The sequence below is a fragment of the Podarcis gaigeae genome (assembly GCF_964106915.1).
Source record: "Podarcis gaigeae genome assembly, chromosome: 18".
NCBI lineage: Eukaryota > Metazoa > Chordata > Lepidosauria > Squamata > Lacertidae > Podarcis > Podarcis gaigeae.
Window position 1 is genome coordinate 8,385,547 of NC_139696.1, and position 72,089 is coordinate 8,457,635.

Below are 72,089 nucleotides of genomic sequence, written 5' to 3' on the forward strand. Positions count from 1 at the left end.
CCAGACCTCCACCCAAATAATGTGTACTAATATGCATATAAAGGGATGCTGGTGGTGCTATGGGTTAAATCACAGAACCTAGGACTTGCCAATCAGAAGGTCAGCGGTTCTAATCCCCGTGACGGGGTGAGCTCCCATTGCTCGGTCCCTGCTCCTGCCAACCTAGCAGTTCGAAAGCACGTCAAAGTGCAAGTAGATAAATAGGTAACACTCCAGCGGGAAGGTAAATGGCATTTCCGTGCGCTGCTCTGGTTCGCCAGAAGCGGCTTAGTCCTGCTGGCCACATGACCCGGAAGCTGTACGCCGGCTCCCTCAGCCAATAAAGCAAGATGAGCGCCGCAACCCCAGAGTCGTCCGTGACTGGACCTAATGGTCAGGGGTCCCTTTACCTTTACCTTTAATATGCATATAACCACATATATTAGTGACAATGACATCTGCATTTAGATATCTGGTCTCTGATTACTGACTCTCTGCTGTCCTCAGATCTAGTCGGGTTTGGGACTTTGCCAAGTAACAGAGGTTTCCCATCATCCTCTGATAATTTAGGCCCCACTGCTGGCTTGGGCCCCTCCCAATCCCAGGATGTGGCCCCCGGCAGCTTCTACCAGAGGGAATATGGCCCTTGGTGGACAGAAACTCATCTACCCAAATACTGGCAATACCCAGGAAATTATGCAAACATATGGAAGGCAGAGAGATGAAATGCAACAGAGTAGGTTTTGCAGAAGCAAATTCACAACAGGAGCCTCCCCTTTCGCTCCTCAAATATTTCACCACCAGCTTGCTTTCAAAGAGGAGAGATTACGTCTCTTCCGGCCTCCGCCGCCCCCAGAAAAGGGTGACCTTTCTCCCCCTTTTTGCCTTTTGCTCTCAGCGTCTGAAGAGCAGGTTCTGGAGTTGCTTGGCTTGGCAAAGAGGGAAATTGCAGGGTCTCCGCCTCTCTCCTCAGAAGCCCCTTGGGAAATGTTCCCTGCGTTATTCCGCAGCGAAAGCCTTGGCCACCAATTTGGTGGTAATAGCAGTCTGTGAACAGCTTTCTTCAATCTGTAACTCTCCTTCTTCTCCTCTCCCCCCTCCGCCTCCCAGTCTGATCTTCCGCTTACATGCTTCACCTCTTGAGCTGACCTCATTTGCCCCCCCCCCTCTGCAGCCAGTAGCAACCCAGGTGGGGAGGGGGGGGGGAGAAACAAGAGTTAAAATGCCTTGAAGCACATTTGGAACCAGCAGTCAAATACCATCATGAGCTGAGAGAAGCCTGCACCTTTGTTAACAAAGGCCTGCCTGAGCAACTGGCCGTTGTAACTGTAATAAAGCCATGGATAAGATATGGAAACGGTGCTCTGAGGAAAGCTAAGGAATCGCACAGCCTCCGTTTTTGTTATTTTTGTTTAATGAATTATTATTATTATTATTATTATTATTATTAATAATAATAATAATAATAATAATAATAATAATAATAATTTATTATTTATGCCCCGCCCATCTGGCTGGGTTTCCCCAGCCACTCTGGGCGGCTTCCAACAAAACACTAAAATGCAATAACCTATTAAACATTAAAAGCTTCTCTAAACAGGGCTGCCTTCAGATGTCTTCTAAAAGTTTGGTAGTTGTTGTTCTCTTTGACATCTGGAGGGAGGGCGTTCCACAGGGTGGGTGCCACCACCGAGAAGGCCCTCTGCCTGGTTCCCTGTAACTTGGCTTCTCGCAGCGAGGGAACTGTCAGAAGGCCCTCGGTGCTGGACCTCAGTGTCCGGGCAGAACGATGGGGGTGGAGACGCTCCTTCAGGTATACAGGATTGAGGCCATTAAGAGCTTCAAAGGTCAGCACCAACACTTTGAATTGTGCTCAGAAATGTACTGGGAGCCAATGTAGGTCTTTCAAGACCGGTGTTATATGGTCTCGGCGGTCGCCCCCAGTCCCCAGTCTAGCTGCTGCATTCTGGATTAGTTGTAGTTTCCAGGTCACCTTCAAAGGTAGCCCCACATAGAGCACATTGCAGTAGTCCAGGCAAGAGATAACCAGAGCATGCACCACTCTGGCGAGACAGTCTGCGGGCAGGTAGGGTCTCATCCTGCGTACCAGGTGGAGCTGATTAAACGTATTGCATCGCATGCCTTGTTCCTGGCCAGGTAAATGTGCCAGCAGCAGCGGCAGGAATAAAGGAGGATTGCAACGTCCCAAAAGGTATGGGAGAATGTGATGCTAATGAACGATATCAAGATGAAGGCCTGCCAGGCTTGTGTGTTGAGCACGCTGCTTTGTGGAAGCGAGTTGTGGGCAAGTTACAACTGTCAGGAGTGGTGCCTCAACGCCTTCTACATGCCTTGTGTCTGGAAGATTTGGGGCACCACATGGCAGGAGCAGAGTCTTAAGCGAGGATGTGCTCTCCCCAAACCCACATCTCCACACTCCGGGTTGGCTCCTCCAGGCAATGGTGGAGTTCCTCCGATCGGGAGGAATTTGCTCCATGGAATTCAGGGTCTGAGCGCCACGGCGAAGGCGGAGACCCACTGAAATCACAGGCGGGAGAAGCTTGTGAACCTGGGATTCGGCTGGCACCTTTTGCGCCTCCCCTACTCGCGGGGAAACCCTGATTTGGGGATCCGGAGCGAAGTGGGGTGAGCGGCGCGGTGTTTCGAATTGACTGCTTCTTTCACGGAGTGAAGCCGCATCGCTGTTGCCGGTGAGCGCTGACTTTTTCCTGTGGACAATTGGACTTTAAACAACTACCCGTGAGTAGAACGGAAAATTGGATCTTTAAATTCATTAATTTGGCATCGAAACGGGAAGGTTTCAAACAGGAAGTCCGCCTTCCCCTTTTGTAAATAGATTGAAGCAAAGACATTGCAAGTTAAAGCCTTGGAAAGTCTTCTGTCAAGGATTAAATCCCCATCGCAACTGTCTAACCTTGGCTCCCATAGGTTCAGGTCAGGGGGTCACAAGCAAGAGACTTCAGCCAGGAGATAGAAGCAAAACAGCGGCCCATAGGCCTGATCTTTATTGTTGCTACAAGACTTCAAACGACCACATAGAAGAAGCAGCCAGAAGCCCCAGAAAACGGTTTCATCAGTATTTTAAAGTTTCCCATAATGCAGTGGTACCTCTGGTTGCGAACAGGATCCGTTCCGGAGGCCCGTTCACAACATGAAAAGAGCGCAACCCGCAGTGGTGCGTCTGCACATGCTGAAGGAATGGGTTTCCCAAACCCCAAAACTGACTGTGCAGGCAGTTTTTAAACTGCACCAAAATCCCCATTTCTCCTTAGCTAAAATGCATAAACCTTAGCCATTGAGCAAATGCAAAACAAGAACACAGCTCTCTCCCTTATCAGTTTGACGGCAAGACTGGCCTTGACTTTACCAGGAAAACAGACACAGACATATCTTATGTCCTGACCACAAATGACACAGAGACCCAAGTCTGGGACTTTACGCCAGAGCATGTTCTCGAAGTAGTGACCTCTTGCTCCAAGATAGGAGTAGGAAGAAGAAGATCCTTTTCTGGTCAGAAGTACAGGAAGGAAGATCCTTTTATGGTTGAGAGTACCAGAGCAGGAACATATGTGATGTCAACCTGTGTACGTACGCCGACATGGTTGGGCTCCTAGGGGAGGAGTGAGAGGGTGCCTGGAGGATATATAAACTGCATGAAACCTGTCATTTCTTTGTACTTGCTGTGGACTCACCACGCAAGTGCCTTCTGCTATCCGGAGAGCAGAATAAACTTTTTCTTTGAACCAACCTCGGTGTCATTTTGACTTCCTTCCTCCTGTCCTGGAGCAACGCAGACCCAATCGGTGAACTCCAATAAGGCTACAATGCGCGTATTGCGATTTGCCTCTTCTGCACATGCGCATGACTTCATTTTGCACTTCTGTGCATGCGCAAGCGTCGAAACCCTTTCCGGTACTTCCAGGTCACTGCGGGATGTAACCTGAAAGAACGTAACATGAAGCAAACGTAACATGAGGTATGACTGTACATTTGCAGAAGCATCATCAAGACATCATAGATATGTCACCGAAAAAGTAGAACCTGTCACTCAAATATAGTCTTTCACATGTACTCCATCACAGTGCAAAGGAAAGCATTGACAGTTCCTGGGTCCCTGAGTCAAGTCAAACACACCCCTTTGTCCTGTCCGACTATGGGGTGGGTAGGTATTGTCAGGGAACTGCCATTGGAGCCAGGGGCGGAGGGAAGGCTCCAGAGGGATGCCGGAGAGGGTCCCAGTAGGGAGAGAGGCAGCCCATCTTCTGGGGAAGGAAATCAGCGTAACACCAGTGGAGAAGGGGGGCAGATGGGGGAATCGGTGAGAAGGCTCCAGGACTCCTCGCCGGAGACCAGCAGGGAGAGCACGGGTCCTCCGCTGCCCACACCCTCCCTGCGCAGAAGACTTCCGCGCAGGGAGAGTAGGAGGAGACTAGGCGTCAAAGAACTTCTTTGCTGGAAGAAGTTCAAGAAACGCCCACTGACGGATTCTGCCAGCGATTGAGACAGCCACGGGTGAGAGGCTGTCCAGACAGAAAGGGTTCACCCAGGTAACCTAGCCAGGAGTGGCGACAATTTACGCACGAGCAACCCCTAGAAACACTACAGGTATTGTGATTGAGGTGCTTATCTGTCTGACACCCTGTTTTTATATGCAACAACTGCGGCAAGTGTATTGTTAGCCCAGAAATGGAAACAAGAAGAAATTCTGACGAAAGAAGAATGGCAGACGAAATTAATGGACTATTCAGAATTGGACAAAATGACAGGAAGGATTCGAAACCTGCGCGACCAGAGATTCACAGAAGATTGGAAGAAGTATATGAATTATTTGAAGAGCAACTGAAATCAACAAATTACGCTAGTCGGACTACAAGAAGTTTTGTAAGGAGAAATATACGAAGTGTTGCAAAGTAGAAAAAGATAGAGATATTGGTTATGAGTTTGAAATGTAATAGGGAAGATAAGAAATGCGCAATGAGAGATTAGATTGGAGACTTTTCAGACAGGATTGATGGAAGTCAAAAATTTGAATAAGATGTAAAAGTATGTTTAATTACTGTTGAAAATGATATGTTAATATATATATATATAGAGAGAGAGAGAGAGAAACTGAGAAGATTAAAGCAACAATGTGATTTCTTATGAATCTCTAAATTTTCCCCATTGAGCCATTTATCAGTGAATTGCTACATTTAGTAATGTTCAGCAGAGCCTCTTTGTCTTTGCCTCAGAGGGTGGAGAAGCAAGGCTCATGGGGGGTGGGGAGGTCTCTCACCCCCCCTCCAATTTCCCGGTAACAATGTTCTCTATGGGGAGCAGGCTTCAGGCACCAGGTCCATTATCAGACAAGCCATGTGCTACAACGATGTCTGCAAGTGGGCCATGAAGGCTGGGAACATAAACCGGAAGCATTTCTGCCTCCAGCAGTAGAGACAGGGCGTGGCATTGACAGCCTCCCCTCCATGAATTTTTTAACACTCTCCCAGTACGTTTCTGAGCACAATTCAAAGTGTTGGTGCTGACCTTTAAAGCCCTAAATGGCCTCAGCCCAGTATACCGGAAGGAGCGTCTCCACCCCCATCGTTCTGCCCAGACACTGAGGTCCAGCTCTGAGGGCCTTCTGGTGGTTCCCTCCCTGCAAGGAGCCAAGTTACAGGGTACCAGGCAGAGGGCCTTGTCGGTGGTGGCACCTGCCCTGTGGAACACCCTCCCACCAGATATTAAGGAAATAAACAACTATCTGACTTTTAGAAGACATCTGAAGGCAGCCCATTTTAGGGAAGTTTTAAATGTTTGATGTTTTATCGTGTTTTTAGTATTCTGTTGGGAGCCGCCCAGAGTGGCTGGGGAAACCCAGCCAGATGAGCGGGGTATAAATAATAAATTTCATCATCATCATCATCATCATCATCATCATCATCATCATCAAGTTGGTGGCCATCACTGTCTCCTGTGGGATGGAGTTCCATAGGAGCTTTCTTTATCTCCCCATACATTTAAACCCCAAAGAAAATTGGGACCTGCAGTCTGCTAAGGGTGCTCTTAGTAGTTAGAAGGCACACACACCCAATACCATGCACAGAGGTCCACTTTTCAGAGCAATCCCTCTCCACAGGAAATTCTGGGAGTTGTGGCTCTCTGGGAGGGAAGAGGGGTCTCATAACATCTCTCTGCACCCATAACACACTACAGCTCCCAGAATTAGTTGGGGGAAGACATGGGGGCGCTGTGGGTTAAACCACAGAGCCTAGGATTTGCTGATCAGAAGGTCGGTGGTTCGAGTCCCCGTGACGGGGTGAGCTCCCGTTGCTCGGTCCCTGCTCCTGCCAACCTAGCAGTTCGAAAGCACGTCAAAGTGCAAGTAGATAAATAGGTACCGCTCTGGCAGGAAGGTAAATGGCGTTTCCGTGCGCTGCTCTGTGCGCCAGAAGCGGCTTAGTCATGCTGGCCACATGACCTGGAAGCTGTACGCCGGCTCCCTCGGCCAATAAAGCGAGATGAGCGCCGCAACCCCAGAGTCGGCCACGACTGGACTTAACGGTCAGGGATCCCTTTACCTTTACCTTATGACTGTTTAATGTGGCATGATAGCTCTGGGATAGTTCAGTCAGCAGAGTATGGGACTCTTTCATCTCAGGGTTGTGGGTTCGAGCCCTGTGTTGGGCAAAAGATTCCCGCATTGCCGATGGTTGGACTAGATGACCCTTGGTGGACCCTTCCGACTCTGTCTCCTTAGTAAGATATAAATGAGACTTTAGCCACACAGGCCAGCCCCTTTATGCAGCCCTTTATACAGCTTTATAAATGGTCCTTGCCTCCGGCCAGTGGCCTAGCGTGGGTTGTCAGCACCCGGGGCAAGGCAAGTAATTTGCGCCCCCTAACCCATGGATTTGCGCCCCTTAACCCATGGATTTGCGCCCCCTAACCCTAACCTCCAGATGTTGTGCCCGGTGCGGCTGGCCCCCCCTGCACCCCCACGCTACGCCACTGCCTCCGGAAAATAATTCTGGGAGCTGTAGTTTGTTACGGGCACAAACTATAGCTCCCAGAATTATTTGCCGGTAGCCAGGGCCATTTATAAAGCTGTGTCGTAAGTGTTGAATGTGTGGAGGTGGCCTAGGAGTTACTGTGTTTTGGGATGGGGAACCTGATGTCAAGCGAGTGGCACGGCTGAACGGGGATTTGAACTCAGCTCTCTGCACCCTACCCACGAGACCAGCCTTGGTTTCTCTTCCGGGCTCTCCCAAAGGACGGACAGAATGATCTGTTTGCCTCTCCGCCATCCCCTCCCATGAAAAACCTGGAAATTCTTCCAGTGAGAATTTCACACTCTCAGCTGTAATGATGTATTGTAAACATGCCCCATTAATTATTGACTCGCTCGCGGCGCTGATCCTTGAATCTTGACAGATAAAGAGTTTTTAGTGTTTTTTCCTCAACGTTCCTTTACGGTTTACGAGATGCCTGCGAGGCAGAGTGGCGGGTGGAGAGTGAGAGAGAAGGCGATGCGATTATGGGATGCTTTGAGCTCTCTGCTGTTCGGGAGGAGACGGTTCTCCATCCACGTCTCATTTGACTCAGGCTTATTAAAAGTAAATTATCAAAGCCAAACGGCTGCCTAGCCAAACAGACGATGTAGGGGAAGGAAAGGAGGAGGAAGTAAAAGAGGAATTCTGAACCACTCCTTGACTTTTCAACATGAGGCAGCTGTCTGTGTTTGAATCCACTGGTTTGGGTCCTACCCTCTGGAGCAGCAGAAAACAAGTTTCTATGGGGCAGCCCTTGAGATATTGTTGTTGTTGTTGTTTAGTTGTGTCCGCCTCTTCGTGACCCCCTGGACCAGAGCATGCCAGGCACTCCTGTCTTCCACTGCCTCCCGCAGTTTGGTCAAACTCATGCTGGTAGCTTCAAGAACACTGTCCCACCATCTCGTCCTCTGTCGTCCCCTTCTCCTTGTGCCCTCCATCTTTCCCAACATCATGGTCTATTCCAGGGAGTCTTCTCTTCTCATGAGGTGGCCAAAGTCTTGGAATCTCAGCTTCAGGATCTGTCCTTCCTGTGAGCACTCAGGGCTGATTTCCTTCAGAATGGATCATTTTGATCTTCTTGCAGTCTCTGGAACTCTCGAGTCTCCTCCAGCACCAGAATTCAAAAGCACATTGAGATATTAGGAGATGGTTATCATATCTCAGTCTTCTCTTTCCCAGGCTAAACATACCCAGCTCCTTCAACTGTTCCTCATCCCTTTGTGGCTTAGGGCCCTTGTACTTACGGGACCGCCTCTCCTGGTCTGCCCCGCAGAGGACCTTAAGGTCCATGAATAACCATAGTTTAGAGGTCCCGGGCCCTAAGGAAGTCAGACTATCCTCCACCAGGACCAGGGCCTTCTCAGTGATGGCTCCGACCTGGTGGAATGCTCTGTCCCATGAGACCAGAGGCCTGCAGGATTTAACTTCCTTCTGCAGGGCCTGTAAGACAGAGCTATTCCGCCTGGCTTTCAATTTGAACTTAACCTGATCTTTTATTCCCCTTCCTTCCCTCCCCCTCCCATTTTTATGAAGATTACCCGCTCTGGGATCCCACAGCTAATTCTCCCCTGGTCTCCCCACTGGCCGAAACAGGACTAATTTAGCCAGCTAGCCCTGGTGATCATCTAATGTTTATTGGATGGATTTCCCCCCCAAATTGATTTTCAAATTCTGAATTTATTGTTATTCACGTTTTATACTGTATCTTATGCTGTTTTTTGTTGCATCAGTTAAGTGTTTTAAATTTGCTGTTAGCCGCCCTGAGTCCGGTTTTCTGAACCAGGAAGGGCGGGGTATAAATAAAAAATGTATTATTATTTATTATTATTATCAGGCTTGGTGTCCAGGCCCTTGATCATTTCGGTCGCCCTCCTCTGCACACCCTTCCAGCTTGTCAACATCCTTCTTAAACTGTGATGTCCAGAACCAGACATGGGACCCCAGGTGTGGCCTGACCAAAACAGAACACCAGACTTCCATTGACGCAGCCTAGAATTGCATTTGTAGAATCCATTCCCCCAAACAGCCCAATGGCAACTGAGCCTGCTCAGTGGGCCTGAAATGCCTAGTTTATTATTTTACATACCGTGTTTTTCGCTCCATAAGACACACTTTTTTCTTCCTAAAAAGCAAGGGGAAATGTTTGTGCGTCTTATGGAGTGAATGTGTGGTCCCTGGAGCCGAATTGCCCAGGGGCGAAAAGCAGATCATGCTTTTTTTTTTTTGAAAGAGGGAAGTGGGTGTTGAAACAAAGCCGCTGATCGTTTGCGATCAGGGAGTGAGATAAGGGATGCTAGAGATAAAGGAGGCTTGCCTGGGAGGGGGGAGGTAAAGACAGGAAACATGTAAAGGGGGGGGAACAGGAAGACTAAAGCAATAAGGAGAGAAATTAGAAGAAAAGGAGGAGCAAAAAAGTGCTCCAGCTAAGGAAAAGATACTACACTAAGGCAAACAAGAGGGAAGGGAGCGTTGAAAGGAAACAGCTGATCAGTGGGATCAGAAGAGAGATAAGGGACGCTAATGGAGGCTGCCTGGGAGGGGGGAGGTAAAAGCCCATGGATCCTCAGGATTTTTGCATTGGGTCACCCCAAATTCACCATCAGATCACATGTCTGTGGTCACAGCATGAACCACAAAAATAATACATTCACTGTTTCATTCAGAATATTTTTTTTCTTGTTTTCCTCCTCTAAAATCTAGGTGCGTCTTCTGATCAGGTGTGTCTTCTGGAGCGAAAAATACGGTATTCGTTTATTTATTGCCTTTACATGCCCGGCGGCATACATGGCTCTCCCAACAACCGTGTGTGAAGGCAGTGGCAGAGAGAAGTCCAGAATCAGAAGAGGAAGCAGGAGAGGAAGACAAGAGGCAGAGAGGAGTTAGGCTGGTGAACAAGCCTCTGGCTGAGCTCCCCTCCCTCCTGGTCTCCCAGGACCGAGAGAGGCGTGAAGAGGGCAGAGCAAAGGCAGACACACAGTCTCAGATTGCTTGGGAAAGACCCGGACAGGAGGAGACTTAGGCAGCTCTGGGAAGGCAGGGACCTCCAGCCTCCGCAACTGCCTCATAGGGGCAGGACCTACTGCTGTGCCCATTAGGCATGATACCCCTGAGCCTTGCTTCTTCTAAGAAAGACTTAACTTTGTGCAATTTATTCTGGACACCGGCTCCTGATAGCATGCACCGCCACCTCCAGGCCTGTAAGGAAGGAAGCTGGCTGGGGGGGCGGGGCGGAAATTGAGGTAGATGGGGCAGTGACCCACTTGCCCCAAAGGACTGCCTTCCACTGCTTATGCTCCGGGAGCATTCTGAATCCTTTTTATTTTTTATTTTTAAAGGCCTGTTCATCTTGATATCTTTATGGAAGGCGATGGAGGGGTAGAACGACAAATCCACCCCGCTTCTCTATAAAAAAAAATCCTTCTCTTTTGATGATTTTCATAAAAGCTTTTATAGTTTTTCTTGATCCTGCACTGTCCAAGGTGCCCGGAGTGCCGAAATAAAACATTTTACTGGATTGAGGGAGGGCAGGGTTTGGTCTTTTTTTAAAAAGAGAGAGAGAGAAAGAGGGAGAGGAGGAGGAATTAACATGGGCAGAAGCAAACAGTTAACCGTTTTGCAAGTCCAGTATGATTGTAAATAAATAATGGGAAAGATTTTGGAAGTATTTGCAAAAAAACCAATAAACCATGGGTTTATAGGCTTGATTCATGCATTGCCTGATCCAGAAGCCTTTATAAAGGGATCGTAAACATTACACAAGGGATGCGGGTGGCACTGTGGGTTAAACCACAGAGCCTCGGACTTGCCAATCAGAAGGTCAACAGTTCGAATCCCCGCGACGGGGTGAGCTCCCGTTGCTCGGTCCCTGCTCCTGCCAACCTAGCAGTTTGAAAGCAAGTCAAAGTGCAAGTAGATAAATAGGTACTGCTCCGGCAGGAAGGTAAACGGCATTTCCGTGTGCTGCTCTGATTCGCCAGAAGCGGCTTAGTCATGCTGGCCACATGACCCGGAAGCTGTACGCCAGCTCCCTCGGCCAATAAAGCGAGACGAACGCCGCAACCCCAGAGTTTTCCGTGAGGGATACCTTTACCTTTAAACATTACACAACGTAAGCCGCATTACATACTTGCTTGTACAGGACCTGAATCAGCAGGTTTCAGTGCATTAAGAGCTCAGTCTGGATCGTACCAATGGCCCATCTTCTGCTTCTGTGCTGTGGCCAAGCAGATGCCCCTGGGAAACCCAGAAGTGTTGCCTGAAAGGGGATGCTGCTGGTTTGTATAGGTAAAGGGACCCCTGACCATTTGGTCCAGTCATGGCCGACTCTGGGGTTGCGGTGCTCATATTGCTTTACTGGCCGAGGAGCAAGCGTTTAGCCTGGAGAAGAGGAGGTTAAGGGGTGATATGATAGCCATGTTCAAATATATAAAAGGATGTCACATAGAGGAGGGAGAAAGGTTGTTTTCTGCTGCTCCAGAGAAGCGGACACGGAGCAATGGATCCAAACTACAAGAAAGAAGATTCCACCTAAACATGAGGAAGAACTTCCTGACAGTAAGAGCTGTTTGACAGTGGAATTTGCTGCCAAGGAGTGTGGTGGAGTCTCCTTCTTTGGAGGTCTTTAAGCAGAGGCTTGACAACCATATGTCAGGAGTGCTCTGATGGTGTTTCCTGCTTGGCAGGGGGTTGGACTCGATGGCCCTTGTGGTCTCTTCCAACTCTGTGATTCTATGATTCTAAGTCCTAGGCTCTGTGGTTTAAGCCACAGCACCACCCACGTCCCACTGCTGGTTTGTAACACATAATAATTGAGGGTAGGCAACCCCTGTTCCTGGAGGCTCACTTTAGCTATCCTGATCAGCAGTCATTGAGAGATATACCTGCTATAGGGCATACCTACTCTAGAACATACAGTAGGAAGAGCTCCGGCTTTCTGCCTCTGGAAAACCCTCAAGCAGGGGAAAAGCAGCCTTCTCCCCTCACTGCTAGTATTCAGGGGTAAACTGCCCTTAGTCCTGGAGGTTCTATTTAGCTATTGTGCAAAATGAAAGAAGTGCCCATCTCTTCTGACTGCCCCATAATGACCCACTGCCCCGTTCTGTGGGGGGTTGGGACCTAAGGCAGCGCAGGCAGCGTCCGAGTTAAAATTTCAGGAGCCAACAAGAAACAAGGACCTTGGACAGATCTGAGGGAGGCCTAGTGGGCGGAACATCTTTCTCATGCATCAAATAGCATCCTCCTCACCTGAATGCCCTTCTGCATGCTGCAAGATACCTGGGTCACAACTAAGGCTGGCTGAATTCTCCGTTTTTCTATTTGTCACGTGCAAATTGCAAAGAAAATCCCTCTCCCTTGCCTTCCCATGGTGGCAGCAGGAGCCTTCTCCAGTTGTGTGTGTGAGTAATGCTTTCCATTTCGGCTTTCGCTTACAGACCCCCTGTCTCCTGATGACCTGGCCTGACCCCTGTCTCTGTCAGTTCTGGTGGGTTGGCGAAAAACACTTCCTGCTCTGCTCGACTCATCCATCGCCGAGATAATCGGTGGGAAGAGTTTCCACTTGGAAACGTTCTTAAAAGCCCCGAGACACCTTGAGCTGTTACAGAAGCACCAGCGGTGGCCATATTTAACTCCGAGGAGACTTGCTAAGATGTCTAAGACTGAATCAGATATGTGCTGGAGATGCAATGAGACTAAGGGAACGTTCTTTCATATGTGGTGTGTTAATGGAGAAATCTGAGGGCTCCCTTGGACAAAAAACAAGGACACCAGCCAGGAATACCAGAGCAAAACAGCAGCCAGTAGGTTTGGTCTTTATTGAAGACTGTCACAACAGGACTCTCACCTGCCACAAGGTGAAACAAGATGGAAGCCCCGAACAAAAGAGCCCCCAAACTTTTATTACCTGATAATCCCCATGTTACACCCTCCCAAACTACGTCACTATTACATCATGGTTACATCATGAAAGGGGAGGTCTGGTGGCAGTAATCTGAGCATCCTGGACCCTGCCCCTTGGTTCTCCTTGCCCTCCACCAAACACCCATCAAGTGTAACAAAAGAGATCTTTACATTTCCCTGATTCCCAGCCAATTTAGTCACACCCTTTTGTCTTCATCAGGGTTTTTTCTTTCTGGAATGGCTACCTGTCTGGCACTCAGGTATCAGGATGCCAGGAATTATCACTCAGGCAGAGGGGCTGCTGAGGAGCTGAGCTCACATGTCTATATGAATTTCTGAAGTTTTCCCAGTGAGCCAGTGCATAGATCCATTGATCAGTGAATTGTTCCATTTGGTATTGTGCACCAGAGGCCCTTATAAGAAACTGTGATGAAGTGTTTTGTGGGGACAAGTCACAAAAGTGATTGTGCTGATTTTGGTAGTGGGCTGCATGTGCATGATATCTGCTGGAGGGGCAACCCCCCCTATACATACATTCCTCCAAGAGGTGGACTTGTAAAGGGTAAAAGGGTATTGGGAAATAATTCATAATGAATTGGGAAAAAAAAGTACTTTCCCCAAAAAAACCCCAGAGTCCTTTTCGTTGGGGATAATTCTGATGTCAAAAAAGGTTATTTATTTATGTATGCCACTACTGCGGCTCGTGTTTTGTTAGCCCCCAAATGGAAAACAACTGAAGTCCCAACAAAAGAACAACGGCAACTTAAGGTGATGGAATATGCGCAGCTTGCAGATTTAACATATAGAATATATATAACAAGAAGAACATATGTTTAGAGAAGACTGGAAAATGTCCATTGACTATATGGGGGGAATTGTGCACACTTGAAAACGTGGGCAGCATTAAGATAAATTCAACAGTGTAAACCAGCTTTGATGGATGTAATAATGGAATACTGAATGGTTTAGTTCAGATGTTTTGGGACTACAACTCCCATCATGCCTGTCCACTGGTCCTGTTAGCTAGGGATGATGGGAGTTGTAGTCCAAAAACACCTGGAGGGCCGAGTTTGCCTATGCCTGGTTTAGTTTATATAAAATAAATAAAGGGACCCCTGACCATTAGGTTCAGTCGCGGCCGACTCTGGGGTTGCGGCGCTCATCTCGCTTTACTGGCCGAGGGAGCCAGTGTACAGCTTGCGGGTCATGTGGCCAGCAGGACTAAGCCGCTTCTGGCGAACCAGAGCAGCACACGGAAACGCCGTTTACCTTCCCGCCGAACTGGTACCTATTTATCTACTTGCACTTTGACGTGCTTTCGAACTGCTAGGTTGGCAGGAGCAGGGACCGAGCAACGGGAGCTCACCCCATCGTGGGGATTCGAACCGCCGACCTTCTGATCGGCAAGCCCTAGGCTCTGTGGTTTAACCCACAGCGCCACCCGTGTCCCTTATATAAAATATTCAGGGATTTATGTTATGCAAAATAAACCATGGAAAGAGAGAGAAGGGCAGTCATTGATATTTTAATGTTGTTTAAATTAATATTCTAAAATGTAAAGCGGAAAATTTAATAAAAATTATGGGGGGTGTGTGTGTGTGGGGGGGGGAACAGGATGCAGTGGCCAGGCTGCTGATGGGGGCTCATGGACACGAGACACCATTGGCTGCCCATCTACTAGCAAGCCAGGTTCAAGGTCCTTGTCTTAATTTACAAAGGCCTGAATGTCAGGATTTCCCTGCTGGGTTCAGCCATGGGCTCATCTAGTCCAGCACCCTCTTCTCATTGTGGCCAACCAGACGCCTTTTCTGGGAAACCCAGAAGCTGGACCTCATAATAATAATAATAATAATAATATCCCTGAAGGACCAGGTGTGCAGCCTGGGAGTCATTTTGGACTCACAGCTGGCCATGGAGGCGCAGGTCAATTCTGTGTCCAGGGCAGCTGTCTACCAGCTCCATCTGGTACGTAGGCTGAGACCCTATCTGCCCGCGGACTGTCTCGCCAGAGTGGTGCATGCTCTAGTTATCTCCCGCTTGGATTACTGCAATGTGCTCTACGTGGGGCTACCTTTGAAGGTGACTCGGAAACTACAACTAATCCAGAACGTGGCAGCTAGACTGGTGACTGGGGGAGGCCGCCGAGACCACATAACACCGGTCTTGAAAGACCTACATTGGCTCCCAGTACGTTTCCGAGCACAATTCAAAGTGCTGGTGTTGACCTTTAAAGCCCTAAACGGCCTCAGCCGAGTATACCTGAAGGAGCGTCTCCACCCCCATCGTTCTGCCCGGACACTGAGGTCCAGCGCCGAGGGCCTTCTGGCGGTTCCCTCACTGCGAGAAGCAAAGCTACAGGGAACCAGGCAGAGGGCCTTCTCGGTGGTGGCACCCGCCCTGTGGAACGCCCTCCCATCAGATGTCAAAGTGATAAATAACTACCTGACATTCAGAAGACATCTTAAGGCAGCCCTGTTTAGGGAAGTTTTTAATCTGTGATATTTTACTGTATTTTTGGTTTCTATGGAAGCCGCCCAGAGTGGCTGGGGAAACCCAGCCAGATGGGCGGGGTACAAATAATAATAATAATAATAATAATAATAATAATTTCATTTATATCCCGCCCTCCCCAGCCAAAGCCGGGCTCAGGGCGGCCAACAACAACAAAACAATACAACATTCTAAAATCATTTCATTATAAAATTAATTCAAATCAAATTGATGGCAACCATTGGGCTAGAGTTTGTGAAGATTGCCAGAGGAGGGGGTCAGACTGTGCCTTTGCCAAAGGCCTGGTGGAACAGCTCTGTCTTGCAGGCCCTGCAGAAAGATGTCAAGTCCCGCATGGCCCTAGTCTCTTGTGACAGAGCGTTCCACCAGATCGGAGCCACAGCCGAAAAGGCCCTGGCTCTGGTTGAGGCCAGCCTAACCTCCCTGTGGCCTGGGACCTTCAGGATGTTTTTGTTTGAAGACTGGAAGTTCCTCTGTGGGACATACCAGGAGAGGCAGTCCCATAGGTCCGAGGGTCCTAGGCCGTATAGGGGTTTGAAGGTTAAAACCAGCACCTTAAACCTGATCCTGTCCTCCACTGGGAGCCAGTGCAGCTGGTATAGCACTGGGTGAATGTGATCTCGCAGCGAAGACCCCATAAGGAGTCTCGCCGCGGCATTCTGCACCCGCTGGAGTTTCTGGGTCAGTCTCAAGGGCAGCCCCACGTAGAGCGAGTTACAATAATCCAGTCTGGAGGTGCCCTTCGCATGGATCACAGTGGCTGGGTCAGGGCGAGAGAGGTAAGGAGCCAACTGCTTAGCTTGGCGGAGATGAAAAAATGCCGCCTTTGTTATAGCTGCAATCTGCGCCTCCATGGAAAGGGAGGTGTCGAAGATTACACCCAAACTCTTAACGGACGATGCTGGCACTAATTGCACCCCCGCAAGAGATGGGAGTTGCCCCCTCAATCCCATATCGTCCCGACCCAGCGAGAGGACCTCTGTCTTCGAAGCAACTGTTCTGGGCCCCACAATTTAAGAAGGGTATTGACAAGCTGGAAAGTGTGCAGAGGCGGGCAACCAAGATACACACACAAACACACACTTTTTTAAAAATTAAATTTTCTGTTTTACAATTTAAAGTACTCATTTCAGAATATTCATTTAAACAACCTTAAATTATCAATGACTTCCCCCCTTCTCTTTCCATGGTTCATTTTGCAAATCACAAATCCCTGCATATTTTACAGAAACTATACCATTCAGTTTCCCATGATTACATCCATCATAACTTATTTACACTGTTGAATGTATCTTAATGCTGCCGGCGTTCTCAGCTGCACACAGTTATTTCCCATATATCCAATAAACGTTTTCCAATCTTCTCTAAACGTATGTTCTTCTTGTTCTCTTGTTTTCTATATATGAAGTCTGCAAGCTGCGCATATTCTGTCAAACTTAAGTTGTCATTCTTCTTTGGTCCTTTTCCATTTTTGGGCTAACAAAACACAGGCCGCAATAGTGGCATACTTAAATAACCTTTTTTGACACCTGGGAATTTCATTCTGAATTATTCCCAAAAGAAAGGACCCTGGTTCTTTTTTTTGGGGGGGGGAGTACTTTTAAACATCCCCCCAAAAATTGTTATGGATCATTTCCATATTAGTGGGGCCTGCCTGGTGTTTTTACGTGAGTAGAGTGTGTGCTTTTATTTAAAATCCATCTCTGGTTTATTTGTGGGGCATAGGAATTCGTTCATCCACCCCCCCAAAAAAAGTAGTCCGGCCCCCCCACAAGGTCTGAGGGACAGTGGACCACCCCCCTGCTGAAAAAGTTTGCTGACCCCTGATATAGACAGATAAAAAGGTAAAGGGACCCCTGACCATTAGGTCCAGTCGTTGCCGACTCTGGGGTTGCGGTGCTCATCTCGCTTTATTGGCTGAGGGAGCCGACGTACAGCTTCCGGGTCATGTGGCCAGCAGGACTAAGCCGCTTCTGGCAAACCAGAGCAGTGCACGGAAATGCCGTTTACCTTCCCGCTGGAGCGGTACCTATTTATCTACTTGCACTTTGACCTGCTTTCGAACTGCCAGGTTGGCAGGAGCTGGGACCGAGCAACGGGAGCTCACCCCATCGCGGGGATTCGAACAGCCGACCTTCTGATCAGCAAGTCCTAGGCTCTGTGGTTTAACTCACAGTGCCACCTGCGTCCCGATATAGACAGATAGATGCCAACAAATTAACAAATCATCAGTAAAAGCATTGCAATCTATAAAACACTGATGCAACGACTCAAATAAGAAGGTAAACATCACAATTAAAACTACCAAATAGCCTATTCAATGTGCAATTTTATATGCCCCCATCACACCTCCAAACTTTATTTTCTCTTCCGGCAGCAAAATGCCTGGAGCTGGCCTTGCACACTGTTCTTGGTAAGAGTTTGCAACATCCCATTGGAAAGGAAACTGACATTTCTTGGAGAGTCACGCCCCCCCCTTGATCTCTGTCAGCAGAAACGCACGGAAATTCACAAGACCCCCATCGTTTACAGGAAGAGCAATTGCTTCTTGATCTCAATTTGCTAGCTGTGTCTTCTGTGGCTTTGGCAAGGAGTTTTCGAGTCTGTAACTTTCGAGGCAAAGCACAGATTCCTCATTTATAGATGACCTTCTTTTTCTTCTCTCCCCCCCCCCCCCGCGCTACATATTATTTGTTTATTTGCCCCCATCCTTGCCTGTTCCAAGCATTCCCTGTCAAACTGGGATCTTCAAGAACACAGTTTCTCTTTCAGTCAGATAATTATTAATTTTTGCTGCGGAATCAACATGGGGACAAAAGAAAAAACCCCATCAATTTTTTTTTAAAGTGCTTTGAGACAGTGGGGAGCGAATACTGACCCAAACAATCTCTCTCTCACACAGGCAAAGGCATAACCAGTCTTACAGAAGGCATATTGGAGAAATCACTAAATTCATGGACATGCAGTTATTACTTAGCAGACAAATTACTTTTCTCCCGAAATGTTCCAAAATGCATTCATTTTCAGAGTACATTACTTTTGTAATATCGGCTAGGTGCATTCAGTGAGAATTCTCCCCCCCCCCTCCTCTCTGCTGGATGTTTGCAGTGCTGCTAGTTCCCCCCTTTATTTCTCTCTCTCTCTCTCTTTTCATATTTCACCGCCTGACATGGAGACCAGGGTAAGTAATGAAATTCTTTTCGGAAACTGACAATCTCTTCGAACAACCGGGCCCTGTTGAGGAGATTGCAACATAAAACAGATGAGTGCCCTCCCTGACAGCTAATTGTGTCTGCCTTAATTACAACAAGAGGAATTTAATCGGCTGTGCAGAGCTGAGTTTTAGGACGGGGGGGCGGGGGGGGTTGTGCCATCTGGATACTACAGTGTCTTCTTGCCTTGGATGATGAGGGAGGAAAATTTGGGAGGGCAGGCAGGCAGGGAGAGGGCTGGCTTCACCTGACGGATAGAGGAATGAGCTGATTCCAGTCTCCCCAAACTCTCCTTTTTAATGACAGCAGCAACTACTGTATTTTTTGCCCTATAGGACGCATTTTCCCCCCTCCAAAAATGAAGGGGAAATGTGTGTGCGTCCTATGGGGCGAATGCAGGCTTTCGCTGAAGCCTGGAGAGCGAGAGGGGTCAGCGCGCACCGACCCCTCTCACTCTCCAGGCTTCAGGAAGCTATCCGCAAGCCTTGGGAGCCCGGTGGGAGTTGCCGCTGGGCTCCCAAGGCTTGCGGGCAGCAGCCTATTCTAGGGGCAGAAATATTTTTTTTTAATTCATCCCCCTCCCCCCCAAAAAACAAGGTGCGTCCTATGGGCCACTGTGTCCTATAGGGTGAAAAACACGGTTTTGTTTTGTTTTTTTGTACCCCACCTTTTTGACTGAGTTGCCCCAACCACTCTGGGCAGATTCCAACACACACACATAAAAACGTAACATCAAACATTAAAAGCTTCCCTTGTCAGAGCTGCCTTCAGATGTCTTCTAAAAGTCAGATACAGTCATACCTTGGGTTACGGCCAAGTCAGATACAGTCATACCTTGGGTTACGGCTGCGTTTTTTTGGGTTGCGGACCGCCAAAACCCGGAAGTACCAGAATGGGTTACTTCCGGGTTTCGGTGGTTGTTCATGCACAGAAGCGTCGAATCGCAACCCGCGCACGAGCAAGATGCGGGTTGCGAACGTGCATCCTGTATGGATCACGTTCACAACCCGAAAGTCCACTGTAGTTGTTTATTTCCTTGACATGTGATGGGAGGGCGTTCCACAGGGTGGGCGCCACCACCGAGAAGGCCCTCTGGCTGGTTCCCTGTAACTTCACGTCTCGCAGGGAGGGAACTGCCAGAAGGCCCTCGGAGCTGGATCTCAGTGTCCGGGCATGTGGTGTCTTCATTGGTGTGTCCAGTGATAATAGTAGTAGTAATAATAATAATAATAATAATAATAATAATAATAATAATAATAATTTATTTTAATTTACAGTGATGGAGAACAGTTCATTTTCTTTATTGGGCAGTCTAACTGGCAACTATCCTGTTAATTTATAATGATCACAGTTTATTTTCTTCATTGCTTAGTCCAATGAATACTACTACTGCTACTAATAAATTACTATTGTAGTAATTTATAGTGATGGATAACAGTTCATTTTTTTGATTACTGAGTCTAATGGGCAAGTATTAATTATTAATAATGATAATAGCAATTCCCCCCTTCATTGGTGACTCTAATGAATAATAACAATACATAATAATAATATCAATTTGCAGTAAGGGATAACAGTTCATTCTCTTCATCGATGAGTCCAATGGACAATTATTAATCAATTCACAAATGTTCATCAGAGTTGCTGATGAACTACAACAAGGCAAGAAACAACAACAACAACGACACTTTTTTATTGCACCACTACAGCTTTGTTATCGGTGCTGCTGAGTCAAATAATTTATCTATTTACTTACTGAAGCAGGATAGCAACCCTCTCATTAATGCAGTTTGTTATCTGCGCTGGTGAGCCTATGAGTGAGCGATGAGAACATCCCTTTTTATTACATTGTCCGGGTTTTCCTAAGAAAGGGGTTGGGGGGAAGCCAGTTGCTGTCCTCTTCTTCTTTGGCAATCCCTCGTAGCCGAGTAAGATTGTCTTCCATAAACACGGTTTTAACAGCGAGTCTGTAAGTGACTGTGGAGGCCAATTCTGTTTTTTTTTATAATATTTTTTATTAAGTTTATGAAATACAGAAAAAAAGAATAGTAGACAGATATAAGAAATAAAATAGAAAAGTTACAAATTTCCATGTTCTTTTTTTCCATCAAGTCTAGTGGACTTCCCCGCATCCTCCAAACCCTGCATTCTCTGTGATACAGAACATCAGCAATTTGTTAACTTGTTTCAATACTTATTGTATCCTTCATTTTATCATGTTACCTAATTTCAAAGATGTTATAACCCAAATCTTATACATTTTTGTTTAAACACAATAAAGTTATTTCATTATTCTACCTCTGACTTCTTGTGCCTTAATTTCCATTTCATTAATTTACCATTGCTGAAGCTAGAGTTTCCTAATGGGTGCATTTTTTAACATTCGTACAGCTTATAATGTTTTTTCAAATAGTCCTTAAATTTTTTCCAGTCCTCCTCAATTGTTTCTTCTCCCAAGTCTCGGATTCTGCCAGTCATTTCGGCCAGTTCCATGTAGTCCATCAACTGCGTGTGCCATTCCTCCAGCGTGGGTAGATCTTGTGTCTTCCAATGCTTTGCAATCAGGATCCTTGCTGCTGTAGTGGCATACATAAAAAAAGTTCTATCTTTCTTAAACACTCTCTGGTCCACCATGCCCAGAAGAAAGGCCTCCGGTTTCTTAGGTAAGGTAAATCTAAGTACCTTTTTTAGTTCATTATGAATCATCTCCCAAAAGGCCTTCACTTTCGGGCAAGTCCACCAGAGATGAAAGAATGTCCCTTCCGCCTCTTTACATTTCCAACATTTATTGTCAGACAGGTGATATATCTTAGCAAGCTTGACTGGGGTCATGTACCACCGGTATATCATTTTCATAATGTTTTCCTTCAAGGCACTACATGCCGTAAATTTCATTCCGGTGTTCCATAACCTTTCCCAGTCTTCAAACATAATGTTATGCCCCAAATCCTGCGCCCATTTTATCATGGCGGATTTGACTGTCTCATCCTGAGTATTCCATTTAAGCAGCAAGTTATACATTCTCGAAAGTAGTTTATTTTTTGGCTCTAACAGTTCTGTCTCTAGTTTCGATTTTTCCACCTGGAATCCAACCTTCTTGTCCACTTTAAAAACCTCTTGAATTTGTGCATAGTGCAACCAATCTCGCACCTTGTTTTTTAGTTTTTCCAAGCTCTGCAACCTCCAATTGTCTCCAATTTTTTCAATTATTTCCCCATATTTAGGCCAATTGGCCTCCATGTTAAGTCTCTTACGTGCCTTGGCCTCCACCGGTGAGAGCCACCTCGGAGTCTTACTCTCCAATAAGTCTTTATATTTTATCCAGACCATCAAAATTGCTCTTCTGACAATGTGGTTTTTAAACAATTTGTGCACTTTAACCTTGTCATACCACAAATATGCATGCCACCCAAAAGCATTGTCAAACCCTTCCAGATCTAGGACATCAGTGTTTTCCAGTAAGATCCAATCTTTCAACCAGCAGAAGGCTGCAGATTCGTAATATAACCTCAAGTCTGGCAGGGCAAATCCCCCTCTTTCTTTCGCATCAGTTAATATTTTAAACTTTATTCGGGGCTTTTTGCCCTGCCAAACAAACTTGGAAATATCCTTCTGCCACTTTCCAAAACATTCCACCTTGTCCACGATCTGTAGGGCCTGAAACAAAAATAACATTTTCGGCAATACATTCATCTTTATAGCTGCTATTCGGCCCAACAAGGAAAGTTTCAATCTTGACCATGTTTCCAAATCTCTTTTGATTTCTGACTAACATTTCTCGTAATTATCTTTAAACAAATTCAAATTTTTGGAGGTCAGATACACCCCTAGGTATTTTACTTTTTTAACCACATTTAGTTCTGTTTCTTTCAGGAACTCATCTGTTTCTGTAGTTGTCAAATTTTTTGCTAGAACCTTAGTTTTTTGCTTGTTCAGCTTAAATCCCGCCACCCGACCAAAGTCAGAAATTAATTCTAACACTCTTTTAGTACTAGAGACTGGCTCCTGTAATGTTAATACCAGGTCATCTGCAAATGCTTTCAATTTATATTGTTTCACTCCGACCTCAATTCCCTGTACCAACCGGTCCTTTCTAATCATGTTCAATAGCACCTCCAGAACTGAAATAAACAGTAGGGGGGATAGAGGGCACCCCTGCCGTGTCCCTTTTTCAATTTTAAACTCCTCTGTCACCACATTGTTTACTATCAATTTAGCTTTTTGTTCTGAATATATTGCTTCTATTCCATTTTCAAACCCCCGCCCCACTCCCATCCCTTCCAAGTTTTTCTTCATAAACATCCAAGAGATATTATCAAAGGCTTTCTCCGCATCAATAAAAATTAAAACCGCTCTAGTGTTAAGATTTGTTTGTAGAAGTTCCAAAATGTCAATAATGTTTCTTGTGTTATCAAACAAATGCCTACCAGGGAGAAAGCCGGCCTGGTCCTTATGGATCACTTCATTAAGCACTTTTTTAAACCTACTTGCCAAAATGTTGTGGAGGCCAATTCTGGATCCCCACATCCTTCCACAGTGGGGACATAGGTTTCCGGGCGGAAGTTGATCACAGTGAGGATTTGCCAAGCGTTTCTTCCTCTTAGCACATTTCTCCCTTGCATCCTGAGTTTGAGCATCTTCAAAGCCCATGACACCTGTTCTCCAACTGGAGCACTCGCAGGCCAGTGTTTGTGTGGCCAGTTCCCGACCCCCCCAGGTGGAAATAATGACACAATTATTAAGGTTAATGGGCTAAAAAAGGTCACAACTTTATTGGTTACAGGTGATGAGCGGTATTGGCTTAGGCATTGGTCCTGTATCTGACTCCAGCCCATCTGCTTGAAGTCCGGGGTTAACCACCAGTAGGGGGAGTCCTGCTGATGTACATCAACTAGAAACCCCCCCGGGGTCACCGATGGGGTGACCCTAACCTTCCTAGGCTTCGAACAGGGCCACGCTCCCCAGAATCCTTTAACGGACTACCCTTCAATATGCAGGGCAGGTGACGGCACTACTGCCCCTCTTCCATCTACAGAACTAAACCAATGTCTAACTGCCACTTGAGCAAAAGGCTCACCGCCAATACAGTGGTACCTTAGGATACATACGCTTCAGGTTACAGACTCTGTTAACCCAGAAATAGTACCTCGGGTTAAGAACTTTGCTTCAGGATGAGAACAGAAATCGCGCCGTGGCAGTGCGGCAGCAGCGGGAGGCCCCATTAGCTAAAGTGGTGCTTCAGGTTAAGAACAGTTTCAGGTTAAGAATGGACCTCCGGAACAAATTAAGTACTTAACCCGAGGGCTAGTTTGGTGTAGTGGTTAAGAGCGGTAGACTCGTAATCTGGTGAACTGGGTTTGCTTCCCTGCTCCTCCACCTGCAGCTGCTGGGTGACCTTGGGCCAGTCACCCTTCTCTGAAGTCTCTCAGCCCCACTCACCTCACAGAGTGTTTGTTGTGGGGGAGGAAGGGAAAGGAGATTGTTAGCCGCTTTGAGACTCCTTTGGGTAGTGATAAAGCGGGATATCAAATCCAAACCCTCCTCCTCCTCCTCCTCCTCCTCCTTCTTCTTCTACCACTGTAGCCTCAAACCTGCAACCAATCCCTATTGCCAGAAATTATATCAGCCAACAACACATCATTTCCCGTATCAGAAAGATGCATGCCAACCTCTTGGTGGAGGGCCACCTTGCTGAACTGAATGGTGGGGTCCCCGACTCCCCCCCAGCGCTGCCACTCTATGAGCCAATACTTTCCTGGCTTTGTTTATCGCAATAGGGCATCAACAGTCTCTCCATACTGGTTCTTCCCTCCCTCCATTCACCTCTGTCCAATCATGGACTTTGAGGAGATGGAGTCCTTTGGGGAACTGGGCTGCAAAATCCAGCCCCAATTTTCTTCTGCTACACCTCCCAACACAGTTCAAGCTTCAAGGCCCCCAAATCGTAGGTCTGCCGCTAGGTGTCTCCTGGCTGCCTGTAAGAATAGACTGCCTCTGCCCGAGGCTGACTGAGTGTGCTTCGTCCACCTTCCACAATGAAGGCTGTATATCCTGCCTGTTTTCTTGCTATCAGAGACACACGCACGGGAAATTGCAGGCTGTGCAATCCTTTTGAACTGTAATTCTCCACTCAGGCCTAGAAAGCTGTAAATCCTAAGGCAGGAACAAAAGCCTTTGGGAAAATCAGCAAGCAGCCGCTTTTTCTCCCTCTGCCTTATTAGAGGGATGAAATACGGCACAGTCCTTTCAGGATCCCTGGACTGGGTCCTGTGCATTCACACCCAGATTGTGGCACAGCCTGGCAGATGCAGGCAGAAGTTTGGCTCCAAAGCTTCAATAAAATAAAATAGAATAGGGTTACCATAGGTCCCCAGTTCCCGGGGACAGTCCCCGGATTTGCAGATCTGTCCCCAGACAAATTCTGTGCCCGGAATGTCCCCAGATTTGCAAATCTGTCCCTAGGAAATGTGGCGTGGCAGCCTAAGCACCCACCATTTTTCCTCGCTGGAAGTCCCCACATAATAATAATAATAATGGGCAGTTTCCAACCAAATATTAAAATACAGTAATACACCAAACATTAAAAGCTTCCCTAAGCAGGGCTGCCTTCAGATCTCTTCTAAAAATCTGATGGTTGTTGTTCTCTTTGACATCTGGTGGGAGGGTGTTCCACAGGGTGGGTGCCGATGCCAAGAAGGCCCTCTGCCTGGTTCCCTGTAAATTGGCTTCTCGTAGTGAGGGAACCGCCAGAAGGCCCTTGGAGCTGGACCTCAGTGTCCGGGCAGAACAATGGGGGTGGAGATGCTCCTTCAAGGTATACTGGACCGAGGCTGTTTAGGGCTTTCAAGGTCAGCACCAACACTTTGAATTGTGCTCGGAAACGTACTGGGAGCCAATGTAGGTCTTTCAAGACCGGTGTTATGTGGTCTCGGCGGCCGCTCCCAGTTCCCAGTCTAGCTGCCACGTTCTGGATCAGTTGTAATTTCCAGGTCACCTTCAAAGGTAGCCCCACGTAGAGTGCATTGCAGTAGTCCAAGCGAGAGATAACCAGAGCATACACCACTCTGGCGAGGCAGTCCGTAGGCAGATAGGGTCTCAGCCTACGTACCAGATGGAGCTGGTAGACAGCTGCCCTGGACACAGAACTTACCTGTGCCTCCATAAGTCCAAAATGACTCCCAAGCTGCGCACCTGGTCCTTCAGGGGCACAGTTACCCCACTCAGGTCCAGGGAGTCCTCCACAGCTGCCCACCTCCTGTCCCCCAAAAACAGTACTTCTGTCTTGTCAGGATTCAACCTCAACCTGTTGATTGTGGCACAGCCTGGCAGATGCAGGCGGAAGTTTGGCTCCAAAGCTTCAGTAAAGTAAAATAGAATAGGGTTACCAGACATCCCCGGTTCCTGGGGAAAGTCCCCAGATTTGCATATCTGTCCCCGGACAAATTCCATCCCTGGAATGACCCCAGATTTGCAAATCTGTCCCTGGGAAATGTGGCAGCGGCAGCCTCAGTGCCTGCCATTTTTCCTCACTGGAAGTCCTCATAGGATCATAGAATCATCGAGTTGGAAGAGACCCCAAGGGCCATCGAGTCCAACCCCCTGCCAAGCAGGAAACACCATCAGAGCACTCCTGACATATGGTTGTCAAGCCTCTGCTTAAAGACCTCCAAAGAAGGAGACTCCACCACACTCCTTGGCAGCAAATTCCACTGTCAAACAGCTCTTACTGTCAGGAAGTTCTTCCTAATGTTTACGTGGAATCTTCTTTCTTGTAGTTTGGAACCATTGCTCCGTGTCCGCTTCTCTGGAGCAGCAGAAAACAACCTTTCTCCCTCCTCTATGTGACATCCTTTGATATATTTGAACATGGCTATCATATCACCCCTTAACCTCCTCTTCTCCAGGCTAAACATGCCCAGCTCCCTTAGCCGTTCCTCATAAGGCATCGTTTCCAGGCCTTTGACCATTTTGGTTGCCCTCCTCTGGAAACGTTCCAGTTTGTCAGTGTCCTTTTTGAACTGTGGTGCCCAGAACTGAACACAGTACTCCAGGTGAGGTCTGAAAAGAGCAGAATACAGTGGCACTATTACTTCCCTTGATCTAGATGCTATACTCCTAGTGATGCAGCCCAGAATTGCATTGGCTTTTTTAGCTGCCGCATCACACTGTTGGCTCATGTCAAGTTTGTGGTCAACCAAGACTCCTAGATCCTTTTCACATGTACTGCTCTCCAGCCAGGTGTCACCCATCTTGTATTTGTGCCTCTCATTTTTTTTTGCCCAAGTGCAATACTTTACATTTCTCTCTGTTAAAATTCATGTGATGTGTCTTGTGTACAACAAATCATATGGGACTTCCGGCGAGGAAAAATGGCAGGTGCCACGGCAGCGAGCAGCTCCTGAAGCCAGCCAGAGCCAACTGCGCTACCAGGCTGGCTCTGGGCTGCTGATTGCTGCTGCCGCCGCCACTGCCAAAGTGGAACCGGGGACGTCCGGCGGTACAGATCTCCTCCCCCCTCAGATCAGATCAGGTGTGCTGGTCCAGGGGGGAGATTACCGTGGGGCGAGGTCCAGGACCTGAGTTGAGGGTCAGCAGACAGTCCTCCATGGGCGAAGCGGGGTCCACAGCGAGAAGCCGGGCAAGGACAGGAACTCTGGGGGAACAGGACTGGATGCTGGCCGAAACAGCTCTTCCACGACGTTGCTTCCGCAACCTGGGACTGGGCTGACTGGCCTTTACCTTCTCTGAGGCCAGGGCGGCCCCGGCCCCCAGGAGACCCGCCTCTCCTGGCCTTAAGGCGAGCACTCCTCCTGGGAGAAACCAGTTCCCTTCGCCTCTCTGCCCTGAGCCTCTGCAGTTCAGGAGAGGCTGAAGGGTTACTGGGCCCAGGGGGAGACTCACCTGTGGGCACTGAGTCCTCAACCACCTCTGGAGCCAGAGTGGATTCACCTGGTTCCTGCTCCTGAGGATCCGGCACAGGTGCAGGCACTTCAGAATCAAGGCCCTGCCCCGGCTCAGCCGGCCCTGGAGGCGGGGACTCCTGTGCAGGCTGGGATTCCTCCGGTTCAGCCTCTGAATCGGATTCCCAGGCCATCACATCAGGAGATTCTGTCAATGGGAGGGGTGAAAATATCAACAGTGGCCAACCAGACAGTGCCGTCTTAAGCATATCTGGCACCATGCTGCAAAGCTCCCTCCTGCCCCCCCCCTTTCCCAGAGTTTTTTAGGGAGGACAGTACTGCCGGCGGGGCTGGAGGAGGCGGGCAGCAGCTGGAGGGTGTCTCCTCTGGCAGGAAGAGGCGGGGGCTGGACGCGGTGCCTCCTGGCTCAGCTGGCCGCTTTGTCCTGTGGTAGCCACGGTAGATGGAGGCTCCGGCCGCGGTGCTGCTTCGGCGTGGCATGGCAGAGGCGGGCAAGGGCGGTGAGCTGAGGCCAGGAGACGCCGCACCCAGCATCCGCCTGCCTGGTGTTTTCACATGAGAAGAATGCGTCCTTTTATTTAAAATGCATCTCTGGGGTATTTGTGGGGCATAGGAATCTGTTCATATTTCCCCCCCCCCCCCAAAATATAGTCCGGCCCTGCACAAGGTCTGAGGGACAGTGGACCGGCCCCCTTCTGCTCTACATCCAGTCAGCCCCACCTAGAGATTCAAGCCCTCCACCTGCCAGGCTCACCTGGCGACTTCGGGTCAGACCCTTTTGGTGATACCATCCCAATCTGTTCCCCATCTCCACTGCTGCCTGTCTCCTGCCACTTGCTCATCAGGCTTTGAAGAGAAGCCCCCCCCCCCGCCTTCCCCTTCCTGACCGTTTTATCCAGTCTTCCGTGGTGTGATCTTGGAGATGCTCGGAGACGGGTCCCGCTGTGCGGGCGACGCTGCTGCCTGCTCGGGCTGCCATCGCAGTCCGCTTGATGCCTTCGGACAGCGCCGTGGATTGACAGTTGAGCAGCTCAGGTGAGAGGCTGGCGCGTCACTCATTAGCCGCGCACGATGTCAAAAGTTCAGACATCGCCTCCCCGGGAGCTGAGATACAGGAAAGATGCAGCCATTGTTTTTATCAGCTTGCTTAGGAGAAATTTATGTTCCCTGATGCAGAAGTTTTGTAGGGCCAGGAAGGAGGTATTTTTTAAAAGAAACTGTGGCTCATAAGAACATGATGTTGTGAGGGTTTTTTTTTGGGGGGGGGGTGATGCCTGAGTCCTTTTCCAATGCTTGGGATCCTGTACCCAGTAAGGTAAAAAGGTAAAGGACTCCTGGAGGGTTAAGTCCAGTCGAAGGTGACTATGGGGTTGCGGCGCTCATCTCGCTTTCAGGTCGAGGGAGCTGGCGTTTGTCCATAGACAGCTTTTCTGGGTTGTGTGGCCAGCAGGACTAAACTGCTTCTGGCGCAACGGGATACCGTGACGAAAACCAGAGCACCCAGAAACACTGCTTACCTTCCCGCCACAATGGTACCTATTTATCTACTTGCACCAGTGTGCTTTTGAACTGCTAGATTGGCAGGAACTGGGACCGAGCAACGGGAGCTCACCCCGTCGCGGGGATTCGAACCGCCGACCTTCTGATCAGCAAGCCCTAGGCTCTATGGTTTAACCCATAGCGCCACCAGCGTCCCTTTATATGCATATTAGTACACATTATTTGGGTGGAGGATTCGAACCGCCGACCTTCCGATCGGCAAGCCCAAGAGGCTCAAGTGTTTTAGACCACAGCGCCAACTGCATCCTTTCCTGTACCCAGTGAGGGTCAGTGTTATGTACTGAGTTGAATAGGATCCAAAATGCAGCAGTCTGATTGATCCTAGAACAATAGGATCCAGAATGCAGCAGTTTGATTGGTCCACAGGAGCCACCCAATCCAGCTGCAGGTGGAGGTGAATCCACAACCTGATTGGCCTACGGGTGAATCCTGGAATGAGCCAATCACATGGGTCCCATTGTGTAAATAATGTATATAAAGCAGACATTCTGGGGGTTAGGGTTAGGTGCCGCAATCCCAGAGTCGGCCACGACTGGACCTAAAGGTCAGGGGTCCCTTTACCTTTACATTTTACCTTTTCCAAAACAGGAAGGCTGCCTTATACAGTGTCAAACCACCCATCTTAATATCACCCACTGATTCCAGAATAAAATCTTGTGATCTGGACTCACAACTGTCCATGGAGGCGCAGGTCAGTTCTGTGTCCAGGGCAGCTGTCTACCAGCTCCATCTGGTATGCAGGCTGAGATCCAACCTGCCCGCGGACTGTATGCAGGCTAAGACCCTACCTGCCCGCAGACTGTCTCACCAGAGTGGTGCATGCTCTAGTTATCTCCCGCTTGGACTATTGAAATGCGCTCTACGTGGGGCTACTTTGAAGGTGACCCGGAAACTACAACTAATCCAGAATGCAGCTGCCAGACTGGTGACTGGGAGCGGCTGCTGAGGCCATATAACACCAGTCCTGAAAGACCTACATTGCCTCCCAGTACATTTCCGAGCACAATTCAAAGTGTTGGTGCTGACCTTTAAAGCCTTAAACGGCCTCAAAGGCCCAGTATACCTGAAGGAGCGTCTCCACCTCCATCGTTCTGCCCGGACGCTGAGGTCCAGCGCCGAGGGCCTTCTGGCGGTTCCCTCACTGCGAGAAGCCAAGTTACAGGGAACCAGGCAGAGGGCCTTATCGGTAGTGGCGCCCGCCCTGTGGAACGCCCTCCCACCAGATGTCAAAGAGAAAAATAACTACCAAACCTTTAGAAGACATCTGAAGGCAGCCCTGTTTAGGGAAGCTTTTAATGTTTAATAGGTTATTGTATTTTAGTGTTTTGTTGGAAGCCGCCCAGAGTGGCTGGGGAAACCCAGCCAGATGGGCGGGGTATAAATAAATTATTATTATTATTATTATTATTATTATTATTATTATTATTATTATTATCACACAGCATCAGACACACCTTATCATTGCCATGTGTACAAAGGTGAGCTATCTCCCTATATGTATAAAAATGCAAGGCTGTCATCGCACAGGCCCTGCCACACAATCCTTGAAGGACCTTGAAAGAGATGAGGGTTTGGGGGAAGTCTAAAGGGAGGGGCGAGGGTCTGGTGGGGGCGGGTTGGCAAGCAATGCAATCGGGGCGGCAGCCCATAGCAAATAAATTTATTTTACGGAGAGAACTTAAAAGAACCAGCGCTGTAGGTTTTGTGTATCTCTTTAAAGACCGAACCCCCTAATGGCCTGACATTGATGTGTGTATGTGTGTGAGTTTGGGGGAGGGCATGGATATTGAACATTCCCAAAGATGCAACAGCGGTAGAAATTGGCTTTCTTTCCACCTGGAACGCGTCCAAAAAGCACACAAGCAGCAGGAGCAAATCTGTCACAAGCTGTGTGCATACAATTCGGTGCCTTCCAGCCATGCTATATGTAAGTAGCAGCTGGGAAGTTTGGAGATCTGAGAGGCACACAGTGTGGAAGAGAGATCTCGATGGATTTGCAGAAATCCAGGCATTCGTAGGGGGGTGGGGAGAGCGGCGATGACAGTCCCAAATCTCCCACATTCCTCCTTCCAGCAAGCAGCCACAGGAAAAGTATTATGGTGGGAGGATCAGCAGATGCCTTCGCTGGATTATCATCGATTTATAGGATTGGAAGGGACCCTCAAGGATCATATAGTCCAACCCCATGCAATGCAGGAATCTCAACTAAAGTATACAGGACATATGGCCACCCAATGAATGAAAAGTAGTAGTAGTTTAGTCGTTGAGTCGTGTCTGCCTCTTTGTGATCCCTGGACCAGAGCACGCCAGGCACTCCTGTCTTCCACTGCCTCCCGCAGTTTGGTCAAACTCATGCTGGTAGCCTCGAGAACGCTGTCCCACCATCTCGTCCTCTGCCGTCCCCTTCTCCTTGTGCCCTCCATCTTTCCCAACTTCAGGGTCTTTTCCAGGGAGTCTTCTCTTCTCATGAAGTGGCCAAAGTCTTGGAGCCTCAGCTTCAGGATCTGTCCTTCCAGTGAGCACTCAGGGCTGATTTCCTTAAGAATGAATAGGTTTGATCTTCTTGCAGTCCATGGGACTCTCAGGAGTCTCCTCCAGCACCAGAATTCAAAAGCATAAATTCTTTGGCGATCGGCCTTCTTTATGGTCCAGCTCTCACTTCCATACATCACCACTGGGAAAACCATAGTAGTAGTTGTTAAAATCATGACCATCTAGGGATTTGCTGAAACAAATATTAATTCTGGAATCGGGGTAGCCCTTTTGCATTAAGAACCACCTGAAAGCTTCCCTCTTTTCCGTCTCTTTGTAAGGTTGGAGGTGTCTTGGGAATACACCTGAGCCTTCTCTGATTTATCAGGATTGAGGAATATTTTCCATCCCTGTTTGGGCAAGCTTCCGAAGGCCGCATGTCAGAGGTGAAACCGGACAAGGTAAACGAGTAGAAAATGCATACTGTTGGGAATCTGAATACGTGCAGCTACTCACACAGAGTCAATTAGGGGTTGGCAGACAGCCAAGTCAATGTGAAGGAGTAAGTCTGCCTGGTGGTACAGAGGCATGGAGACAGCTCCCTGATTGGTCAAGCTCTCTCACGGGAATAATGATTAATGGCCTACTAACTGGAATGTGTTGGTACGAGTGGTTGAGAGTTGTGTGAGAGAGAGCAAGTCAAAGATCCGTGTTCTGTTCTGTTTCTGTAAATAGTCCACTGTATATAATAAACACCTAACTACAAGTTCCTGGTTCCTGCTTTGTCCATCCTGTCTGCAGCCAAGTTGCCAATTGCTTTCGTGGATTCTGCGTTTACTCTGCTAGGTCTGGCTAAGGTCCTACAACTAGTCAGAAAGTTGAGAAACACCAACAGGTTTTGCCAATAGGTTATGGGCAGCAGATTGGAGCAGACTGGTTGGCATTAGGATACTACTGTGCCCATGATGCAGTGCAATGTTTAGGCCTTGGCCCATGTTGCACTGCATCATGGGTTCTACAGAAGTGGCTGGAAAGGTTGTCGTTTTTGGCAATCCTGCCCCAGTGGAGCTGCCAAGTGCCAACTTCTCACATGCATTTCTGTGGTGACGTGTGGCTGGTTTTTTGGTTTTTTAAAAAAATCCTTTTACAAGACTGTTTGTGTGCAATTGTTATTTTAAGGGGGAGAAAAGAGGAAAATACCAGGAGAATCCAGTTTGCCTTAAAGCATCCTGGATTACTTAAACGAAAAGGCTGAAACTAGCCTATCTAAGATTCCCTTTAAGCTGCAAAGGGGTGGCGCACTCCGCTGAACACACAAACGGGAGGAAGGAAGGATAATATCTAACAAATATATCCTCTCCTAGCACCTATTCACACCTCAACAATAAGCACGGCTAACTTTGGCCCATTAACGTCAATGGGTCTACTCATGAGTAGGGCTTACTTGCATCTTGCCCGACACAGGCACTCATTAAAGAATGTTTTGGCACCGGTGATTTACTGTCTGGCTTATTTTTGCGTGTTAAGTGTTCGCATGTAGAAGTGGCAAATGAAGAAATATAAGAGAATGCAAATTATGAACATGCCCTTATTCTTCGCCAGAAAGGGGCAAGAGCTGAAGACTGCGCAGACAAGAATATTTAAACTGTTGACAGGCTCACACCAGTCAGTGATTTCCATGTTGCCTCTTTCTTTAAAGGGAAGTGGGGGGGGGGGGACACACACACATTTTAATTCCATCTACCCCAAACATTTTTTTATTTTTATTTTTGGCCCGAGGTTTGCTTTATTTTAATTTCTTTTTCAACGGGAAAATAATCCTGTTCCCTTCCTCTTTCAGTAAACCAACAAACTGTTGATTTTTAATTACTTTTTCAATTAACGAGGTTACACAGCAACAAGATGCAGGGAGGCGGATGAGTTCATTGTTCTGAGAAATTTCTGCCGCCCCTCCCCACTCTTCCTCTGCTTCCATGGAAATCATCATTTCTGGAGGAAAAAAAGGAAAGGGGGGCGGGAAACATGTTTGTGTGCCCCTCCGATGTGCCAGCGTGCAAAGACTGCGATGGATTCAGAAGAAAGAGCCCAGTTATTCTCTTATTGCGGATTATCCAACCCACGAATTTAATCTGCGCTTCCAACCGACATGTTCTCGAATAAGTGATGGAACATTTGACCATGAGCAGAGAGCATTGCTCCTGCCCTTCACAGTGTTAAGGAAAAGCCTGGGTTGAGAGACTGCTCAGCAGACCAGCTCGTCGGGGTCCATGCGGTTAGTAAAAGAAGGAAATTCCAGCCAAGCAATTTGGAGCAAAACAGCAGTCCGTAGACCAGTGGTGTCCAAACTTTTTTCAAAGAGGGCCAGATTTGATGGAGTGAAGGGGCGTGGGGGCCGACCAAAGTTGCTGATCTTTTTTTACGATTGAAGTTTTTGAGCTTTTTTTAGGGTTGGAGTTGTTGAGGTTTTTTCCCAGGATTTTACCCCAGGAAATAAACTGCCACAGGGGCTGGATCAAACCAACTGGTGGGCCGAATTAGGCCCTCGAAACGGACTTTAGACAAGCCTGCAGTAAACTTAGATCCTTTATTGTTGCACAACAGGTTCAAACAGCAGCGAGTGAACCCAGAGCATGGGGCGATGTTGACTTTTAAAACTTCTCCACCATATCCCAGAATACAGTTCGCACAGCATCATCAATGCATCACTGCTACATCACTGACATGTCACAAACGGGGAGGGTTACACAAGATTAGCATAGACGGATATGTCAGGGCAACACCCAAGTGTAAGGTTAGCATAGGCAAACATGTATACAAATTTCATAAACAAGAACGAGAACTGCTATATACATAGAAACGTAAGGCTGTCATCAAGCTCTACACTTAGCATGGCTGCCAAAGCAGTTTGAGGACAGCAGAAAATTGAGGTTCAAGAAACTTGCTGTCCACATTGAAACAGCAGAATGCATTAGCCCTGCGTGTATCTAGAAAACAAACAGTGGGAGAGAAAAAGATGCAATGTCCCGGTTGTGTCTTTTTTTGTGAAGCAGGAATGAGGAAATCTGTTCCCCCATATATTGTTGGACTACTGCCATGCGCTCTATGTGGGGCTACCTTTGAAGGTGACCCGGAAACTACAACTAATCCAGAATGCGGCAGCTAGACTGGTGACTGGGGGCGGCCGCCGAGACCACATGTGCTGGTCCCAGGGGGAAGGTATCGTGATCGTAGTCAGAGTTCACAAGATGAGAGGCGAGGTCCGAAACAGGGAGCCGGGCGGGGAACAGGAGCGCTGGAAGGTCAGGAGCAGGAGGCCGGGCAGGGAACAGGAACACTGGAAGGTCTAAAGCCAACAACGACGTTGCTCCCGCAACCTGGGACCGGGCTGACTGACCTTTATCTTCTTCTAAGGCCAGGGGCGGTCCCGGCCCCCAGGAGCCCCGCCTCCCCTGGCCTTAAGGCGAGCACTCCTCCTGGGAGCAACCAGTTCCCTTCGCCTCTCTGCCCTTCGCCTCTGCAGTTCAGGAGAGGCCGAAGGGTTACTGGGCCCTGGAGGAGGCTCACCTGCAGACACTGAGTCCTCAAGCACCTCTGGGGCCAGAATGGTTTCACCTGGTGCCTGCTCCTGAGGATCTGACACAGGTGCAGGCTCCTCAGAATCTAGGCCTTGCCCCAGTTCAGCCGGCCCTGGAGGCGGGGACTCCTGTGCAGGCCGGGATTCCTCTGGTTCAGCCTCTGAATCGGAATCCCAGGCCATCACACCACATAACAGCAGTCTTGAAAGACCTATGTTGGCTCCCAGTACATTTCTGAGCACAATTCAAAGTGTTGGTGTTGACCTTTAAAGCCCTAAATGGCCTCAGCCCAGTATACCTGAAGGAGCATCTCCACCCCCATCGTTCTGCCCGGACACTGAGGTCCAGCGCTGAGCGCCTTCTGGCGGTTCCCTCATTGCGAGAAGCAAAGCTACAGGGAACCAGGCAGAGGGCCTTCTCGGTGGTGGCGCCCGCCCTGTGGAACGCCCTCCCAGGAGATGTCAAAGCGATAAAGAACTAACTGACATTCAGAAGACATCTTAAGGCAGCCCTGTTCAGGGAAGTTTTTAATGTGTGACATTTTAGTGTATTTTTGGTCTCTGTGGAAGCCACCCAGAGTGGCTGGGGAAGCCCAGCCAGATGGGCGGGGTACAAATAATAAATTGTTGTTGTTGTTGTTGTTGGATTCCATCCCCCATCAACCCTAAACACTGGAAATGCTGGTTGCTGGGGGCAGTTGACAGCTGGAACCCAGTATCTAGAGAGTTCCAGGTTCCCCATCCCTGAACAACAGGGACTAGATGTGGCTCTCTGGTCTTCTCCTCCTGGCCCTCGCAGTGTTCTGCAGCCCATGCCCCTCATTGCCCTTCCTTCGCACCTTGCTCGAGTGTTTTCCCCTGGGGCCAGGATGTAACCTTCAATTCTGAGAACGCTGGCTGCTTTCTTGGAAGACAGAGAGGTGTGTCTGAGTCTGCGTAGGACAGTGATGGCCAAACTTGGCCCTCCAGCTGTTTTTGGACTGCAACTCCCATCATCCCTAGCTAACAGGACCAGTGGTCAGGGATGATGGGAATTGTAGCCCCAAAATGGCTGGAGAGCCAAGTTTGGCCATCACTGGCATAGGAACTAGAGGAGCCAAAGCCCTTGGAGCGTGGCCCTCAGTCTGAAAATGGGTCGCCTAACCCTGCTCTCTGGACCATAAAGAAGGCTGATTGCCGAAGAATTGATGCTTTTGAATTCTGGTGCTGGAGGAGACTCTTGGGAGTCCCATGGACTGCAAGAAGATCAAATCTCTCCATTCTGAAGGAAATCAGCCCTGAGCGCTCACTGAAAGGACAGATCCTGAAGCTGACGCTCCAAGACTTTGGCCACCTCATGAGAAGAGAAGACTCCCTGGAAAAGACCCTGATGTTGGGAAAGATGGAGGGCACAAGGAGAAGGGGACGTCAGAGGACAAGATGGTTGGACAGTGTTCTCGAAGCTACCAGCATGAGTTTGACCAAACTGCGGGAGGCAGTGGAAGACAGGAGGGCCTGGCGTGCTCTGGTCCAGGGGGTCACGAAGAGGTGGACATGACAAAACGATTAAACAACAACAACAACCCTGCTCTAGATTTTCCTGGATTGCAATTCGCATCCACGCCATGGAGCCCCGGGCAGTGGAGGTATTCACATGCGTTGTTGTATATGTGACCCCTGGAAGGTTGCCCAGAAGGCGAATGTGGCCCTCAAGGCTACTCCTGCCCTACTGTCAGGCTATTTGCCAAGCTGGGCAGCCCCATTACCACCCACAGATCAGAGCAAGGGGGGCATCTTCTCCTTGAATGAAATAAGCAAGTCTTTCAGACGTCTCTACAACCCCCACCTCCTGCTCTGCTCCCCTCCTCTCCCCGCGAAAGGACAGATTAATCTTGAATGGAAACTTAAACAGGCAATTATGGGTTTGATTATCCCTCATCAATGGAAATTACAGCTGTATTAGATTGGAGCAGCTGTGCACCAAAGGCTTTCCTAGAGTTTCTCTGGTTGGGCGTGCGTCTCTCACAGCAAGGGTGGGAACCTTTCCTAGCCTGAGGGCCGCCTTTCTTTCCAGGAAGCCTTCTGAGGTCCGCATGCCAGTGGTGGGAGGGGTCAGAGGCAAACATGGGCGGGGCATCAAATGCAAATATTATACCTTGGTGCAGTAGGCTCTGATCAGGCTTCTTGCTTGCAGGACTGTAGGATGGTGAGAGGAGAGATCCAGTAGCAAATCACACTGTGCAAGTTGGAGTTAATTCCTTATTAGCAAGAACACAATCTGCACAGACTTGGCAGAGTGTCCAGCCCGTGGATGAGTTGCTGAAAGTGAAAGTCCCTGCCTCCCCAAAGCCGCAAAAGTCCCCTCCTGTCCAGGGTTTCCCCCCAACAATCTGAGACTGTGCCTGCATGAAGCCAACCTCTCCTCCGCTCGAGGGGGAGACTCCTTGACTTCTTCACCAGCCTTCCTCATCGCTGCCTCTTCTGCTCCAGCTTCTGCCTCTGATTCTGCACTTCTCTCTGCCACAGACTCTCCCAGCTCACTAAGCCCTGTTACCTCTTCCGCTTCCAACACCTCCTCCTCCTCCCAGTCTTCTCCCTCTACATCCAACTAGTCCCTGACAGATAGAGAGGGGTTTGTCCAGGTGTGCAGAAACTAGCCGACTGACTCAAAGATAGCATTTACATTTGTGGCCCTGCCCACGGGAAGCTTGTTCGGACTGAACACAGTTCCCTCTTCCTGCTCTCTAGTAAACCTTCCTGGACAGAGGGAAATGGACATGCCAGATGAGCTGGATGTTGGGGCAGTCGCTGGAAGACATAGAGGCAGGACTTTGGCAAAAGAAAAAGCAGCTGATCTCTCTGTGAGCCTTTGTTGCAGACAGTCACACCTGATTGGCCCTCAAGCATCACCTGATGACTCCTGCACTTGGAGTCATGGCCTGCTGGGGTGAACGCCAAAACTGGAACACCCGGCAGTTCCCTCTACTGACCTCCAGGTGGCACGGGGAGCCAGTGCTAGCTACTCTGGGCACCAGAATCGGGGCTTAGAAGCACAGAATTGTGGAATCGTGGAAGGGACCTCATGGGTCATCTATTCCAACCCCCTGCAATGCAGGAATCTCAACGAAAGCATCCATGACAGCTGGCATGTTCTCTCCCTCCTGGTCGTTTGAATGGGAGCTTTAAAAGCTTTCTTCTGCCTAAACATCACAGCAACCGATGCCAACAGACACCGGCACACATAGGGATCTGCAGAGTCTGTGCAGTTCATGTGACAGACCTCAGCAACTCAGCATTTTGGCTAATCTACTTTATTTCCATATAAGCACACACAGAGTACTGCAACATGGCTCCCCCTCTCTCTAGCATCAGACAGCAAAGAGAAAAAGAACAAAGGACAATAGTCCCACTTCACGGAACACAGTAACACAAGAAGAAGAAGAGGAGTTTGGATTTGATATCCCGCCTTTCACTCCCCTTCAGGAGTCTCAAAGCGGCTAACATTCTCCTTTCCCTTCCTCCCCCACAACAAACACTCTGTGAGGTGAGTGGGGCTGAGAGACTTCAGAGAAGTGTGACTGGCCCAAGGTCACCCAGCAGCTGCAGGTGGAGGAGCAGGGAAGCGAACCCGGTTCCCCAGATTACGAGACTACCGCTCTTAACCACTACACCACACTGTCTCCGTCACTTCCCACTGTGTGGAGTCAAAACATATACCGTCATGTGATAGACAACAATCCCGTGACTGCAATCATGGAGCAGGAATTCTAACAGCAACTTCACTTGCTCCGTGTGATTTATTGCAGACCCACTCCTGAGAAATGCTACGATTTAAGCCGGGGTTGGGGGCGCGGCACCAGTTCTTGCAAGAAGCTACCTGATTCAGCAGCCTGATTCAGCTGCAGGCCTCTTCTTGATGTGCTTCTGTTGAAAGAAGAGGTCACGGATTTGCATAAAGCATGCATATGCTGATGTCTATGCATGGCTGCGGATTTAGATATAATTACGAGGCTTTAAATAGAAATGCAAGGCGTCTTTTGACAGCGAAGAAGGCTGAGGCCAGGTGTGCCTGCTTCTTCCAACCGTTGCCCAGGTGAGAATGGTTGGTGGGCGGCTTCAAGACGCCCTCTTCTCTCACCTGCCCCCACCCCGCTTAAACCAGATTTGGACTTCAGACAGAGGGGTGCCCCCTGCTAAAGTAAGCCACCTGCAGCTGAGGGCCTTGATGGAGAAGAGGACAAGGGGTGCTCTCGCTTGGACTACTGCAATGCGCTCTACGTGGGGCTACCTTTGAAGGTGACCTGGAAACTACAACTAATCCAGAATGCGGCTGCTAGACTGGTGACTGGGGGCGGCCGCCGAGACCACATAACGCCAGTCTTGAAAGACCTACGTTGGCTCCCAGTACGTTTCCGAGCACAATTCAAAGTGTGGGTGCTGACCTGGAAAGCCCTAAATGGCCTCAAAGGCCCAGTAGACCTGAAGGAGCTTCTCCACCCCCATCATCATGCCTGGACGCTGAGGTCCAGCTCTGAGGACCTTCTGGCGGTTCCCTTGCTGTGAGAAGCCAAGTTACAGGGAACCAGGCAGAGGGCCTTCTCGGTGTTGGCACCCGCCATGTGGAACGCCCTCCCACCAGATATCAAAAAGAAAAACAACTACCAGACTTTTAGAAGACATCTGAAGGCAGCCCTGTTTAGGAAAGCTTTTTAATGTTTAATACATTATTATACGAGATGGTTGGACAGTGTTCTCGAAGCAACCAACATGAGTTTGACCAAACTGCAGGAGGCAGTGGAAGACAGGAGTGCCTGGCGTGCTCTGGTCCAGGGGGTCATGAAGAGGCGGACACGACTAAACTACTAAACAACAACAAACAACAACAAGATTATTGTATTTTAATATTTTGTTGGAAGCCACCCAGAGTGGCTGGGGAAACCCAGCCATATGGGCGGGGTATAAATATTATTATTATTATTATTATTATTATTATTATTATTAGGCTAGCTAGATGATCTTGAGGCAGATTGACCGGCAGGTTCCTATGTTCCCGTTTAAATCAGGCCATTTTTCGGAAACCTGAGGACTAGAATCTTACTCCAGGGTAAGGACTGTCAATCGGTATTGGAAGACACAAGATCTACCCACCCGGGAAGAATGGCAGATGAAGGTGATGGACTACATGGAACTGGCAGAAATGACTGGCAGAATCCGGGACCAGGGAGAAGAGTCGGTGGAAGAAGATTGGAAGAAATTTAAAGTTTATTTACAGAAATATTGTAAAATTAAGGAATGTTAGAAGGATGCTGGAATGAAGTTATGTGGTTTTAGCAGTAATGTTATTAAGGATTAAGTAAAAATGGATTGTTAATTGGAGAGAATGTAAAGTTACAATATATAAAAATAAATTATTAATATAAATACAAAGATGGAAAGGATTTGCTGAAATAGCTAATTGAACTAGAATACAAAAAAGGGAGGTGTGAGGAGGTCAAGGAAACAAGCAAATGAAGGATAAGTCATGGAAAGATTGACTTGTTTTTAATTGTTTCTATTTTTCTGTTTTTTCTTTTTTCTTTTTCTTTATTTTTGTAATTTTTTGAAATTTCAATAAATATATATATATATATTTTAAAAAGGACTGTCGATTGGTCTTGCTTGCAGGAGAGTCCAGCTTCCGTTCCCAGCACCCCCAGTTAGGGCTGGGAGACACCAAAGGTCTGACTCAGCACGAAGCAGCTTTTTGCAGGTTGTATTTAGGGAACAGGCAGAATCTCAGGGGCAGAGCACGTGGTCCCAGGCCTGACCCCAACGGCATCCGCAGCTAGGGGGCAGGAGAGAACTCTGTTCGGAAACCAAGAGTTCTCTTTGACATCTGGTGGGAGGGCGCTCCACAGGGAGGGCGCCACTACCGAGAAGGCCCTTTGCCTGGTTCCTTGTAGCTTGGCTTCTCGCAGTGAGGGAACTGCCAGAAGGCCCTCGGCGCTGGACCTCAGCGTCCGGGCAGAACGATGGGGGTGCAGATTCTCCTTCAGATATACTGGACCGAGGCCGTATGGGGCTTTAAAGGTCAGCACCAACACTTTGAATTGTGCTCGGAAACGTACTGGGAGCCAATGTAGGTCTTTCAAGACCGGTGTTATGTGGCCTTGGCAGCCGCTCCCAGTCCCCAGTCTAGCTGCCGCATTCTGGATTAGTTGTAGTTTCCGGATCACCTTCAAAGGTAGCCCCACGTAGAGCGCATTGCAGTAGTCCAAGCAGGAGATAACTAGAGCATGCCCCACTCTGGCGAGGCAGTCCTCAGGCAGGTAGGGTCTCATCCTGCGTACCAGATGGAGCTGGTAGACAGCTGCCCTGGACACAGAACTTACCTGTGCCTCCATGGACAGAGTCCAAAATGACTCCCAGGCTGCGCACCTGGTCCTTCAGGGGCACAGTTACCCCATTCAGGACCAGAGCCTCTGCCGCCAGAAGGAGCATTGGCCTGGCTGCATGCAAGGCACCCTCCGTTCTTGGCTTGCTCGAGTCCCCCCCTTCCGCTCCAGCTGCTGAATCTTTGGTCGTGCTGTAAATCAGAGGCACGTTTGCCCCGCCAGCCATCACCAAAGCAGCAACATCTCTCTCCCTGACATTCAGGCAGTTGAAAAGCACCCTTGTTGGGTCAGGCGCAGCGGCTGTTAAATAATGTATCTTGTTTGTTATTGCGGTGGCATTTAAGCGCCGGCTGAGACAGGACACGGCACCTCGGCCCCAGCGCCATGCATTGTTTATTAACCTGGCCGTTCAGCAATAGCCATTTGCTCCCCGCTCCCCCAGCTGCAGCTGCTGCTATCCAACCAAAGATCTCCCTGACCCCCATTCTCTGCCCTTCCCCTCTGCACACAAACACTCCTTTTACCCTGGAACAAAAAAGACCCTTTTCAAAGCACCAAGGATTGTCACCAGTTTGGTTTCACACAGAGCAGGACCACTGAGATGAAGAGGCGATTTGCACACTTTGGGGTAGAATTTCTCATTTCAATTGCTTTATTTTCACGTTTTTCGTTGTGTTACAGACACAGAAACGAATAAGGGTAATAATGTGCATTACTCTCAGTGGGTCTACTTTGAGTAGGAACAACATTGGGTACAAGCCCAAATTTATTCCCCCCCTTTTTATTTCATAAAAGTTATATATCATTTGATTATGGGGGGGGGACCCTCAAAGCGGTTTACAAGAAAGATAAAACTATAAAATGATTGCTTCAAAAATGACAACCTTAATTTTAAAAAATGCAGAAAGCTAGAACCGTAATGGAATGCACTAAGGCAGATTAAAACTCGTGCACACTGCTGTAAATAAAAATTGCCCTTTCCCCTTATGGGGTATCCAGGAGCCCATATAGAGTCCTTACACGGGTTCCCTATAGGTAGGAGAAAATAACAGAGGCCAACCAGAGAATATTGAGAAGCAAAGCAGCTAGTAAGCTTGATCTTTATTGAACTGTTGCAACAGGGTCTCCCCTCACCCGCAGAAGAGGAGGAACCCAGAAAAATGGCGTGCAAGGCCTTATTGAATTTTGAATTTTTGAATTTGCCACCCTGTAGATCAAGACCACCCCCAGAAACATCATACATACATCACAGAAGGGGTGTAACCTAAGACCACCCCTCAGATAAATCACACATACATCACAGAAAAGGCGGTCTAAAACAGAAATTTGAATATTGTTTTTCTCCTGTTGTTGTTTATCTCCTGTCTGGCAGGTTACTTGACTGGATTTCCTGAGGAGCCTGGCCAGTCTTTTGTAGAGATAAATACTTAGTTCCTGGGCCAGGTCACAGGCTCACACCCTATTCATATCTTAAATGTGTGAGGAAAGAGACAATGGGGAGGTTTCCCACTTTGACCTTGCAGAGAAAACATTTGCTCAGTTTAGGAATCAAAATGGTTCCAGGTTGGTCTTCCTGTGCTGATCTATGTATGTGCTTGGTTGGTACGCTTATGAACATTACCATATATCTAAGACCTCAAAATTCCTATCACGACACTTTCTAAGAATGTAAGAGGAGCTGTCCTGCTGGATCAGGACAAAGGGCGCCCCATCTGGGTCATCACCCTCTTTTCACAGCACCCAATCAGATGCCTCTTCTGGGAAGCCCCAAGCTGGACCCGAGTGCGAAAGGAACTCTCCCCACCTGCGTTTCCAGGCAGCTGCAGTTCAGAGGCATACTGCCTAGGACAGTGAACACAGCTTTATAGACAGCGGCAGAGGAAGCCGCTCGGGCGCCTGGGGCGATGCGTCCAGGGGTGGGGCGATCCTCCCATAGGGGTGGGGTGAAGGCGAGGCGATCCGCCCATAGGGGCGGGGCCTCCGGACTCTGCCTGCCTCCTCCCACTCAGCCGCCCTACACCTGGGGGAGGGAGGCAGCAGGCAGTTTGGACAGCGCGGAGCTTGCGTGTCCCCAAGCCACCAGGTCTCCCCCAGGAGAGATGTGTGGCTTGGATGCGCTGCAGGCCCCATGGTGAGTGCCGCCCGACATTTTGTCACCCCCCCTCAGTGGTGACACCCGGGGCGGCCCACACCCATCGCACCCCCCTTTCTCTGCCCCTGTTTATAGACCACTGGATTGTAAAAAGCAACCACGTCGAAGCAGTTTGGGGAAAAAGATGAAACCGCAAGATCGTCAAGGAGAAAAATAAACAACCACAACAGAACTTCCAAAAAGTTAAAAGAACAATACAGTGGATGCTTGGGTTGCGAACATGATCTGTGCAGGTTGCATGTTCGCAACCCGCAGCGTTCACAACCCGCAGTGTTCACAACCCGCAGCGGTGCATCTGCACACATGCGGGTTGCGATTTGGCACTTCTGTGCATGCGCAAAGTGCAATTTAGTGCTACTGCGCATGCACGACCACCAAAACCCGGAAGTAACCTGTAATGGTTGTAAGGGGGTTACTTGTGCGTAAGTTGCCTTCAGTTTTAGTTATATTGCCTGGCCAACCATGCTTTGGCTGACAGCTCACACTCCGTGACCGGTCAGTCACTTGCAGAATCCGTCAGTGGGCGTTTCTTGAACCTCTTCCAGCATAAGAGCTGTTTGACGCCAAGTCTCCTCCTACTTTCCCTGCATGTAACTCGTCTGCGCAAGTAAGGGGAAGGCAGGGGCGTGTCAGCGCTCTCTCCACTAGTCTCTGGTGAAGGGTCTTGGAGAGCTGTCTCCACTTCCTCCATCTCCCCCTCTTCTCTACTGGTGTTACGCTGAATTCCTTCCCTCCTGCTGGTCCCCTCTCCGGCATCGCTCTGGAGCCCTGCCTCCGCCTCTCACTCTGATGTCAGTTCCCTGACATAACCCATTCCGGTGCTTCCAGGTTTCGGTGGGTCCGTGATCCGAAAAATTAAAACTTGCACCAACTCTCTGAGCGCCCAGTGAAGGCTTGTCTAAACAAGAACGTTTTTAGCAGGCACAGAAAAGAGCCCAGTGACGATTCCTGCCTTCTATCAATAGGCAAGGAGTTCCAAAGTTTAGGTCTGCTGCCACACCAAAAGATCAATGTCTTACAAATGTGGAACGGCTCTGCCAATCAGAAGGGTTGTGTGGGTGTATTGGGGGCAAGACGCCCTCGCAGGTAAACCGATTCTTCTGTGGATTTGTGCGGACGAGTGTCAGATGAAGCTGGCTGCAGAGGGGGAAACGTTAAATTCTCGCCCTGTACATTCCAAACGGGGCAAAAACCACTTTCCTATCTGGCAACTGCAACGGCGCCGCCTGCGTTTTAGCTTTTTTGGCACCCGACACAACCTCATTTTCTGCATGGGTAGCTGCGTGTCAGAAGTCAGTTCCGCATGTTTGCTGCATTGCCTTGAGAGGAGTGCGTAGGGAGCTGCACTCTCCAGCCCCATCGTAGTCTGCACCCCTTGCTGTCGCCCCCAGTCTGCAGGGTGCAAACCAACTGCTATCTTTTCGAGTGCAAACAAAACGCCCCTCGCCTCGACACCCTGCAGGGTGCGAACCAAACAGCTATCAAGGGAACTGAGACATGCATATCAGAAAAACAAATTCCTTCATCTACCTGCTGATAGCAACATTCTTTCCTGAGGCTCTGCGTGCATTCATTTGCTCCGAGTTGGTGCACTTTTAAATATATATTTTTTATTTTTTTAAAACAACAACAACAACAGTGTCTGAATCATTCTTACAAATAAGACCACCCCCCCGGTTATTTTCCTGGCGGAAAAGCTTTGCTGCTTTCAGGGCTGACGGAGACATTGACCTGCATGAATAATACATACAGGCTAATTATGAGAAGATGGGAGTTTGCTGGTGATGGAAGGCAGAGGAAACGCGGCGTTTGGCTGCCGCGCCGAATTCTGCGCAGGTTGGGGGAACCCAAAGGTACGCAAGGAGCCAAGATGAGGCGATACACGGAAAACTGGGCAGGGTGGAGACCTGGAGGGGGGCAAACAACTTGGGTGGATACCCTAAAACAGGCACCCCCAAACTTGGTCCACCAGATGTTTTGGGACTACAACTCCCATCATCCCTGACCACTGGTCCTGTTAGCAAGGGATGATGGGAGTTGTAGTCCCAAAACATCTGGAGGGCCGAGTTTGGGGGTGCCTTAAATAAGCTCAATAACTTTGGTTGCCTCCCCCTCTAACAAAAACCATGGCTATACCCATGGGTGGAGACGCAGCTATTTTTCTAGAAAAAGGGGTGCTGGAACTCACAATGAACTCCTCTCTTGTTCCTTTCTAATGGCAATGGAGCCCAGCTGAGAGGTGCCGGACCTGAGTCCCAGTGTTTTCCAGCTGAAAAGAAAAGTTCTGGGTGGAAGAACAAAGGAAGCAATCCATTCAGATCTCTTGCAAGAGAAATGGGTCCAGTACTTGCATGGGGGCAGGAAAAACAGGGTCTTGTGAGGTACAGTGGTACCTCGGGTTAAGTACTTAATTCGTTCCGGAGATCCGTACTTAACCTGAAACTGTTCTTAACCTGAAGCACCACTTTAGCTAATGGGGCCTCCTGCTGCCGCCGCGTCACCGGAGCACAATTTCTGTTCTCATCCTGAAGCAAAGTTCTTAACCCGAGGTACTATTTCTGGGTTAGCGGAGTCTGTAACCTGAAGCGTATGTAACCTGAGGTACCACTGTACAATATGAGTATAAATGTAAGTGACATATAACACTGAACATGACATGTATAGCATTGAAAATGAGATGTATATCTATGTACAGTTGGAGGTATGCAAAAAAATGTATTCCCTTGGGATACACAATATACTGGGGGACAAAACTATACTATAAAAATGAAGAAAAATTAAGTTTGCAAAACAATAATCACCATGTGGTTAGGGTAGATCAACGTGTCAGTGTCCACTTATCCCCAGTGTGAATATGACATATCGGCAAAAGCTGGAAATTGAAAGATAACTATACCACGTTCACGAAAATCGATTTCAGATTTGAAATCAGCATTGAAAGAACATATAAGAACAGTTGAAAAATCTCATGCAACAGAAAATGGAAAAAAAGGTGTTCCCCAGTGTCCCTTATCTGTATCTCTGATCAACAAGCTGCCTACTGCCGCCTTTCGCACCCAGGTCTCAAGCATTTGTGGTCTTGCCTTGCTTGTGCCCCTGTTGCAAAACCTCTGCTGGCGCCCTCTCCCCACCAAAGGCATCACTGATGAAGGATTGATCAGGGGCTGGATGGGGGGGCATGTCAGTACCTCTTCTTGCTTGTTGTATGTAACTTGAAGCGTATGTAACCTGAGGTACCACTGTATAACCAATCTTGCATGCCTCCTGTTAGCAGAAGGCTGTGTCGAGGCTAAAAGGCAGTCGGGGGTAAGATACACTTTGCCCAAGCTCTTCCTCTTCCCCTCTCTCTCTCTGCCTTTCCTGCGCAAGACAGCCATAAAATGTGCTCCAACTAGGTAGACTAGAATCCAAAGCCATCCTTGTAAAAATAAAATAAAATGAAGAGACTGGAAATGAAGAACCTTTTCTTATCTACCAATGTTGTTGTTTAGTTGTGTCCGACTCTTCGTGACCCCCTGGACCAGAGCATGCCAGGAACTCCTGTCGTCCACTGCCTCCCAGTTTGGTCAAACTCATATTAGTAGCTTTGAGAACACTGTCCCACCACCTCGTCCTCTGTCGTCCCCTTGTGCCCTCCATCTTTCCCAACATCAGGGTCTTTTCCAGGGAGTCTTCTCTTCTCATGAGGTGGCCAAAGTCTTGGAGCCTCAGCTTCAGGATCTGTCCTTCCAGTGAGCACTCAGGGCTGATTTCCTTCAGAATGGAGAGGTTGGATCTTCTTGCAGTCCATGGGACTCTCAAGAGTCTCCTCCAGCACCAGAATTCAAAAGCATCCATTCTTCGGCGATCAGCCTTCTTTATGGTCCAGCTCTCACTTCACTAGGAAGCTGCCATTCCAATTTCCCACAATGTTGTTGACAGAGTGCCACTCCAGGGGGCCGTGTGAAATTTAGGTGGTGGCCCCCAATGGAGAGCATGGAAAATTTAGATGGGCATTGTAAGGTTGCCATATGTACAGAATTTCTTGGACATACCAAGAATACTGCAGTTGGAAGCAGTGTCTGGACAGAAATCGGCCAAATCTGGACATATGGCAACCCATGTCAGCAGTGTCATTTTTGTCAATCTTCCTTAAAAATAGCTCAAAAAATGTCTTCTTTCTGTGTGATTTTGACCAAAAACCTTCTCAATATGGCAACCCTACATCATGGGAAATTTAGATGGTGGCCCCCAATGGGAAACTGTCATTTTGCTTTCCCACAATGACCAGCAGCAATGCTAGGTTGAGGGAGACATTTGGGGATGTGGTAAGGGGTACAGCATTTCTTCTCCCCTCATCCCAGTGGGGAGGACCCGAACCAGTGGGTTCAAATGGAGATTTCTTATGTTCTTAGGACACTTGGCTTCAGTGTCTTGGCTCGCGGGACCCCCAACTCCTGCCTTCAGATGCCTGGTTCTCACAACCTCCTGACTCTGGGTAAGCAAGGCTCCTTCCTGCGTCTTGGAATTCCTGGCCTCCTCCTCTGGGCATTCAAGATTCCCAACCATCACTCTGCAAACTCCAGTGTGCCGGCCATTGTCTATCCCTGTGGTCTAAACCACTGGGCCTCTTGGGCTTGCCACCTAAACATTAGGAAGAACTTCCTGACAGTAAGAGCTGTTTGCCAGTGGAATTTGCTGCCCAGGAGTGTGGTGGAGTCTCCTTCTTTGGAGGTCTTTAAGCAGAGGCTTGACAACCAGATGTCAGGAGTGCTCTGATGGTGTTTCCTGCTTGGCAGGGGGTTGGACTCGATGGCCCTTGTGGTCTCTTCCAACTCCATGATTCTATGATTCTATGATTCTAAGGTCAGCGGTTTGAATCCCCGTGACCGTAGTGAGCTCCCATTGCTCTGTCCCAGCTCCTGCCAACCTAGTAGTTCGAAAGCACACCAGTGCAAGTAGATAAATAGGTATCACTGTGGTGGTAAGGTAAACAGCATTTCTGTGCGCTTTGTTTCCGTCACGGTGTCCTGTTGCACCAGAAGTGGTTTAGTCCTGCTGGCCACATGACCCAGAAAGCTTTCTGTGGACCAACACCAGCTCCCTCAGCCTGAAAGTGAGATTAGCGCTGCAACCCCATAGTTGCCGTTGACTGGACTTAACCGTCCAGGGGTCCTTTACCTGCCTATCCCTCCTTAAAACAAAGAAAATGTCATGCACAGTGAACCTGAGGCAGGCGCCGTCAGGGTGGGGAGAAACCCATCTATTTTAAACAGGCTGTTTTCCTTTTCCTGCTCTGCATAGACCTATTGGTTTAAGCGGATGACACACAATCTTTCCCTCTGGCGATTTGTGATGGAGACTAAAGAATGCCGGCAAGGTTGCAGCTATAAAGCAGGCACAAGATGTTCTCCTTTTAGCTAATAGAGGTGGTTCAGGGGTTTGGTGCTCTGAGCATCATTATTCCTGCTCCACAACAGCCCAGGATCCTGAAACTGGCTAAGGGTTTTAATGAGCAATTTAGCTGAGCTGCTGGCCTGGAGAGTCGCTCTCCATCTCCCTCTCTGGCCTACAAAGGTCAAACCGGCAGTCTGCTTAATTGGGACAGTCGGAGGCAGGGGTGAAGAACCCGTTCCCCCCCTGTCGGGGGCCGCATTCTGTCGGCCCAGGGCCGCATGTCGAGACTGGACAAGGCCAATGGCCATGCTGGGCAGCACTAGAGAAGATGGGGCGAAAAGCAGGTACGTGGCTGAGGCCCCCTAGGTTTTAGAGAATTAAATTGGTTGGGTTTGTAGTTTATGCAGTGTTGTCGATAGCTTGGAAGCTGGGTCTACCCAGTGTTTCATTGCCTGTTCCCACCTGCACATCGTTAGCGTTGCTTAAAATAAGTTAAGTGCTTCCTTGCCAACAAAGATCTGTATAGTTAAAGCTATAGTTTTCCCAGTAGTGATGTATGGAAGTGAGAGCTGGACCGTAAAGAAGGCTGATCGCCGAAGAATGGATGCTTTTGAATTCTGGTGCTGGAGGAGACTCTTGAGAGTCCCATGGACTGGAAGAAGATCCAACCTCTCCATTCTGAAGGAAATCAGCCCTGAGTGCTCACTGGAAGGACAGATCCTGAAGCTGAGGCTCCAGGACTTTGGCCACCTCATGAGAAGAGAAGACTCCCTGGAAAAGACCCTGGTGTTGGGAAAGATGGAGGGCACAAGGAGAAGGGGACGACAGCAGTGGCGTAGCATGGGGGTGCAGGGGGGCCGGCCGCACTGGGCGCAACATCTGGGGGGGCGGGCGCGCTCGCACTCGCAGCTCTCTGCCCCTACCTGGCTCACTCAATCTCTCTCAGCGCTGTCACAGATTTTGCAAAAATTTCACTATTGTCACAAAACATGTGCTTAGGGGGTAAGGGTTTCTTTAACTAATCTAGTGGAAGAGACTCGAGTGCTAAAATCCACAGGTTAGGGGGCGCAAATTACTTGCCTTGCCCCTGGTGCTGACAACCCATGCTATGCCACTGGATGACAGAGGATGAGATGGTGGGACAGTGTTCTCGAAGCTACCAGCATGAGTTTGACCAAACTGTGGGAGGCAGTGGAAGACAGGAGTGCCTGGCGTGCTCTGGTCCAGGGGGTCACGAAGAGTCGGACACGACTAAACGACTAAACAACAACAACAGTCCAGCTGCTTTTTAAAGGGGCTGGGATTAGGGCAAGAGTTAGCCGTGGACCTCTGCTAGGGTGCTAGCTAGGTCCTTGAGATTGGGGTGATGGCTCCTACGACAGACCTCCCCAAAACATTCCACATCCTCTTTCTAATTCGGGTATTAGAGGGTTGGTGCCTGGTGGTGATGGATTTGTGCTACCAGAGCTGCTATTTAACTTTAAGAATGGGTATCTGTTTGCTTGTTTCCTCTTCCCTCCCTGCCCAATTTTCCTCTCATGCTGCGTCTTTTAGGTTGTAAGGCTGCATGCAGGGACTGTTTTCGTTTTAATGGGCTTCGTGTGAGCCACTCTTGGGAGCCTTTTTGGCTGACGCAGGGGGTACAAAAGCTATCCATAAACAACTAAGTGGTTATGGAGTCTCTGCTGTCTCTCAACAGCTGCGGAAAGAGTTTTAACTCTGGCAGGTACTGAATTCCTTCTTTTGAGGGAGCGGTAGGGCTTGGTGGATGGGGGCAGCTAGCGTGGAAGAACAGCAGCAGCTCTCCACCCTCTTCTCTCTGGGTGCAGGACCCCTTCAAATCCTCTGCAAAGGTGCTTAGAGGAGGCCACGGGTAGGACTGTATTAAAACAAACAAGCCCTGAAAAACCCTGCTGCTTTTTAATCAATAACAGCATTCAGGTGGAATTAAAGCGAAATGGAAAAAACAATATTAACGATTAGAATAATGTCAATCAACGTGAATAATTAGTTGCTGGAACACATCAGTTCCCAGGTACGGTATATCCCATATATATATATATATATATATATATATATATATATATATATACCACTTAGGCAGGAAATTGAAATATCAGACCCGGCATGTGAAAAGGGCAGCATTCCAATAAACTCTGGCTCATAAAGGGAAGAGGAGAAATGGGAAATGAGATTACATGCTATTAGTCCCCTTAGAATTGGGGATCCTTAATCTGCCTTAAATTGAAAAGGAGATGGGAGGGTTCATGGTTTCTCTGTCTGCTTGCAAGTAAAGGGAGGAGGTGGAAAGCGGGAGCCCAGGGGGATTGTCAGGAGGGACAGAATTGCGGGGGAATGGGTGTCTCTGTTTACTCATTAATCAGACTATGAAGGTATTATTTCAAGGCCTAATGGAGCTCAACCATATGGACATAGCTACACAGTGGAGTTAGGTAAAGGTATAGGGACCCCTGACCATTAGGTCCAGTCGTGGCTGACTCTGGGGTTGCGGCGCTCATCTCGCTTTATTGGCCGAGGGAGCCGGCGTACAGCTTCCGGGTCGTGTGGCCAGCATGACTGAGCAGCTTCTGGCGAACCAGAGAAGCGCACAGAAACGCCATTTACCTTCCCGCCAGAGCGGTACCTATTTATCTACTTGCACTTTGACGTGCTTCCGAACTGCTAGGTTGGCAGGAGCAGGGACCGAGCAACGGAAGCCCACTCTGTTGCGGGGATTCGGACCGCCGACCTTCTGATCGGCAAGTCCTAGGCTCTGTGGTTTAACCCACAGTGCCACCCGCGTCCCTACACAGTGGAGTTAAAAGCGTCTAAATAGTAATTTCATGCCAGGGGGCCCTGGGAGTGCTGGTGTAGAATTCCCAGGACCTGCACATCTCACAACCTTTTTATTTTTCCTGAAGAAGCAGCCAGGGCACTTACACTGCTACAAACAAATATGGATTGATTGTGTAGGTCGGCCATAAAATGGGACGACTATAGTTATGAGTGAGGTGAGTAGAGGAAAAATGAATGAGGAGGGTAGAGGAAAAAAATATTCCCTCTCCCCATAGAGCTTGCGACTGGGGTCATTTGGAGAAGTGGACTGGTAATGGGTTCAGGATGAGAGTGGCCATATGACCTGGACACTCCTCTCTTTGAAAGAATCCTCTGTTTGAATAGATGTCTGGTTTAAGTCCAGTTTAAAGATAGCATGAGAAGAGTCTCCTGGATTTAAGGCCCAGCATTCTGTTCTCATGGTGGCTGATCAGATAGATGCCCTCATGGGAAGCCTGAAGGCAGGACCTGAGCTCTCCCCACTCATGATTCTCAACAATTGGGATTCAGAGATAGACTGCCCCTGATCCTGGAGGCCGCATACAGCCATTGTAACTGGTTAAGGTCATCAGAAGGGAACAGGAGGGATCTTGAAAGTTGCCAACCTGCAGCCTGAGAAATGTTACCAGTCACCTGCTCACAACCTTCCCCTGGGACGGAGAGATGGATGGCATTTCTAGTGAAATGAAAGTGATTATCTATTATCCAGGCATGCATTTATCCATATTTTTTTTAATCCATGCAGATTTTATCCTAGCATGTGCCTTTTGGGGGTTTAGGGGTGATAATAATAATAATAATAATAATAATAATAATAATAATACAGTCATACCTCGGGTCAAATTTGCTTCAAGTTGTGTTCCGCGGCAAACCAGAACTAACGGAGCGCATTACTTCCGGGTTTTGTCGCTTGCGCATGCGCAAAATGAAGACACGCGCATGCGCAGAAGTGGTGAAAAGTGACGTGCGTGTGCGCAGACGTGCCATCGCTAGATACGTTTACCTCTAGGAACGGATCCCGTTCGTATCTAGAGGTACCGCTGTAATTTATTATTTATACCCCGCCCATCCCCAGCCACTCTGGGCGGCTTCCAACAAAATATTAAAATACCGTAATACATGAAACATTAAATGCTTCCCTAAACAGGGCTGCCTTCAGATGTCTTCTAAAAGTCTGGTAGTTGTTCTCTTTGATATCTGGTGGGAGGGCGTTCCACAGGGCGGGCGCCACTACCGAGAAGGCCCTCTGCCTGGTTCCCTGTAACTTGGCCTCTTGCAGTGAGGGAACCACCAGAAGGCCCTCAACACTGGACCTCAGCGTCCGGGCAGAACGATGGGGGTGGAGACGCTCCTTCAGATATACTGGACCGAGGCTGTTCAGGGCTTTCAAGGTCAGCATCAACACTTTGAATTGTGCTCAGAAACGTCCTGGGAGCCAATGTAGGTCTTTCAAGATTGGTGTTATGTGGTCTCAGCGGCCGCTCCCAGTCACTAGTCTAGCTGCCGCATTCTGGATTAGTTGTAGTTTCCGGGTCCCCTTCAAAGGTAGCCCCACGTAGAGCGCATTGCAGTAGTCCAAGCGGGAGTGATATACAACTGGCCATCCCACACAGCACAGTCAGGAAAGAAAAGAATCATCTGGCCATCTATCCACCTTTTCCTGAAAAGCTTTATCTGTCAGATCCACACTCCAAAATATGCAGAAGATGACCGCCAGGGGCCCTTGGGAAAACTGCATCTCCTGTGGCTCCCATATCTTGGTGCACTGTTGATTAGCATGTAAGCACAGTAGAGAATAATCCTTTTTTTGTAACTGGTACCAGTGAGACTATTCTGTATTGCTTTGATTTGCTAGGCAGCGGTGCGCTTAGGTATAGTGGCCATGGGAAAGGTAATTTTCCCAAGGGCTAATGCCTTTTCCTTCCTGGTTAAAATAAAGGGGAGAAATGGAGGCATGTTTTTGAGACTGGGGTTATCATGGATGTTTTCTGGGGCTGGGGAAACCAGAGATCTAAGCCCAAGAATAATTTGATCTAAGCCCAAGAATAATTCAGGGCCTTCAAAAGTTCATCAGACATGGGTTTCTGGACTGGCCCCCACCCCCTACCATAGCTGTCAACTTACAGATTCGAAAATAAGGGAACAGCAGTCTCGAAAATAAGGGATCAGCAGCCAAAATAAGGGATTTTCCCGGTACAGGTATGTTCAACTTCTGAGCCCCTCCGAGCCAAAGGCAGAAAGCCCAGCCGGCAGCCAAACGAAGCCTCAAGCGGTGGTTCCCACAGCGCAGCAACCCGGCAAAGGGGATGCAGCAAGGGAAACCACCGTCACCTCTCCGCTGGGAAGCGCTGAGCAAAGGCGAGTCCCCAGGCATGGCGGCCAATTTGATTGGCACAAGGCATGCAAGCTCCACCCCCCAGTCGTTCTTAGACTCCTTATTGGGTGAGCAACGCAGCCAAGCAACAGAGTTGGAGCCCCCCTCCTCCCTGACCGGCAGGAAAGCAGGGAGGGAGAGGAGCTGCTTCCTTTGAAACCCAGGAAATTTAAGGGACATCATCAGTAAGGGACAGCAGCGGGACACAGCACTGGGATAAGGGAATTTCCTGCAAAAAAAGGGAAGGTTGACATCTATGCATCACACCATAGCTGTCAACTTACAGATTTGAAAATAAGGGACCATCAGCCTCGGAAATAAGAGATCAGCAGCCAAAATAAGGGATTTTCCAAGCACAGGTATGTTCAACTTATGAGACCCTCCGAGCCATAGGCAGAAAGCCCAGCCAGCAGCCAAACGAAGCCTCAAGCGGTGGTTCCCACAGCGCAGCAACCTGGCAAAGGGGATGCAGGTGTTCCACAGGGCGGGTGCCACTACCGAGCTCACTGCTCACCTCTCCACTGGGAAGCGCTAAGCAAAGGTGAGTCCCCAGGCAACGCGGCCGATTTGATCGGCACAAGGCATGCAAGCTCCAACCCCCAGTCATTCTTAGACTCCTTATTGGGTGAGCAATGCAGCCAAGCAACACAGTTGGAGCCTCCCTCCTCCCTGGCCGGCAGGGAGGGAGGGAGAGGAGCTGCTTCCTTTGAAACCCGGGAAATTTAAGGGACATCATCAATAAGGGACAGCAGCGGGAAACGGTGCTGGGATAAGGGACTTTCCCGCCAAATAAGGGACAGTTGACAGCTATGCCCCCCACGCCATTTCGATTTCTGATCCTGGCTCAGGAGAACTTTCCTCCATGGGGGGCCGCCTTATAATACCTGTTGTGTTCATCAAGTTTGTTGACTGACAATGGCTCGCCAGGGTTTCAGGTAGGACATAGCCAAAGGTTGAAGCTGGGACCTTCTGCATGCAAAACAGCTGTCCTGCCAGTGAGCATTGACCTTGGAGGCGCCACTAAAAGTTCAAAGGGCTTTCAAAAATCTAAAAAAAGCCCAAAGGATGTTTATAGTTCCAACCTCTATTCTAGGAAGTACAGATCAGATCAGTTTGCCGTGGACTTTCCAAGCAAACCAGTTCCCCAAGCATCCTCTATGAGCACCACACTAAACGGATGAGTCCCTGCCCCTCACCCCAGTTTCAACCCTGCTCCCCAGAAAAGTCAACCGTGGAGTTGCTCTCCTTTCACCGTTGACCTTCCTGCCTTCCCTTATGGCTGAAAGTCATCAGACGTGAACTCTGGACTGCCATTCAGGGCAAGGAGACAAAGAAAGATCAGATCAGAAGCACAGGAATGGTGGGAAGGAGTGACTCAGTTTACCATACTTAATTGGCAGCTGTTTCTTTGACGGAACGGCCAATGAGCTCATAAAAAGCCTTTTGACTTCATCCTTTGTGCGCTCTCTCGGCTGAGCCGCAAATTCTCTTACTGTCTGTGCAAAGCCAACATTTCTCGCTCGGAGCTGCTGTGGCGATGCTTAGGCTGCCTTTCTTCTCCTCCCAACGCACATGCACGACGCACTGCTCCGATGTCTCTATGATGCAGCATATGTTGTGATGATGAAGACGGCGATCATCACCGCCCTTTGATGCTTTCGTTTCCGGACTTGTCCTTTTCGACAATGGCTGGGGGCCAAGGCTGCAGCGACAGGGTGCAACAGCTGGCTACCTCCAGCCCGTAAGGCTGGTGCTGAAAGCTTGAACTGGCTGCTTATGCACTACTGGACCAGGTTAAGAACATAAGAGCATAAGGAGAGTCTGCTGGATTAGGGCCATTGGCCCACCTTGGCACTCTATTGCAAAGCCTTCCTGTTAAGTATATTCAGGAATTCTGAATGAGGTTCTCCAGAGCAGAGAAGGCTCTGGAACTGCTTTAGAATATAAGAACATGTTGTTTAGTTGTTTGGTCGTGTCCGTCTCTTCATGACCCCCTGGACCAGAGCACGCCAGGCCCTCCTGTCTTCCACTGCCTCCCGCAGATTGGTCAAACTCATGCTGGTAGCTTCGAGAACACTGTCCCACCATCTCGTCCTCTGTCGTCCCCTTCTCCTTGTGCCCTCCATCTTTCCCAACATCAGGGTCTTTTCCAGGGAGTCTTCTCTTCTCATGAGGTGGCCAAAGCTCCTGCATGCACATCTGGCACCTCTCCTCCATCAACCCTCTTTCAAAGGCTGGTGGCCGCCAGTGAGTCCTGGGGCTATAAAGGTAAAGATAAAGGGACCCCTAACCGTGGCCGACTCTGGGGTTGCGGCGCTCATCTCACTTTATTGGCTGAGGGAGTACAGCTTCCGGGTCATGTGGCCAGCAGGCGAACCAGAGCAGCGCATGGAAACGCCGTTTCCACACGTGCCCTCTGCTTGCGTTCAGCCGCTGTCGCGATGGGAGGCTATCGCTTGCCACTGTCACCACCATTGACTCCGCAGCCGTGATGATGGCTCTACTTCGCCAGTGCAGGAGAGAGCGAGGCCCAGATGAGGCTGTTTAGACGATATCATCAGAGGCGGCGAGAACATCCAATTTCCTGAGCCGTTGTTTGAAAGGCAAACCAAATAAGATAGGAAAGGGTTGCTGAGCGGCAGCAGCGCCATCTTGATAAATATTGTCAGGATGGGAGCACTACATTTATTTATTTTTAAAAGACCCTCGTTCGAAGTTATCTAACCCTCCCCATTCAGTGCCGCCACCTCGCCTGGGATATGTTCCTGCTCTTCTGTCAACAACTTAAGAAAATAAACACAAAACACATTTTGTTGCTGGGAGCTTCTTGGAAAGCCTAAGAGATGGCAAACAAATGCTTCCTGCACGGCAGTAGGAACCTTCCGAGGGCCAGATTTCCTTCTGGATGAGGTTCTTGGGGCCATGTGCGAGTGGTAGGTGGGGCCAGAGGCAGAAGTGGGCGGAGCAACAGGTGTGTTTCTTTTCCTTTGTGCAGTAGGCTGGGTTACACACCTGCACTCTTAACGCAGCTCTCTGTCCTCCATTCAGACAAGCAAGAGGCATGAACAGAGTTCAAGGACATATTCAAGCCAGCGCTGTTATGTACTGAAGTTCTCACCCTGGGCCAGCAGGGGGATACTGTGGATAGTTATGCAAATAAGGGATCGAAAGTGATGTTCAGTGATTGGATAGTTACAGAAAGTTGTTACAGTTACGTTGTACTGGAGCTCTATATAAGCAGGCTGGCTGAATCCTTCAGTTCAGTTCTGTTCTGGCCTGTGAATAAAGAAGAGCTGTTTGAAGAATCGCTGTGTCGTCTGATATGTTCACTCACAACTTAACAAGCGCAAAGCAGGGCCGCGCGGATGTGTGGCCTTGGGAGAGTTCTTAGGGCCAGGTAGTCAAGTCTGAAGGGCCGCAGTTGACCCCAAGGCATTCTTCACCCTTCAATGAAAGAAGTTGGTGGAAAGGATTTGAGACCTGCGCCTGGGTGTCAGAAGTGGTTTTGCAAAGGAGAGCCAAGAGCCAAGAGGGTGGGAGCTCCAGCATTGCCCACAGAAGGTCTGTGGTTCAGTTCACAGGTAGGACTGGGAAAGACCCCATCTGAAACCCTGGAAAACTGCTGCCAGTCAGTGTAATAATAATAATAATAATAATAATAATAATAATAATAATAATAATAATTTATTTGTAAAGCCTGGGTTTCTCCAGCCACTCTGGGCAGCTTCCAATGAAGATTAAAAATACATCAAAATGTCACACATTAAAAACTTCCCTAAACAGGGCTGCCTTCAGATGTCTTCTAAAAGTCTGGTAGTTGTTGTTCTCTTTGACATCTGGTGGGAGGGCGTTCCACAGGGCAGGAGCCACCACCGAGAAGGCCCTCTGCCTGGTTCCCTGTAGCTTCACTTCTCTCAGTGAGGGAACCGCCAGAAGGCCCTCTGTGCTGGACCTCAGCATCCGGGCAGAACGATGGGGGTGGAGATGCTCCTTCAGGTCTACTGGGCTGAGGCCATTTAGGGCTTTAAAGGTCAGCACCAACACTCTGAATTGTGCTTGGAAATGTACTGGGAGCCAATGTAGGTCTTTCAAGACCGGTGTGTAGACAATACTGAGCTATGTGGACCAATGGGCTGGGAAAGACCCTGCCAGTTACTACTATAGACAATACAGAACACCGTTTTACCATGGAGAGAGAGGGTAGAAGTTCATATACCTATGAGTTTGTATACCTAGATACACCTGATGGAGAGTCTCCACCCCCGTCGTCCAGCCCAAACACGCAGGTCCAGCTCTGAGGGCCTTCTGGCAGTTCCCTCACCAAGAGAGGTTGTTGTACCCGCCCTGTGGAATGCCATCCTGTCAGATGTCAAGGAAATAAACAACTATATGACTTTTAGAAGACATCTGGAGTATAGGGTAGTTTTTAAAGGTTGATGTTCTGTTATGCTTTTGTATTTGTTGGAAGCGGGATGCGGGTGATGCTGTGGGTTAAACCGCAGTGCCTAGGACTTGTCGATCAGAAGGTCGGCGGTTCGAATCCCCGTGACGGGGTGAGCTCCCGTTGCTCGGTCCCTGCTCCTGCCCACCTAGCAGTTCGAAAGCATGTCAAAGTGCAAGCAGATGAATAGGTACCACTCCGGCGGGAAGGTAAACGGCGTTTCCGTGCGCTGCTCTGGTTCGCCAGAAGCGGCTTACTCACGCTGGCCACATGACCCGGAAACTGTACGCCGGCTCCCTCGGCCAGTAAAGCGAGGTGAGCACCGCAACCCCAGAGTCGTTCGCAACTGGACTTTGTATTGTATTATTTTATGCACTGTGGCTTGCCGTTCTTTTATTGATTGTAGTTTCAAAATTATTTATTGCAATTGTTTAGAGTGGGTTTCTGTTTAATTTTTATATGATATTATTATTCTACATTATTCTAATGATTGTTGAATGTTACTTTATTTGATGTAGATTACTTATTTTAAAGCTGTTTTATTATCACATTTTTGTATTGCATGAGATTGTTATAAGGTGTACATTCTTTGTCTCTTCAGCTTCTAAACCACCTTGAGTATTGTAAGATGGAAAGGCGGTATACAAATTAAAAGTGTTATGTACTGAGTTGAATAGGATTTAAAATGCAGCAGTCTGGTTGGCCCTAGAACAATAGGATCCAGAATGCAGCAGTCTGATTGGTTCTAGAACAATAGGATTCAGAATGCAGCAGTCTGATTGGTCCACAGGAGCCACCCAATCCATCTCCGGGTGGAAGTGAATCCACAACCTGATTGGCCTACGGGAGAATCCTGGAATTAGCCAATCACGTGGGACCCATTGTGTAAATAATGTATATAAAGCAGACATTTCGGGGGAACTTCCATTCCTCCTCACCACTATGAGCTGAATAAAAGCATGAAATCCACAATCGACTCCGAGTATATTTCAAAAAGTGCTGCTGCTGATGACGACGACGATGACATTGGAACGGCCATACTTCCATGCCTTCCTTCTCTTTCTGGTACCTTGAGTGCTGAAACAGCAGCCTCCATGTTCTTTGGGGCCCTGGGAAATGCAGTTTCCCAGAGCACCCGAGTCCTTAGGAGGTGCCTTGGTAACTGCATATCCCAGGGCCCCTTGCACCTGCAATGCTGTTGAGCATGCTAAATCTCCCAGGGACCTCTGATTCCTCCAACACAGTGCTTGAGGCAAAAGGCAGGAAAGGAGAACAGAAAATCCAAGCTGGAGAAGACCTTCTGGGGGAAATGTTTGTGGGCACATGCACTAAACCCTGTCTGTTGAGACAAGAGACCAGAGTATGGGTTCAAATTGGCCACAACTTTATTGAACTTCAGAAGTGGGAAACTTGGCACAGGCCTTGGCAGGTAACCCTCTGAGTGAGATCCACTGAGAGGGGGCTGCAAAGCACAAACTTACACAGCATGCCCTTCCACCAACCTCGTCCCGGGAGTTTGACCTACATGCCGCTGCTCTAGGGCCAAGGACTCCCGGTTTTTGCCCTTTAATGGGTCCTGCAAGCGCTGCCGCATGGGGAGGGAGCATGAATGCATCCCCCCAACTTGATGTTAGACTAAAGGCTACCTTGCCAAGGCCTTGTTGTTGTTTAGCCATTTAGTCGTGCCCGCCTCTTTGTGACCCCCTGGACCAGAGCACGCCAGGCACTCCTGTCTTCCACTGCCTCCCGCAGTTTGGTGAAACTCATGCTTGTAGCTTTGAGAACACTGTCCCACCATCTCGTCCTCCATCGTCCCCTTCTCCTTGTGCCCTCCATCTTTCCCAACATCAGGGTCTTTTCCAGGGAGTCTTCTCTTCTCATGAGGTGGCCAAAGTCTTAGAGCCTCAGCTTCAGGATCTGTCCTTCCAGTGAGCACTCAGGGCTGATTTCCTTAAGAATGGAGAGATTTGATCTTCTTGCAGTCCATGGGACTCTCCAGCACCAGAATTCAAAAGCATCCATTCTTCGGCAATTGGCCTTCTTTATGGTCCAACTCACCAAAGTTGTGACGAAATTGCTACGGGGAAGGCGAAACCTGCCGATGCAGGGAAAATTCCTTCCCGGTTCTGAATACAGCAGCCATCTTACGACCGCAGCAGCGCCCGCTTCTCACATGCTGAAAGCCAATTAAGTCCAAACCTCAGTGAAATTGTGGCAGTGAGCCGTAGCCACGCGGACGCTGGGATGCGTGCTCCTCAGTGGGACTCTTTTCCTTTTGATGCTCACAGTTGCTCCCCAACCCGCGGTGTGGGATCACAGCTTGGGAATCCGGGGTGCTGGGAGGACAAGAGGCTGGTGACTCAGCCAGCTACTCGAGAGACGCACCGTTCTCTTGCTCCCGAGCAGTTGCTACGAGGGTAGCGGAATGAATCATCCGTACATGGCATGTGAAAGTCGTGTCATTCCAGAAACAGGCCCTAGCCTGTTGCTCCAGAAACAGAATGATTTGAATCAGCCACACCTCCCCAGAATTATTCCGTGGGTTTTTGTTTTTAAACGTGGGAAACCTTTCAGACTTAACAATCTCTCCCACTGCACCGTGTGTGTGGGGGGGGGGCAGGCATGGTGGGGGCTGCTGTTAATCACAAAACGGAACCTGCCACCAGCTTTGATTTCTAGCAAGGGGGTTTCAAAGGTTAATGAAATTTCCTTGGAAGTGGAATCTACCGCCAACCGTGGGTGCCGCAAGGCCAAATTCTCTGCAACGGGGGCTTTCGTGAGTGGTGTCAACCGAGGGGACTACGCTGCCAGAAAAAGCTGACTTCTCTGCAGATGGAGGGGGGTGAGGATGGAGGGGGGGGGAGAGAGAAAATCTGGAAAGTCCTCTGGCTGTGATTAGAAATGGAGGCACCCACACATTCCGGCAGGGCATCTTATTCTAGCAGAAGCTGGCAATGGGATTCTTCCACAGAGCTTCCGTTGTGTTAAAAGCAAAGCAAAACAAAACAAAACTCCAAGCCGCTAGACCTCAAGGTGGCAAACACTGACTTCTTTTTTAAAAAATATTTTTTAAAAAAAGTTTTCTTGGTTTACAAAGGTATGCGCAATGTCTCTTTTTTCAAGTTACATTTTCCATAGGTCAGTTTCATTTGTTGAGACATTAGGGTTACATTAGGAAGAAAAAGGGGAGAAGAGGAGGAGGGAGGGCGGGAAGGTGACGTCGGGACGGTGCGTGACTAACGCACGCACCGCCCCCATGCGACGTCACAGCCAGTACAGCGCCCGCCACAGTGGGGAGTGTCGGGGCGCACAATGCCCCTCCTCCCCTCGCTAGTATCCGCCCCGGAGCCGCGGCAAAGGTGTAAAAGAGCCACATGCGGCTCCGGAGCCGCGGGTTGCAGACCCCTGGTTTAGCCGGATAGTCGAAGCTGTTTCCCAGGATTGTGGCCGATGTCGCCTGCTGACAGCTTCCAGGAGCCGCAGGTGGGAGTCAAATGCAGGGTGGGGGACCAAAGGTGGACAGACGACCCCAGAAGCAGCAGGACGTGGCCCCCACCAGAGGTACTACCCCTCCCCTAACACCCCAAACACTTCAAGTTGGCAACCATTTCCAATATAATCTTTTAAAAAGCACCATTTTGGGAAAAAAGCTTCTGTGTGAAGATTGAGCTGCTCTTAAATTACCGTATTTTTCGCTCTATAAGACGCTCTTTTCCCCTCCTAGAAAGTAAGGGGAAATATGTGTGTGTGTCTTCTGGAGCAAATGCAGGCTGTGCAGCTATCCCAGAAGCCAGAATAGCAAGAGGGAGTGTTCTTTCCTCTTCGCTCAGAAGCCTTTGTGTTGCTTTGTTGTTTCTTGTTTTCCTTCTCTAAAAACTAGGTGTGTCTTATGGTCTGGTGCGTCTTATAGAGTGAAAAATACGGTAACAGGAACATGGCAGGGGGTATTCTAATAGTAAGTTGGCAACCGTCCCCAAGATCATTATGACAACAACAACAACAACAACAATAATAAATTTGTATTTATACCCCGCCTTCCCTGGCCAGAGCCGGGCTCAGGACGGCTAACACCAGTAAAATTACAACAAAAACATAATGGGGGGGGGGGGAGAAGAAAAAACCCCAAATACGGGTTAAAATACAATTTGAAATGCAGCCTCATTTTAATAGTAGCCCATAGATCAAAACCAAAAGGGGAGGGAAAAATAAGGGTCAGACTGAGTCCAAACCAAAGGCCAGGCGGAACAGCTCTGTCTTGCAGGCCCTGCGGAAAGATGTCAAGTCCCGCAGGGCCCTGGTCTCTTGGGACAGAGCGTTCCACCAAGTCGGGGCCAGTACTGAAAAGGCCCTGGCCCTAGTTGAGACCAATCTAACCACCTTGCGACTTGGGACCTCCAAAGTGTTGTCATTTGTGGACCTTAAGGTCCTCCGCGGGGCATACCAGGAGAGGCAGTCCTGTAGGTATGTGGGTCCTAGGCTGCATACTCATTGCTTGCTTTTTTAAAAAAAATAGTCTACAAATAATTACAATATTCCTTTTGAATTAAGGGACATCTATCAGGAGGGCTAGGGATGCGGGTGGCGCTGTGGGTTAAACCACAGAGCCTAGGACTTGCCGATCAGAAGGTCGGTGGTTCAAATCCCCGTGACGGGGTGAGCTCCTGTTGCTCGGGCCCTGCTCCTGCCAACCTAGCAGCTCGAAAGCACACCAGTGCAAGTAGATAAATAGGTACCACTCCAGCGGGAAGGTAAACGGCGTTTCCGTGCGCTGCTCTGGTTCGCCAGAAGCGGCTTAGTCATGCTGGCCACATGACCCGGAAGCTGTCAGGAGATGTTGGGAACTGAACCTGGTACCACCTGCATGGAAAGAAAACTCTACCACAAAGCTATGGCTCTTCCCCAACAAATCAAGTTAAGATCCTAGTCCTCATGTTTCCAAAGAAACAGGAAAGCTACCTTACACCAAGCAACTGGTCCACCTAGTTCAGTACCACCAACCTGGAGATGGTTGGACCTTCTGCATAAATCACAGAATTGTAGAGTTGGAAGGGACCCTGGGGGACATCTATGCAGGAATTTCAACTCGATCATATATGGCAGGTAGCCATCCAACCTCTGCTTCCAATGAAGTCCACCACCTCCTGAGGGAGTCCGTTCCACTATTGAACAGCTCTTACTCTCTGAAAGTTCTTCCTGACGTTGAGTTGGAATGTCATTTTGAAATATACTCGGAGTCGAGTGTGGATTTCATGCTCTTTATTCAGCTCATAGTAGTGAGGAATGGAAATTCCCCCAAACTGTCTGCTTTATATACATTATTTACACAATGGGCCCCATGTGATTGGCTAGTTCCGGGATTCTCCTGTAGGCCAATCAGGTTGCTGCAATTTGGATCCTATTGTTCTAGGACCAATCAGACTCCTGCATTCTGTATCCTATTGTTCTAGGACCAATCAGACTGCTGCATTCTGGATCCTATTGTTCTAGGACCAATCAGACTGCTGCATTCTGGATCCTATTGTTCTAGGACCAATCAGACTGCTGCATTTTGGATCCTATTCAACTCAGTACATAACACCTTTCTTGTGACTTGAGGCCTGGTGGTTTGAGTCCTGCGCTCCAGAGCAGGAGAAAAGCATTGCTCCATTGTCCATGTGATGGCCCTTTAGATATTTGAAGATGGCTATTGCATCCTTTCTCAGTTTCCTCTTCTCCAGGATAAACAATCCTTTCCCCACTGAGCTAGGACCACCACCACCCCACTTCCCCCTCCCCTTTTCTTCCCTCTTTCCCCCAGTTCTTGAAAGAGAAAAATGCAGGGAGAAGTCTGCCGTCTACAGGGAGGCTGTTGCTTAGTAACGGCTTTTGAAGCTCTTCTGGATAACTTGTGAACACTCCGGTGGCATATGAGGTCACGGATGAGAACAGCTGTGCCAGTCTTTAGTGCATTCACAGAAACCCGCACTCTCTCTGCAAAGGAAGGGAAGAGCCAGCGAAGCATAGATGGGTTTTGTTTGAATCCTGCCATGCTATGGGATGGAGATTCGTGACAGAGGAACTGGGATGGAAGGAGACAAAGCAAGCCAAGGGGTGTGCGTCACCTCCATAGCTGTCAACCGTCCCTTATTTGGCGGGAAAGTCCCTTATCCCAGCGCCGTTTCCCGCTGCTGTCCCTTATTGATGATGTCCCTTAAATTTCCCGGGTTTCAAAGGAAGCAGCTCCTCCCCTTCCCTCCCTGCCGGCCAGGGAGGAGGGAGGCTCCAGCTGTGTTGCTTGGCTGCGTTGCTCACCCAATAAGGAGTCTAAGAACGACTGGGGGGTGGAGCTTGTATGCCTTGTTCCGATCAAATCGGCCGTGTTGCCTGGGGACTTGCCTTTGCTCAGCGCTTCCCAGCGGAGAGGTGACGGTGGTTTTCCTTGCTGCATCCCCTTTGCTGGGTTGCTGCGCTGTGGGAACCACCGCTTGAGGCTTCGTTTGGCTGCTGGCTGGGCTTTCTGCTTTTGGCTAGGAGGGGCTCAGAAGTTGAACATACCTGTGCCTGGAAAATCCCTTATTTTGGCTGCTGATCGAGGCTGCTGGTCCCTTATTTTCAAATTTGTAAGTTGACAGCTATGCCTCATGGACGCCGTGTGATTTATTGCCGACCTTCTCCTGGCTCACCTGACACTTATATTCCTTCCTGTCCACAAAGACCCAACCGCCAAGCCAGCCCAGAGCCTGAATTTTGGCAATTCTGCCACCTGTGCTTCACCGGCTCACCACAAGGGGCAGCCACACACAAACATCCAGCAGCTACCAAACTCCTCAATATGAGACCATAGGCGATGCAGACCATCTTCTTCCCTTGAAGCTGACCTCCTTTAATCCCAGCTCAGAATCCTTCCAACACCCCTTCCTTATTCGCGGCCTGTTATTAATCCGACAGGGCCTTCCTCTGTTAGCATGCGGCAAAGAAGATCTTTATTCTCTTTCTCCCCAGTTCATTAATGCGTCCCAGCCAGCTGCTGCTACGAACGTTTAGCAACAGGCTTTGCGTCGGGAGCCTCTGCCTGCAGCCGCGGAGAAGACTTCTCTTTGAAGGTCGCGGACACCGGAGGAAGCGCGCCAAATGCTCGGAAGATTAATAGCGCGTCGAGGTTTAGATCTCAAGCACGCCGGCCGAGTCTGCAGAGAGGAGCAATAATGGCTAATGTGATTCTACATTTAAATGAATCGTTTCAAGGGAAGACCAGCCACACACTAAAACCATCCCCGAACACCCCCATGGGTCATTTCTTTGAAAAAGAGAGGGGAAAATGCTCTCTGTTGACTTCCTGAGTGTGTGATTAAATAAACGGGGAGCCTTATGGCCTTAAAACCAGACAAAGTGAAACAGAACTTTGAGGGCAGAGGACTAGGGAGCTGCAGCAGAGAGGGGTGGTCTGCGAGGTGTTACAGAAAATTCTAGGTGGTCACCCAGCTGGTCGGGCAGAGCCCGCGGGTCCCTGCAGAATAAAGGAAGGAGTCCAGCCAACTGGAGCAAATAGCTGTAGACCAAAGTTTATTGCACAATAGGTTCAAAGAGCAAATTTGAACCCCGAGGATGGGGTGACAAAGACTTTTAAAACTTTCCCACCATATCCCAGAATACAGCATCATTGCTACATCACTGACATGTCACAAAAGGGGAGGGGTTAACGTGGCAAACATGTCCAGACAAGTCCTTGGTACAAGATTAGCATAAGCAGACATGGCAGGGCAAGACTCAGGTATAAGATTAGCCTAGATAAATATGTCTTAAGTACCCACCACCCAAAAGTACAATGGAAGTTCCTTTGCATCTCTGGAGCCTGAGGGGAGTCAGGGGATGAGATCTGGCTTCCCTTGGCTAACAATGAGCCTCTGGGAACTTCCTGGAGTCCTTTTTCTAGGGGAAAATAGCTTTGGAATGGAGGAAACTGGGAAAGGAGATGATTTTATATTATTTTTAAAGCTAGGTAACTTCCCTGAGCTGTCAAGTTGAAAGGATACATTCAGGCATAACATTTGTAATATTTAAATTTAAAGATGTGCCCCCCCCCGGTAATTTCCATAACAGAGGGCTGATCCCCCCCTCCAGCGCTGTTCCAACACCCTAAATGTTTGGCATTTTAGCAATAAGAAGTAAAATGTATAGTGTGATGAATGTAACCAATAGTAGTTGCAAATGATATATAGATAGACAATAGGAATTGCATATATAGAAGGATTTATTTGTTTGCAGACACTTTACGGGCAAATGCAGAAGCAGAACAATATACAAAATGGACAAAGTTAATGCGAAAAATTGAGAGGTGATATAAAAAAAGCCAGAAGAAGGAAGGAAGGAAGAAAGGAAGTCAGCTCCTAGGAGCAAGTAGCGCATTTTTCGCTCTATAAGACGCACCAGACCACAAGACGCACCTAGTTTTTGGAGGAGGAAAACAAGAAAAAAATATTCTGAATCTCAGAAGCCAGAACAGCAAGAGGGATCACTGCACAGTGAAAGCAGCGATCCCTCTTGCTGTTCTGGCTTCTGGGATAGCTGCGCAGCCTGCATTCGCTCCATAAGATGCACACACATTTCCCCTTACTTTTTAGGAGGGAAAAAGTGAGTCTTATAGAGCAAAAAATACGGTACCTTGTGAGGCAGGTTAGGTTGAGACAGTGGTGGAACAACATGCTGCAGCCCCCGGAATGGAGAACAGGCGTGGGTATGGCTGGCGCGTATCCTGGGGGCATGATGTGTCACCCGTGGGGGCGTGTCGCGTGTCCGGGGAGGGGGTGCCCGGCCATGACGGCATCCTTTCCCCAAATGGTGCCCGGGGTGGTGTGCTCCCGGCCCCCCCTTCGTACGCCAGTGGGCTGAGAGGCAGCAAATGGCCCCCGAAGAGTCACCTAGCTTCACAGTCGAGGGGGCAGAATTTGAACCCTATTCTCCTGGGTCCTAGTCCAGCTCTCTAACCACTGCACCACACTGCCTCAAATGGGGTGCTTTGGTGCGAAGCAATGCAGAATACCATGAGAATGCAGCTATCGCTTGTGGGCATTATTCTCACAAGCGGATTTCGGAATGTTCTATGCAAGTGTCGGAAAAACAACATTTAACAGCTACAAAGGTTGATAAGGAGCCTAACTCGTGTCGGGGGGGAAAGCCACTACCTCCTTCATCCCTGTGTGCCTTTGTTGTGAGAGCTAAACCCCATTCATGCAGCCAGGATTATGTTTAGAGTTTGATAGCATTACACGCTGCCCTGATGGGATTTAAATGGTACAAATTAACCGGGTTATTTAATGGATTGTCCAGATTAGGTAGTGAAATAAACTCGGAGTCGAGTGTGGATTTCATGCTCTTTATTCAGCTCATAGTGGTGAGGAGGAATGGAAGTTCCCCCGAAATGTCTGCTTTATATACATTATTTACACAATGGGCCCCACGTGATTGGCTAGTTCCGGGATTCTCCTGTAGGCCAATCAGGTTGCGGATTCACTTCCACCTGGTGTTGGATTGGGTGGCTCCTGTGGACCAATCAGACTGCTGCATTCTGAATCCTATTGTTCTAGGACCAATCAGACTGCTGCATTCTGAATCCTATTGTTCTAGGGCCAATCAGACTGCTGCATTCTGGATCCTATTGTTCTAGGGCCAATCAGACTGCTGCATTCTGAATCCTATTGTTCTAGGGCCAATCAGACTGCTGCATTCTGAATCCTATTGTTCTAGGGCCAATCAGACTGCTGCATTCTGAATCCTATTGTTCTAGGGCCAATCAGACTGCTGCATTCTGGATCCTATTGTTCTAGGACCAATCAGACTGCTGCATTTTGGATCCTATTCAGCTCAGTACATAACAGGAAGGAATCCGTCAAAAGGCTGTTACTTCAAGGGGAATCCGTTCCCATGGAAGATGGGGATCTCGCGGCAAACTTTTCCCTTCTCTTGAGGATGCCTGAACTCTTGACAGATTCTGCCCCCCCATCTCTTCCACCCTTCGCCCACAAATGCCGGCCTTCTTTAACATAGATCTTGGCAGGTTTGTGCTTGAATTGGTTGTTGCTATAATTTCATTTTTTTTAAAAAAAATACCAAAACCCCCAAAACAGTCCTCTGTGGAAGTTTGAAGAATTAAAGGATGGTTGCATTGCTCAACTCATTATTTTCCCCTTCTCAACTGTAGAGGTATTGTGTTGCTAATTGAGACATTGTTGTTGTTGTTTAGTGGTTTAGTCGTGTCCGACTCTTCGTGACCCCATGAACCAGAGCACGCCAGGCACTCCTGTCTTCCACTGCCTCCCACAGTTTGGTGAAACTCATGCTGGTAGCTTTGAGAACACTGTCCCACCTTCTTGGCCTCTGTCGTCCCCTTCTCCTTGTGCCCTCCATCTTTCCCAACACCAGGGTCTTTTCCAGGGAGTCTTCTCTTCTCCTGAGGTGGTCAAAGTCTTGGAGCCTCAGCGTCAGGATCTGTCCTTCCAGTGAGCACTCAGGGCTGATTTCCTTAAGAATGGATAGGTTTGATCTTCTTGCAGTCCATGGGACTCTCAGGAGTCTCCTCCAGGACCATAATTCAAAAGCTTCAATTATTCGGCGATCAGCCTTCTTTATGGTCCAGCTCTCACTTCCATACATCACTACTGGGAAAACCATGGCTTTAACTATACGGACCTTTGTTGGCAAGGTGATGTCTCTGCTTTTTATGATGCTGTCCAGGTTTGTCATTGCTTTTCTCCCAAGAAGCAGGTGTCTTTTAATTTCATGGCTGCTGTTACCATCTGCAGTGATCATGGAGCCCAAGAAAGTAAAATCTCTCACTACCTCCATTTCTTCCCCTTCTATTTGCCAGGAGGTGATGGGACCAGTGGCCATGATCTTCGTTTTTTTGATGTTGAGCTTCAGACCATATTTTGCGCTCTCCTCTTTCACCCTCATTAAATGGTTATTTAAGAGACGTTACAAGGTGTTATCTGCAAAAGAGAGAGAGATATAACAAGGTTGTATGCACCATCCGTTAAAAGCAGAATTGTGTCACTTTAAACAGCCAAGATCTGGAGAAACTGTAGTTTGTAATGGGTGCCGGGAACTCTGGGAATTGTAGCTCTGTGAGGGCAATAGGCTTCTCCCAGCAACTTTCAGCAATCTTGGCAAGTTCCTATATCTCCCAGGACGTCTTGTAGGCAGCAGTGACTATGTGAATAACTTCCCGGTGGGAAGAGGAAGAGGGCAATCAAAACAAAAAGTCTATAAGGATTGAGGAATCTTTAAAGAATATTTAGAAAACTATGGAATAAAAGGAAACGTCTTGGCAGAATTAGACTGATGCCTGTATTGTATAAATATAAGTTTGTAGGTAGGTAAAAAAGAAATCACATAAGAAATATGTAACTGTATAAAGTAATGGATAGATAAAGTACAGTTTTAAATTTCTTCTCTATAAGTTTTATAATTGTGTTCCGTATCAGGAGTATATATGATGATAATTGTATTAATCTTCTTGTATCTTATAGTGTGGTGGTTTGTTTGATTTTTCAAAGAGGTTACAGTGAGGTTACAGGGAACCAGGCAGAGGGCCTTCTCGGTGGTGGCGCCCGCCCTGTGGAACGCCCTCCCTTCAGATGTGAAGGAAATAAGCAGCTATCTTATCTTTAAAAGACATCTGAAGGCAGCCCTGTTTAGGGAACTTTTTAATATTTAATGCTGTATTGTTTTTAACACTTGATTGGGAGCCGCCCAGAGTGGCTGGGGAAACTCAGCCAGATGGACGGGGTATAAATAATAAATTATTATTATTATTATAAGAAGAAGAGATGATCAGCCCTGTACTATCCCTTTGCTTGATTTCACACCAAGCCAAGTGGCTTTTGCCGCTGCATTGCTACGTTTGCCAGATGTTGGAAATGCTGCGCTAAGACTTTTTAACAGGAAAGGCCTGGAAAAAAATGGCAGGAGAAGGAGACACTTTTACTGGTGAAATTGACGGCGTGTCGTAAATCTCAAGGTGAGTATTCTGCAGCCAATGAAATATGGGTGCTTGCTGCTTCCAGCGCACGGAATGATTTGTCTGATTCCCATCGAAACTTTGAATGGCTCACCCTTGTGGAATTATTGGTTTTCTCAGAGCCCCGTACACAACGCTTTGTGGTTATATTTCCTTTCCCTTTTAACTAATTTTAGTTGTCTTTTCCTTCTTCCCTGCTCTGTTTGATTTAGGGCTAAAGCTTTCACTTCCATTTGTGTGAGAGTGACTTGGTTTAAGTATCTCATCTGCTGCTGCTTCTTCCAAGACCCTCTGAATCTGCAGATCTATGGTGCGGTTGCACTCAAAATACTGGGTAAATCAATTCCGAAAACGTGATTGTGGAAGCTGTGCAGGTTCAGAAAAGGGCAGGAAAAGTGATCAAGGGGGTGGAAGTGAGGATCATAGAATCATAGAATCATGGAGTTGGAAGAGACCCCAAGGGCCATCGAGTCCAACCCCCTGCCAAGCAGGAAACACCATCAGAGCACTCCTGACATATGGTTGTCAAGCCTCTGCTTAAAGACCTCCAAAGAAGGAGACTCCACCACACTCCTTGGCAGCAAATTCCACTGTCAAACAGCTCTCACTGTCAGGAAGTTCTTCCTAATGTCTAGGTGGAATCTTCTTTCTTGTAGTTTGGATCCATTGCTCCGTGTCCGCTTCTCTGGAGCAGCAGAAAAGAACCTTTCTCCCTCCTCTAGGTGACATCCTTTTATAGATTTGAACATGGCTATCATATCACCCCTTAACCTCCTCTTCTCCAGGCTCAACATGCCCAGCTCCCTTAGCCGTTCCTCATAAGGCATCGTTTCCAGGCCTTTGACCATTTTGGTTGCCCTCCTCTGGACACGTTCCAGTTTTTCAGTGTCAAGTTCAAGAAGGAAAGGTTACATTTTGTTGGTAGGTTGGATAGCCACCGGTTGGGGATTATTTAGTCGAGAACCTCACAATGCAGGGGGTTGACTTGAAGGCCTTTGTGGGTGCCTTCCAAATCTATCATTCTTTTTTTAATTCCTGAGAAAAAGCAAGTAGAATTATGCATGGCTTGGGGAATGTAATAATAATAATAATAATAATAATAATAATAATAATAATAATAATAATAAATTTAGTATTTGTACCCCACCCATTTGGCTGGGTTTCCCCAGCCACTCTGGGCGGCTTCCAACAAAGATTAAAAATTCATAAAAATGTCACCCATTAAAAACTTCCCTAAACAGGGCTGCCTTCAGATGTCTTCTAAATGTTAGGTAGTTGTTTATCTCTTTGACATCTGGTGGGAGGGCGTTCCACAGGGCGGGCGCCACCACCGAGAAGGCCCTCTGCCTGGTTCCCTGTAGCTTGGCTTCTCGCAATTAGGGAACCG